The sequence below is a fragment of the Crinia signifera genome, chromosome 4 (genome assembly GCF_055691185.1).
Source record: "Crinia signifera chromosome 4, ASM5569118v1, whole genome shotgun sequence".
Lineage (NCBI taxonomy): Eukaryota > Metazoa > Chordata > Amphibia > Anura > Myobatrachidae > Crinia > Crinia signifera.
Window position 1 is genome coordinate 145,503,579 of NC_139220.1, and position 72,089 is coordinate 145,575,667.

The 72,089-nt window shown below is 44.4% G+C and overlaps 2 protein-coding genes across 7 annotated transcripts in view; both read left to right on the forward strand.

Moving 5' to 3' along the window:
• The first annotated feature begins 8,477 nt into the window (after window positions 1–8,477).
• YAF2 (YY1 associated factor 2) lies at window positions 8,478–27,372 on the forward strand. Of its 5 annotated transcripts, XM_083182691.1 has the most exons (6): window positions 8,478–9,248; window positions 11,017–11,064; window positions 11,692–11,817; window positions 14,324–14,428; window positions 16,892–17,044; window positions 22,947–27,372. In XM_083182691.1, the coding sequence occupies exons 2-6, from the start codon at window positions 11,054–11,056 to the stop codon at window positions 23,182–23,184; spliced, it is 633 nt and encodes a 210-aa protein (XP_083038817.1). In that variant the 5' UTR covers window positions 8,478–9,248; window positions 11,017–11,053; the 3' UTR covers window positions 23,185–27,372. The 5 variants fall into 5 exon arrangements, with proteins under 5 accessions (XP_083038817.1, XP_083038820.1, XP_083038819.1 ...); XM_083182694.1 differs by lacking the exon at window positions 14,324–14,428 and having other exon boundaries at window positions 8,482–9,248; XM_083182693.1 differs by lacking the exon at window positions 11,017–11,064 and having other exon boundaries at window positions 8,482–9,248.
• Window positions 27,373–67,158: 39,786 nt separating this feature from the next.
• The window catches only part of GXYLT1 (glucoside xylosyltransferase 1), a 105,455-nt gene continuing 100,524 nt past the window's right edge, over window positions 67,159–72,089 (forward strand). Inside the window, exons 1-2 of one of the 2 annotated variants that reach the window (XM_083182695.1) lie at window positions 67,159–67,573; window positions 71,263–71,355. In XM_083182695.1, coding sequence (XP_083038821.1) covers window positions 67,407–67,573; window positions 71,263–71,355 — 260 coding nt within the window. In that variant the 5' untranslated portion in view covers window positions 67,159–67,406. The remainder of the gene's footprint in view (window positions 67,574–71,262; window positions 71,356–72,089) is intronic. The other variant, XM_083182697.1, reaches the window with a different exon arrangement.

The following is a 72,089-nucleotide window of genomic DNA, read 5'->3' on the forward strand; positions in this document are numbered from 1 at the left end:
GTACAAATGAAAAATTACATTTTTTACACAAAAATGCAGTTCTGGCTCAAAATTTTTCATTTTCACAAGGAATGAAGGAGACAAAGCACCCCAAAATCTGTGCCCCAATTTCTCCCGAGTACGGCAATGCCTCACATGTGACCAAAAAATACCATTTGGGTGCATGGCAGGACTCAGAAGGGAAGGAGTGATTTTTGGATTTTGCAGCTCAGATTCTGGTGGAATGTTGGTGGGTGCTATGTCGCATTAGCAAGACCCCCCCAAGCACCAATACAGTGGAACCCCCCCACAAGTGACCCCATTTTGCAAACTACACCCCTCAGGGAATTCATCTAGGGGTATAGTGTACATTTCAAACCCCCAGGGGTTTCACCAATTTTGATACAACTGGGCAGTGAAAATGAAAAATTACATTTTTTTACACAAAAATGCAGTTCTGGCTCAAAATTTTTCATTTTCAGAAGGTATGAAGGAGAAAAAGCACCCCAAAATCTGTGCCCCAATTTCTCCCGAGTACGGCAATGCCTCACATGTGACCAAATAATACCATTTAGGTGCATGGCAGGACTCAGAAGGGAAGGAGTGATTTTTTGATTTTGCAGCTCAGATTCTGGTGGAATGTTGGTGGGTGCTATGTCGCATTAGCAAGACCCCCCAAGCACCAATACAGTGGAACCCCCCACAAGTGACCCCATTTTGCAAACTACACCCCTCAGGGAATTCATCTAGGGGTATAGTGTACATTTCAAACCCCCAGGGGTTTCACCAATTTTGATACAACTGGGCAGTGAAAATGAAAAATTACATTTTTTTACACAAAAATGCAATTCTGGCTCAAAATTTTTCATTTTCAGAAGGAATGAAGGAGAAAAAGCACCCCAAAATCTGTGCCCCAATTTCTCCCGAGTACGGAAATGCCTCATGTGTGACCAAAAAGTGGCAGGACTCAGAAGGGAAGGAGTGATATTTGGATTTTGCAGCACAGATTCTGGTGGAATGTTGGTGGGTGCTATGTCGCATTAGCAAGACCCCCAAAGCACCAATACAGTGGAACCCCCCCACAAGTGACCCCATTTTGCAAACTACACCCCTCAGGGAATTCATCTAGGGGTATAGTGTACATTTCAAACCCCCAGGGGTTTCACCAATTTTGATACAACTGGGCAGTGAAAATGAAAAATTACATTTTTTTACACAAAAATGCAGTTCTGGCTCAAAATTTTTCATTTTCAGAAGGTATGAAGGAGAAAAAGCACCCTAAAATCTGTGCCCCAATTTCTCCCGAGTACGGCAATGCCTCACATGTGACCAAAAAATACCATTTGGGTGCATGGCAGGACTCAGAAGGGAAGGAGTGATTTTTGGATTTTGCAGCTCAGATTCTGGTGGAATGTTGGTGGGTGCTATGTCGCATTAGCAAGACCCACCAAGCACCAATACAGTGGAACCCCCCCACAAGTGACCCCATTTTGCAAACTACACCCCTCAGGGAATTCATCTAGGGGTATAGTGTACATTTCAAACCCCCAGGGGTTTCACCAATTTTGATACAACTGGGCTGTACAAATGAAAAATTACATTTTTTACACAAAAATGCAGTTCTGGCTCAAAATTTTTCATTTTCACAAGGAATGAAGGAGACAAAGCACCCCAAAATCTGTGCCCCAATTTCTCCCGAGTACGGCAATGCCTCACATGTGACCAAAAAATACCATTTGGGTGCATGGCAGGACTCAGAAGGGAAGGAGTGATTTTTGGATTTTGCAGCTCAGATTCTGGTGGAATGTTGGTGGGTGCTATGTCGCATTAGCAAGACCCCCCCAAGCACCAATACAGTGGAACCCCCCCACAAGTGACCCCATTTTGCAAACTACACCCCTCAGGGAATTCATCTAGGGGTATAGTGTACATTTCAAACCCCCAGGGGTTTCACCAATTTTGATACAACTGGGCAGTGAAAATGAAAAATTACATTTTTTTACACAAAAATGCAGTTCTGGCTCAAAATTTTTCATTTTCAGAAGGTATGAAGGAGAAAAAGCACCCCAAAATCTGTGCCCCAATTTCTCCCGAGTACGGCAATGCCTCACATGTGACCAAATAATACCATTTAGGTGCATGGCAGGACTCAGAAGGGAAGGAGTGATTTTTTGATTTTGCAGCTCAGATTCTGGTGGAATGTTGGTGGGTGCTATGTCGCATTAGCAAGACCCCCCAAGCACCAATACAGTGGAACCCCCCACAAGTGACCCCATTTTGCAAACTACACCCCTCAGGGAATTCATCTAGGGGTATAGTGTACATTTCAAACCCCCAGGGGTTTCACCAATTTTGATACAACTGGGCAGTGAAAATGAAAAATTACATTTTTTTACACAAAAATGCAATTCTGGCTCAAAATTTTTCATTTTCAGAAGGAATGAAGGAGAAAAAGCACCCCAAAATCTGTGCCCCAATTTCTCCCGAGTACGGAAATGCCTCATGTGTGACCAAAAAGTGGCAGGACTCAGAAGGGAAGGAGTGATATTTGGATTTTGCAGCACAGATTCTGGTGGAATGTTGGTGGGTGCTATGTCGCATTAGCAAGACCCCCAAAGCACCAATACAGTGGAACCCCCCCACAAGTGACCCCATTTTGCAAACTACACCCCTCAGGGAATTCATCTAGGGGTATAGTGTACATTTCAAACCCCCAGGGGTTTCACCAATTTTGATACAACTGGGCAGTGAAAATGAAAAATTACATTTTTTTACACAAAAATGCAGTTCTGGCTCAAAATTTTTCATTTTCAGAAGGTATGAAGGAGAAAAAGCACCCCAAAATCTGTGCCCCAATTTCTCCCGAGTATGGCAATGCCTCACATGTGACCAAAAAATACCAGTTGGGTGCATGGCAGGACTCAGAAGGGAAGGAGTGATTTTTGGATTTTGCGGCTCAGATTCTGGTGGAATGAATGGTGGGTGCTATGTGGCATTAGCAAGACCCCCAAAGCACGGTGAAATGATGAACCTAATAATCCATAGATGTGTGGTATATTTTAAAACACTCCTTTATACATAGGCCGGGTTTGTCGGGGCAAGTGTCACACTGGAAAATAGTTTGCTTTCTTATTCCCTTTTTATAGCAAACTTTGCACCTTTTTTGTGTCCTGCCCTTTTTTCCAGTGGAGGGGATTTCATCAGGAAAATGCTGCCCTGGTACAATACGGGGGCCAGTACTAGAAGTACTGGGGCCCTCTGCCTGCTGGTTCCCAAATATTAGGCCCTTTATGACTTCCTCTTGAAAGTGCATAAATGTCCCCCTCTGGCTGGTAGAACGGAATAGCACGTAAGCGTTATACAGTGCCATCTGGATGATATACACGGCCAGCTTCTTGTACCAGATTTTTGTTTTCCGCAGGGCACTGTACGGCTTCAGTACCTGATCTGAAAGATCCACTCCGCCCATGTACCTATTGTAATCTAGGATACAATTAGGTTTTGAGGTGTGGGTACTGGTACCTCGTACAGGGATGGAGGTGGTACTGTCTCCATGAATTGTTGTCAGTATAAGGACATCCCTCTTGTCCTTATATTTGACCAACAACATATTTTCGGTGCATATTCCCCTGCTTTCACCCCTTCTCATTACTTGGGCAATGTGCGTTTTTGGGAGGCCTCTTTGGTTCTTGCGCACAGTACCGCAAGCTGCTGTACCTCTTGAACCAAGGGCCTTAAACAGGGGGATGCTAGTGTAAAAGTTATCCACATAGAGGTGATAACCTTTATCCAGGAAGGGGTGCACTAAATCCCAGACAATTTTTCCACTAACACCTACGAGGGAGGAGGGGCATTCTGGCGGTTCAATTCTTGAATCCTTCCCTTCATATACCCTAAACCTGTGGGTGTACCCTGAGGTGCTTTCACACAGCTTATACATTTTTATGCCATACCTTGCCCTCTTACTGGGAAGGTACTGGCGGAATTTAACCCTTCCTTTAAAATGTATAAGGGACTCGTCTATGCAAATGAATTTATCTGGGATGTACATCTCAGCAAATTTGGCGCTGAAATGATCAATGACCGGCCTGACTTTGAATAGCCGGTCAAAGGTGGGATCATCTCTGGGTGGGCACTGTGCATTATCGTTGTAATGCAAAAATTTAAGGATTAACTCAAAACGAGTCCGGGTCATGGCCATACGGTAAAGTGGGGTGCTGTACAGAACATCTGTACTCCAATATTGCCTAATTTCTGGCTTTTTTACTATGCCCATATGAAACACCAGACCCCAAAACGTCATCATCTCTACTGCATCTACAGGGGTCCACCTAGCAAATGATGACGTGGGGTTTTGAGCAATAAACTGCTGGGCATATTAATTAGTTTGGTCCACCATTAAATTTATAAAATCATCAGAGAAAAATAATTTGAAAAAGTCAATTTCTCTGAGACCTGTGGAATCAAATTGGATTCCTGGGATGGCCAAAAATTCAGGAACCTGGGGCTCAAAATTGTCTGGTGGTGGGGTCCATACGACATCAAGTATTGGGGGGGTCTCAGCTGCTCTACGGGGGCGTCTTTGAGGGGGTCCCTCATCACTAGAGGAGGAAGAGGAGCTTAAGATGAATCCTTCAAATTCCCCGCTTGCCTCACTGGCTGTGTCAGAGTCAGAGGCAAGCATGGCATATGCCTCCTCCGCTGAATACATTCTTCTGGATGACTGGGATGACATTTGGGATGCCATTTTTATTTTTGTGTTTCTGGTAGTGAAATGTTTCAACACGTGTATAGTGTAGGGGGGGTACAAACTTTATTTCAACACGGGGGGTATGTAGTGTGTAGTGTGTATGTAGTGCAGAAAAAAAAAATACTTTATACAGGAATTTGATCCCAATAAAAAAAAAAAAAAATTGAAGAGGTTCAAAAAAAAAAAAAAAAAAAGGTCCTGCGCCAAAAATTGAGCACAGATGTTGGTCAGTAACGTCCGTCACTGAACAGCGCTCAAAGGCAACAGGAATTTGATCAAAAAAAAAAAAAAAAATAGATCAACCCTGTGCCGAAAAAGCTGATCAGTGATGTATGTCACTGATCATCGCACAGTGGCCACAGGACACCCACAAAATCACAGTGTGTGCAAAAAAAAAAATTTAAAAAAGACCCCACAGCACCCTCAAAAAAAAAAAAAAAAAGGTGATCAGTGATGCGACACTGATTACCAGTGAGGGGCAGCAGGTGCACAACCTTTGGTGCAACTGGCAGCAACTGACAGGTATATATAAAAAAAAAAACCCTGCACCCCCAAAAAGTTGCTGATCAGCACAGATATACTGATCAGCACAAAAGGGGGGGTAGCAGACACAAAATATAGCACTCTCTATCACTCTCTGTCACTATCTCTCTCTATCTCTCACTATCTATCACTCTATGACACTGCAGCAGCAGCACTGACAGTTATATATATAAAAAAAAAACCTGCACCCCCAAAAAGGGGGGGTAGCAGACACAAAATATAGCACTCTCTATCACTATCTCTCTCTATCTCTCTATCTCTCACTATCTATCACTCTATGACACTGCAGCAGCAGCACTGACAGTTATATATATAAAAAAAAAAACCTGCACCCCCAAAAAGGGGGGGTAGCAGACACAAAATAAAGCACTCTCTATCACTCTCTGTCACTATCTCTCTCTATCTCTCACTATCTATCACTATCTATCACTCTGACACTGCAGCAGCAGCACTGACAGTTATATATAAAAAAAAAATCCCTGCACCCCCAAAAAGGGGGGGTAGCAGACACAAAATATAGCACTCTCTGTCACTATCTCTCTTTATCTCTCTCTCTCTCTATCACACTGCAGCAGCAGCAGGAAGTCACAAGAAGTCAGATCCAGGAAGCATCCAGCACGCTACAAGCAGTGATCAGGTGATCAGGTAAGTATTTTGCAAGGATCAGGTCAGTATATCACGGCAGATAGGTACGGTGACCGCACTGCACGCAATTCCAGACCGGAATGGCGTCTGCAGTGCAGTCACCATTAGTTTAAATCACCCTCCATGGCTGTGATTGGTCCGTCGGTCCGGCGAACCAATCACGGCCTTTGGGGGCGGGTGAGGTGGGGTGACACCAGTGTCACCCTTACACCCCGTGGTGATTGGTGCTGTACTTTACAGCACCAATCACCACCGATCCCTGTGTCACCGGCGAACGTTATTCGCCGGTACACAGAAAACGCTGTAATTGGCTGTTCACATTTGAACAGCCACGATCGCCGACGGGGGGGAGGCATCGCCACCCCCCCTGGGCATGCAGGGACATGTCTGCTGTCAGGGACAGCAGACATGTTTAAACTGTCACCGCGTCTATAGACGCGGTGACAGTTAAATGGCATGACGTACATTTATGCCATGTGTCGGGAAGTACATCCCGGCCATGACGTAAATGTACGTCAAATGTCGGGAAGGGGTTAAGTGGATATAAACCTTTAATAAGATCTGAACCACGAATAACACCCTGAAGTAAATTTACTAAAATGGGAGTTCTGTTGAAGATGGGATGTTGCAGATAGCAACCAATCAGATTTTACTATGTATTTATTTAGCACCTTCTAGAAGATAATATAATCTGATTGGTTGTATTGGTCCACATCCCACCTTCAATAGAACTACCCTCTTCGTAAATTTAACCCTGTGAGTGGGGTCATTCTTTCACCTGGTAACATTGGGCCTTATTTTGGTTCATTCTTTCTGACAAAATCCTTCTAAGATGGGCAAAACCATGTGCACTGCAGGTGGGGCAAGTGTTACTTGTGCAGAGAGAATTAGATTTGGGTGGGGTTTTACTTCAAAGTGAGATCTATATTGCAGTGTAAAAATAAAGCAGTCAGTATTTTCCCTGCACAGAAACAAAATTACTCACCCAAATCTAATTCTCTCTGCACATGTTACATCTGCCCCCCTGCAGTGCACATGGTTTTGTCCATCTAAGAAGGATTTTGTCAGAAAGAATGAACCAAAATAAGGCCCATTGTTACAGGTGAAATTGACAGTGGGAATGAGTCCTTTATCTTTCTGCTATTCTACGACTTGGGGCATCATTTGGAAATTGTTGGGGTGATTTTTTTTTTTTTTATGTGGCTTCCATACTTTTTAAAAATACTATTGCCTGATAAGACTCTTCTTTTGTTAGGTTATTCTGTTTCTGTTAAACTAGCTCCTGTGTTTAGGGGTTTACATACTGAGCGATTTGCTCCATGTGTACACCCCTTTTCTATGGGCTTCCCTCACATAATCATCCTGGTAGATTAACGGACATCAGACAAAAACAAACCATAATATGTGTAACTGGGTGTACATACGATGAGGTTTTGGCTAGTCATAATCTCCTAGAAGGTTAGCCAAAATCTCCCAGTTTTTCTCCTGCTTAAAGTCCATACGCACTGGGCGACTATGCCCAGTGTGTATGGACAGCGATGATCGCATTCATCGCTGGTGGGAAAGCCGCTCAGTGCATACACAGAGCGGCTTTTCCCTGTCCGGCGGCGGGTGGCTTTGCATAGCGCAGTGCTATGCAAAGCCGTCCTGAAAGCCGCTCAGCTGCTGGTATAACCAGCAGCTGAACGGCTTTCCCGGTGATGTTGCGGGAGCGCGCAGCAGCGCTCACCGCCAGGCCATACACACTGGGCGGCTTTGAGCTGAAAGCCGCTCAAACCTGTTGTTTTGAGCGACTTTCATCTCAGTCACCCAGTGTGTATGGGCCTTAAGTCAATATTGTCTAGCATAGATTGTGCAGGCAAGGCAATTTTGACTAGATCATAGACTATTATTACTTAAACAAAATTGTTTAGTCAACAATCTCCATTTGCATCTAGTCAAAAATTGCTTAGTCAAAATTGGCCATTAGCCAATATCTCACCGTGTGTACAGGCGTTGTGTCCATGTAGTGGGGTATATGGATTTAAGCTTTATTGTGGCATGGACTGGTGTAATTGACTAAATATTCTCAGTAAAGCACTGTTTCCACTAAATAAACCTGTTCACAGATAGATTATTGGAAATTTGCAAAATCATTCTACAATATGGTTAAAGACTGACTATGACCATTTCATCAATCTTTCAATTCCTTTTTGAAGACTGTAGAATGTGTCAATCTGCAATTTCTCTGTATATTGCTCTTTCCATTCTAAAAAGTATTCCATATTACTAGATTTTTGGGATAATTCAATCTTAAAATTTCACCAAACACAGCTCCAAGGAATGAGGGGGAGGGAGTTCCTTATTGAGCACACCAGTTCATGAAATCTTCCTACAATAGATCAGAGAGTATACCCAGGTTTGCCTACCTGACCCTCTCCATGAGGGAGAAAATACTCTGTTCCTGGACTCCCCTGGTAATGTAGGATTACCATCACCTGTGGGGAGCTAGTTAAATGATAAGAAAGGTGTTTCACCACAGGTGATGGCAATCCTACATTACCAAGGAAGTCCAGGAAATTAGCATTTTCTCCCTGAAGGAGAGGGTCAGGTAGGCAACCCTGAGTATACCACATGATTTATGGCACACAGGGCAACATTTCATGTTTGTTTCATCCGTATTAGGGTGGCCAATTCTGGGATTTGACCCAAAAATCCGGTATTTCAGGGCGCAGTCTAATGCCTGTCAGCGTCTGAGCACACGCTCAAGACACTGCCCAGCTGTTCCCAACCCCGGCGTGCAGCCTGACAGTAAGAAATCACACTGTGCAGGCCACACTGCCCACTCTGCTGCCATCCTGTTCCTGCACCTACCCGCCCCTTTTCAGTCCTGCTGCTTGAACCCACGGACGCTTCTTCCACTCCCGGCCAGCCGCCAATGTAAGTAAATGTGCGGGTCGGCCAGGGTGGGGTGGGTACGGGGACACGCCTGCTAAATAGGGATGCCAATCTGGAAATCCCGGGATTGAAAAAATGCCCCAGGATTGGCAACCCTAATCAGTATTGCTTTTAGTCGCCCTCCTGCATAGCTCTGTTCTGTTAAATGCCTGGTGTATATTTGTTTTGAAACCAATTAAACATTGTACCATATCTTAAGGAAAACCACTTCTAGATAAAATGGCAATCTTCATCTTTCTATTTTTGTATTAAGGAATTTTCCAGTGAATAAGTTGTTTTGTAAATTTGACAACTTTGCTTTTCAATTACCTTTGATTGTACTTTCATTTTGTAGCCAAAGCTAATCAGCCAACTGTGTAACCACCTAGCCTGGTCTGTTTCTAAACACTTTAAGGTAAGTTTATTTCTCTGTGTTGGTCGCAAAGGAACTTTCTTAATGATTGAGCAAAGGCACATTGTGACCGGTAACATCACTAGTTTTCCCTCACATTAGAAAGATGTAGTAGTAATGTTTGGTTACCATACTGAACAGTTATATGCTCAGCTGAACAGCATGGCTGCAAAACCTAAAGAATCTAATCCCCCCCACTTTAACTATAGAATGTACAGTTGAGTCACATTATTATGACCACCCCCTACATTTGATGCCAGCAGCGCATAGCCTGTAATGTAAGTCATGAGTCATGCGCTGGCATGGTGGGAATATAAAATGTGTGATAGGCTTTCTGCGCACATATCATTTGTTGCTATCATGGGTAAAAGGGGTGCTTATCGGCTTTCGGGCCAAGGGTGTCAGTATTTCTGAAACAGCACGTGCTGCTATGGTAAAGGTGTATTGTGACTGGATAAATGGCACCATTGCGAATAACAGACGTGGAAACTGTGGAGCACAGTGTGCCATTGATATGTGAGGCAAACGTCTTATACAAAGCTTATAATAGGTGCCCAAATTAGTGATATTCAATTGTTCTACAGATAGGTAGATGCATGAAATGGCTAAACGTTCAAATTATTGGATGAGCATACTTTTTTAACTGTGTCCGTGGAATTGCGCATCGCATCACACACGGCAATTGCACCATGTATGGGTACCTTAAGTGTTATATTCACAGGTGTAAATTATTTGTATACAGAAAGGGGGCTAATAAATAGTTTTGGGTGCTTATAAGTAATGGGCACCTGATCAGTGATTTTCAGATGTTTTGCAGATGGGTATGAGTGCCCATTATTTATCACACCCAGAAATATCAGGTCTAAATGCTTTTATACAGTACTGATATATCTGCATTTAATACAGCAAAATTATACTGATTGTTTCCTGGGGAGTTAGCGATGCTCATGTATGTGCAGATAACAAATCATGCACATGTCTAAACCTCTTGGATGCCAAAGCAGGAAAATGAAAACTCTCCCCTCTGGTGATCCCTGCACTGTGTCGCTTCCCAAACCGACTCCACTGGGAATGTGCTTTGCTTGGGGGACTTTGCTACTATTGCGAGATTTGCTAGCCAGATTTGGAGCCAGCATTTGCCACAGCCAGGGACAGTGCTTTCCCTAATGTGATGGATGGGCAACGATGGCTACAGCTGTCACAATCGATGGCTGTTGATATTGGAATGGTCAGTGGTATCGACCATTCATAGCTTGCCCTTGCATGTTGGTATTCTATCTTGTAGACAACTATGACAAAATAGACAGCCGCATAGTGCCCCTGTCATGGAGCACCTATTTCTGAAATCATACATGGGGGAAGACAATGTTGAGCTGTGGTGAGGAGGGCATACTGAGATTAGAGTGGGTGTGGCCAATCTGAAGAGGAGGTATAGCTAGTCGCCACATTGGGTTGCCTAAACAGTAGCGTGCATGGGCTTTAGGCTAGATTCTCTAAACTTCAAAAGTGGAGAGTGATAAACAGCCAACCAATCAGCTCCTACCTGCCATGTCACAGACTGTGTTTGAAAAATGTCAGACAGGAGCTAATTGGCTGGCTGTTTATCACTCTCCATTTTATCACTTTTGAAGGTTAGAGAATCTGGCCCTTTGTCCCTTGTATGTACGTAAGATAATGTACCAGATTAATACGAGAAATGCAATACAGAAAATATACCATAGGCAAAGTATGGCAGAAGGGCCCACTGGTTGTTTTCCCTATACCCCTGTAGCCAGCCCAAACCTGGAGGAGAAGCGGAATCAGTGTAAATGGAAATAAGGTAATACGTTATGCAGCAGAAAAAAGAGATTTTCTTGCTGTGGGGGATAATCCCATGTAACACCGTACAGCAGCCTCCCCGCTGGCCATAACACAGCATCATGATATTGGCACATGGCGCGCGCGCGCACACACAGGCCTAGTATTCTCCCCCAGCCCCCGCACAGCCCTCTCCCCGGCTGCCGCCCTTCTCCTCCTCATCCCGTGCTGCTGTCCGTCGCCAGTGACTGCGGTACCATTAGCAGCCGCCGAGTCAGATGATGCGCTGAGCCGCTGACGGCCGCCTCTCCCGCTGTCCGACTCAGCCATGTGCGTCCTGTGATTGGCCGGGCTGGGTCACGTGTGGCGGCGGCGGACAGCTGGCTGCGGCTGATCGCGGTCGGTGCAGCCGCCTGCTCCCCGCTTCGCTGTCCGGGCTTCCTCGCTCGGCCTCCTCTCCTCCTTTCCCGCCGCAGCATGGGAGACAAGAAAAGCCCTACAAGGTGAGCCCGTGCAGAGACGGCGGCAGCAGCAGACGCCGTGCGGGGGTGGGCCGTGCAGGAGAGCCCGAGGCTGCGGCAGATGGGAGCAGGCCTTGCTGTGTGCTCCAGGCAGACATGTCTGTGTCTCACGCTTCTCTCTCCCGCAGGCCGAAGCGGCAGCCGAAGCCGTCGTCAGACGAGGGCTACTGGGACTGCAGCGTCTGCACCTTCAAGAACAGCGCCGAGGCCTTTAAATGCCTGATGTGTGATGTGCGCAAAGGGACCTCCACCCGGTGAGAGCCGCACTCCAGCAATGTCTGTCCCCCGCTCCTGTCTGTCTCCCGCTAACCAGGCCAGCATTGTCTTCTGCCCGCCGTGTCCCTACACAAACAGCAGTGACCCACACACACCGCCGTATGTTGTCATTTGCCAACATGTAATCCCCATATGCTGAGACCCTGTAATGTAACATGCAGCACAGGCACAGCCTGAGTGTAGGAGTATGACACGAGCATGTAGCACACTAGTAATACCGCCCTGGTGTACGAAAATCACATTCCCATTTACACACCCTCAAACAACAAGCAATCCCAGCAAATGAATATATATATATATATATATATATATATATATATATATATATATATATATATATATATATATATTATATGTGTGTGCACCTTGTTCAGTCTTATACTGAATTTCCACTGTAGAAAATTTGTTGGAGCATTACCACTCAGCTTCACTTGTATCGCTGTACCTTAAAAATGTTCAATTGCTGAATTTTTTTTTTATACTTATGTTTACATGCATCTTTTTGGCATGGTAAACTGCATAAATGTGTTTTTACATATAGATCGCTGCTGAAAATCTTAACATACATGTAACATACATACAAATAACCAATGGACAGGAATTTGGTGGTCAGAAGACTGACAGGGGTCTGGTAAGTATAGTTACCTTCTCCCTGCAGCCGTACTTTAATGGTGTGTACACACAGTCAGATGTGCCTTCAGATACTATCCACGATCAGATCGGATCGTGGATAGTATCTGAAGGCACATGCGATTTGCATACAAGTCTGACTATATAGTGCAGATCTGCACTATCTAGTCATGGCAGGCAAGACTTTCTGTCTTGCGATACGTGAACGCGAATCGGATCTGGATCTGAAGGGTTAAAACCCTTGCGATCTGCATCAGATTCCGATCCGATGTTGACTATATCGTCAACATCGGAAGGCAAAAAGTACCGTGTGTACACACCATTACCCTCTCCCCTGTAGCCTAACTACCCCATCCCCACCGTAATCCGTCCCTGCATACTTACGATAGGGATGCCAGCAGTCTGGATTCATGCGCCTGCATCTCCAGTGATGACAGTACTTTGGCATCGGCCTTTAAAACTGTTAAAATGTGCTACATTTTTCATGCACACTCTTTTTTTTATCTCGTATACACGCACCTATCGTTTGTTTAATTACTTATTTCTGATTTATGTGTGCATTTTATATATATATATTCATTTTGTGGGATTTTTAAAATAGCATTTTCTATTTAGTTCTAAATCTACATATTTTGTAGTACAACTTAATTAAGAGTTTTAGTAATATAGCACAGACCCTATAAAGAAGCCATATCAACTATAAATCCTACAGTGTTGGGGCTTGGAGGGAGGCCATCCTGCAGACTGCTGTACAGAGAACAATGTGTTACATAGCCACATAACTATTTAACTGTCCATGGTACCTGAATCTAGCCACATGCCCGCTCCTCTCTCTCCCATATAAAAGATTAGCCCAAAGGCCGATTTCCTCTTTTCTTTTTCCTCTTTATCTTCCTCCACCATCTTTTTACATGTTTCATAATTTTTATTGATCAGTCCTTCCTCTTGTCTTCTACATACATGTATTATTTATTTATTTATACATCTTCATTCATTCTCATTTGTGCGTGTGGGAAAGGGCACCCGTATAGGATGTTGTCTGGTCCCTGTAGAGGGACCATCCACCATGTATCATGGTGTCTTTACTAAAGAGTGTTACGGATAACATGTTGTAGAGTAATCTAGTTTTCATATGTTTGCTCTGGCTAACAGACACTGCAAACTCAATACAGTCTGGTCTGACCCCTCTTCAAACTTCATTTTGTATCACCTCTGTCTTGTTTTAATTTAAAATGATTTTCTTTGATCTTAATGTATAAAGCCCTGATAATTAGATTATAGAGGAGGTATGTTTTATGACCCTCCAGCTATTGTGAAACTACAAGTCCCTTCATGCCTTGCAACAGTTTTGGTATTAGGGAATGTTAAAACTATGGCAAAGCATGCTGGGATGTGTAGTTTCACAACAGCTGGAGGGCCACAGTTTAGACATGCCTGCTTATAGAGTAAGAATTGTATGTTTCAAAAATAACAAATAAATATCAATATTAAGCAATAGGGACATTTCAAAAGACTAATTACCAGGGACACATCTTTAGAAACATCTGGGTTTAGTGATGGGAAGTTCAGGACAAAAATATTTATTTTCTATAACTATATAGCCATAAAAACATTCAATCAAAAACTTTGCAATAAAGATGTTCCTGTTAATTTCAGTATTTATGAGATGTCCCCAGCTAATTTTTTTATATTGACAAACTGCACAGGTAGTATTCAGACAATAGTTGGTCCAACCAGGCCACATGCAGCTTGGTAATGATGTCATTAGGGAGAGAAAGAGATTGTTTATTGCTACTGTTATGCATGCAATGCATGATGGTAGATGTAGTTTTCCACCACAATCGTTGCCCACAGAGCTATGAAGTCACTGCAGGCTGCACTTCCCCTACCAGGACTACATTTTGAAAAGCCACAAAGCAAGAAAATTGTTACTGGGATTCACAGAAGCGTCTACAAAAGGTATTTTGGTGTCATAATAATAAAAAAGAAAATAAAATTTCTTTGGACAAATACTAGCTTTATATTTATAGATTGACTAATTTAAACTAATGTTTGTCAGAAGCTATGACACTGTTTCCACTAAAAAGATGTAATTATTAAGTTATTGACTATCTAGATACTAAGCAGTATATTTTAAATCTGTTACCTCAGCGGCGCAAGCTATTTATTTTTCACTTTTTTTTATTTATTTTTTTAATAAACTGCAACTTGAACAGTCAAAAATAATTATCTGGCCTGATGATAATTGTGTAAACCAAAAAGTTACTTAACTTGCACGTCAAGATACATCACCGATTTTGTTTCGGAATATTAGATGTCTTCCTAGTCCAGGCATGTCCAAACTGTGGCCCTCCAGCTGTTTTGAAACTACACATCCCAGCATGCCTTGCCATAATTTTAGCATTCCCTAATAGCAAAACTATGGCAAAGGATGATGGGACTTTCCACAACAACTGGTGGGCCATAGTTCAGATGTGCCTGGCCTAGTCTATTGGGCATATTGCATTACATTTGAATCTGGTCAACTCACCCTTTCCTGTTAGCTGATGTTGGCTAGCACTGAATGGTACTTTTTTCGCTGAAGTGAAAACCAGCAGTTTAGCCCCAGCCCTAATGTACTCTGTGTTGGACTATCTAACAATTTTTAATATTCATTCATTACAATTGGCAGCTAACGTTTTGATTAAGTTTTGCAGTCAAGTGGTTATAAACTCTTTCTCTGATGTGTTGTTATTACAGGTTGAGTATCCCGTATCCAAAATGCTCGGGACCAGGAGAATTTTGGATAACGGATTATTCCGTATTTCGGAATATTTTAATATTTCAATGATGTATTTTGAAGTATCTTGCATTTATGCTGTATAAACACATAGGGCAGTATTCAATGTCAAATATTCTCCGTGCATGGCGAGAGATTTTTTCTCTCGCCATGCACTCTCCGTGTTCCGGAGCCTCCTGCTCCCCCTATTCAACGTGTTAAAGACTCGCCGCCACTCGCGGCGAGTCTTAACCCCTGCAGCGGACGAGCGTCCGCGGCAGGGAGCTGTCAGGGAGCCGGGGGCCGTAGCAGCCAAGAGAGATTAAAGTCTCTCTTGGCTGCTGCAGGGGATATGGGGAGGGGAGCAGGGCTCCCCTGGACCCAGGCAGCACAGGCTGCCCCCCCTATAGCCAGCGGGGGACCCAGTATTCACTGTACCCGAACGTGCATCGGGTGCAGTGAATATATGAATATCTAATGAGCGGCTCGAGCGCTCCGGCCCCCTGCTGGCTGCACTGTGTAAAAAAAAAAAAAAAATGTAAAAAAATATTTTTTTTTTAAATTAAATATATATTCATGTGCTATAGGCACATGAATAAAAATAACATGGCCATTCACAGAAAAAAAAACCTGATTTTTTTACACCAAAATTAAAAAAAACACCCTTTTAGTTTAAAAGTTCACATTCCTGCTCTCCATCAAAAGATGGAGAATTTCTACACGGAGAGAGACGGCGAGAATCACTTAGAAAGACGGAGAATATTTCACATTGAATAGGGTGGCTCGCCTTTGGAGAAAAAAAAACTCTCTCCACCGCGTGAAAAGCACAAACTCTCCAGAAATCACAGCGAATTTTTCTCATTGAATACTGCCCATAATATACACACAAATATATTTTATTACCACATAAAATACACACAAATATATTTTATTTGTTCAAAAAACAAGGTTTCAAAACATGAAACCAAATTTGTGTACTATCTCAGATATTGAATTTGAATGCCAAGCAATCATTGTTTTGCACATATATAGTGCCAGTTACATATCATGTCCCCAGTGATGCTGTTACAAATGTCCCCAGTGAGTTTCTAGCAAAAAAAATATTTTTTTTCACTTTCTGGAATGTCCGTATTTCGGAATAATTCGGATAACGGATATTCGGATACGGGATACTCGACCTGTATTAGGGATATTAGCCATAAGATGCTTTTGACATAAATTAGTAAGGCAAAATAGCTGTTAAATTGTAATTTTCAACAATAGTAACTTGGAGATTAGTTACTGCTTAATGTATGTTGTGTTTATGGTTTAGTTTATCTGGTAATATTTACATTTTCATTGTCTTGCATTTGGATACATATTATTGTAGTAAATGCTTTATATACACTTGATATTAATACTTTGATTTGTCCCATGTTCACTTCATTTTTAATCTCCCATATCTGATCTGCAAATAAAATATTTAATTAAAATTTTTAAATGTCATACATTTCATTCTCGATTTATAGTGCTGCTATAGCCCATGTGGTTGCAGTGTTTGTGTGTAAAAATAAACACACAAATACTTTCTTTAAAAAAATGTGTTGGCAACAAGAAATAGCCCCAAAAAAAAAGGGGGTTGGACTGTATCAAAATGGCAACAATAATTTTATGTTTTCATGCAGGAAACCTCGGCCTGTATCACAGCTGGTTGCACAGCAGGTAACTCAGCAATTTGTGCCTCCCATGCAGTCGAAGAAGGAGAAAAAAGACAAAATAGAGAAAGAAAAGAGTGAAAAAGAAACACCTATTAAAAAGAACAGTAACAAGAAAACAAGGTATTATTTTTATTTTTTGGGGGAAAGTTTATTAATCCTCTTAAATGAGAAGTCAATTCAGTTAGAAGTGGTTCTTCAAGCCATTTTCACTGCAAATTTTCATAGAGAATTCAGTTTGCAATTCAATTCCAAACTTGTATTTTCCCCAGTACAGTGACATTTTTTTTGCACCTCCCTGAAGAGGTGAGAAGCTATTTTAAGGTAAACACATGGTACATAGTACACCCTTTCCAATTAATAATTAGTGTTCCCTCTAAGCTTCTTTTGCAGGGTACCCTGCGCACCCTGCCCATTTTTAAAACCTCAAAATGCAACCTGCCCTTTTTGTGTGTGGCACTATGCTGCTGAGACTTTTGATGTGTGCCATCATGTGTAATTGTCATTACGACAGAATATGTAATGGGCACAGCAGAGTATGACCATGTTTAATAAGCGTAATCATGTGCAGTGTGGAATTTTTTTTTTTATGGGTTTTTCGTCTACCCCTTATGTAAATTTCTAATATGGAATGTGCTGTGTCTGGTGGTCAGCACCCTGCCCTAAAAAAACAATCCTAGAGTGAACACTAAATAATGATGCACTTGGTGTAGAAATGCAAAAAGCTGTTATTTTGAACCTTTTAAGAACATCCAATGCTTTCCTTATGGTAACCTTCTGTATGGTCCTGCTATCGTATGTCCCATTTTTTTTTGGAGTCGAGTACAGGTCACGTTTTGTAGAAAATTATGCGCTCTGTGTGAGTCCTGCAAATAGCTATTTCTAACTGAATCTGTGGGTGCTTGCGTCTTCATATATATGCTCCATATAATTAACAGTTGAAAGTTGTTGGGGGTGAGAATATATATATTTTTTTCCTCTTGTGATGACAGCTTTGTTTCAAATGAATGTAATCCTGGCATCTTAACATCCACTTAACTATTTTAATAGGTCATTCTAGAAATAAAATGAACCCAAAAGGGGAAAGTTCAGTTTGCCCCTATAAGTTACCAGGTGTATAAAAGGGTGGTAGCCTAAGGGGGGTATTCAATGTCAGGGTCACGGCAGTCGAGCTTGCTCGACCGCCGTGACCCAGTCCCGTTCTCGGTCATCTCGACCGAGAACACGCAGGCGGGATTCAATGTCCCGCCTGCCGGGGAGCGAAAAGGGGGCGTGGCCGCCGGTTGCGGCCGGGAAGAGGCGAGCTGCAGCCGGCAGCTCGTCACTTCCCGGCTGTTCTCGGCAGAACGAGCCCGACAGCTAGTGATGTTGGGCTCGTTCTGCCGAGATACCCTGCTTAATGCTGTCGGGGAACACAGCATTGAATAGGGCCCGGCGGGCATCTCCCCGATGGGAGGTGCTCGCCGGAGATAGAATATCCCCCTTAATGTGCCCATCCATTTTTCAGATGGGATGCACACGCTTCCAGGTGCATCACATCCCACAGTACGAAAAAATATGTGCAGCCCGTACTTTTTGTACTAAATTGCATCACATCTAGTACAAAAGGCACACTGCTTTAACACATCGCATGCTTTATGTACTAGATGCGATCTAATACGGAACACATCACTTCACATATAGGCACCTGTAGGCTTTAATGCCCGGGGCTATTCAATTTGATGGCCAGGGCTATTGCTAGTATATTAACTCTTAGCAGGTGTTAAAACACAGAATCTGGGATACGTTCCTGTACAGAAGTAATAGCATGGCAGTGGCACCTGAAAATAAGTTATTTATTGGGGATTATTTTAAAAAAAAAATCACTGCAGCTGTTCTTTGGGGCAAATTGAATAGCCCTGCGGCTTTAAGTAGCCTGTGCTTAACTACTTCGGCTAATTGCATTTTTAAACTTAGAACACAGGCCTGGGGATACAAATACCTAAAATTGGTAAAACTATGGCAATTTGGGTAACTGCGCACATAAGTAATGGAATCATTGTTGTGGTAATTGAGTCACCAAGTAGGAAAACATACTGTTTTACATATTCTAACTGTTTTACCTTTTTGGGTAATAGAATCAACTTTACTATTGTACATTTTAATTCAAGCATATAATGCAGCGAAAGTAATTTATGTCTAGTATTGCTTTATTTACATTATATTAACACTATTTTTGAAATATTTTGTGATAAGTAACTTATTTTCCTTTATATGACCATGAATGAAATCTTGTCCATAATACTGTTTTTCATTCAATGAACACTGCCTAATCTAAAGTACTAGATCACAAATCAAAATGACAGTCCTCAAAATAGCATAATATAGCACTTCAACTGATTTAACCCTTTGAGTGCTAAGGTAATTTGTCAAAAGAGGTGTGACAATTGCTTTTAAATAACCTGTTGAATGTTACGGTGCGTACACACGGGGCAATATGATCGCTAGCAATATATTGCTTAGCAATCATATTGCTCAGTGCCCCGCTTTCATCTGCGACCAGAGATGGTCACAGATGAAAATGTCACACTGCTGGGAGAAGAGGCAGTGGAAGTCGCTGGTCAGAGGAGCATGCTCCTCCGACCAGCGACCATTCAGGGGCTGAAAACGGGAGCGCGCACCCGGCGATTTATCGTTGGTGCACACTCCAATCACTGGCAATATGGTCGCTCAGCGACCATATTTCCAGCGATATTTGTTATAATTACCCCCGTGTGTACACAGCCTTAATGTTGCTGTGAGAGATTCTCAAAATATTGATTAAAAATGCCAGTGTCACTCACAGCGACTGTTTTTTTTTTTTTTTTTTTTTTTATGCAGTATTTAACTAAACTTCAATTAATTTACTGCACTATACTAAAAGAACAGGCACAGCAAGCAATGTAGGCATTTTTAGCGGGTATTTTGAGGATCACTCGTGTTATACCTGTGTTGCCTTTTATGTTTTAGGCTCTTTGTCCAGATTTTCATAAAAATGCCCTAATGTATATTTTATGCACTGTAATGTGTGTAATAAATTTAACGTAGTTAGGCAACTATTTATACTAGTGAATCAAGTCCATTAGGTATATTCAATGCCCTGACAGCGAGCTATCAATGTGGAGAAATGCCGATAGCTCGCCGTCAGTGTATTCAACTCCCTCCCCTTCACTTGCTGCTTCCACCTTGCCTGAGGCGAGGAGGAAATGGCGAATGTGGCCAGTAAAAAGGTGGACTCGCTGCATTTGCGGCGAGCCTTGCCATTTAAGGGGATCCTTGATTTCCTCTCACAGTGAGGATTTCAGCCGTACATTAAATACTGCGAGGGGGTTTGACGGTGCTTTTGGTGAGGAAAAGCCATCCTCGCCGTACAAACCCCCTTGCCAAAGGCATTGAATACCGCCCCATCAGTTTGTTTAAAAAAATAAAATGAATCTCGGTTGATGAACTGTAATTAACTATTGACTTTTACTTGTGCTTAGTGCTTCAGTAGTGTAGTACCTTTTTTTTATTTGGTTCACTCCTTCATATGAAAAGGTTTACACTTTATTATGGCAATATTAGTGCAGTATTCAATTAATATACCTATAGCATTAGAACATTCCCATTATACAAAAACTATATGTTGACAGGTGATATTGGAAATGTGCTGTACTTTGTGCATTAGTGTCTGCAAACAGTATTGGTCCTGAGCACCACACTAATCTGAGCAGCATTTTCTGTTCAAATCAGAATGAAACAAAGAAGAAATGGCAAAGTAATACTGCTTCAAACCGCAATTAAGATGACTTGTAGCTACATCCACCACAGTGTATGCGTGTCACTTTTTTTATTTATTAAAGAAACTTGTGCTGTAGCCAAACGTCACTCATTTATGACACAGAGGTCTGCCTGTGCTGCGCATCATTCTCAGCTATCTATGAGATCTATCTACACAGCCCTCTGCCTGCATATGGAAGCTGTTCTCCAAAGCACTCTGCACTCAGTGGGGCAGATGTATGAAGCCTTAACAAGAGCTAAATGCAAGGGTGATAAGGAGAGAAAAACGTCCAGCCAATCAGCTCCTTACTGACTTTTTTCAAACACAGCCTGTAACATTGCAGTTAGCAGGTGATTGGCTGGATGTTTATCTCTCTTTATCACCCTTGCATTTATATCTTGTTAAGGCTTAATACATCTGCCCCATTGTGTGTACACAGCATGCTAGCACTCAGGCTGCTCACCAAGTTTACCCCAAAGACTTCAGTATGGATGCAGCTGTGTTGAACCAAGTCATTTGTCTCTTCTCCACCACTCAGTGCACTCAAACCGGCTGACCGCAGCATCTAATCGCCACTGAGTGCTCAACTTCCTGTCTTTCTCAAATTGCCAGAATAATGTCACTGAAGTTACAGCTTTGTGCTGAACTCCCAGGTTCTCTTTATCTGTATGGACCCAGTCTGACCAAATCCAGTTCCAGTTTGGTTAGTTAAGGGAGTTGCTTTTACTCACCTACTGGCTTTCAGGCCGGTCTCCATCTGATTCTAGTCTGAGACTCCTCTCTCCTACTACCTTCAGCTCCACTGCCACCTCTCATTCCTCAATTTATGAGGAAGAGGTGGATTAAGCCTCCCAGCTTTATCCACACCCCAGCAGGTCCTGCTTCTTGCACACACAACTTCCCAAGTCAATCCCAACCCTCAGGCATGACACCCTCAAATTATCTTGCTTTGATTCAAATATAAAACTTAAAAAAAAAAAAAATACCATCCTTTACTTGCATTATACCTTCAAACTCCGTCCCATATGGGGATATGCAAAAGTCTGTGAGAGGGGAAAAGCTAAGGTGTTTAGAAAACCATCAGCAGCCACCAAGTTACCCTTTTATGCCATAAGACCCATCATTGAGAGAACAATCAAACTTATCACTGGGTGCCTAGTTTTCAAAGCTATTCCAAAATGTGCAGAGAAAAAGCAGCACACAAAACAGTGTATTGATGTAATATAATGCCTGTATTAATGTAATTTCATCTACAATAAACATGCAAAAATGCTGTATACACATTGTCACAGGGTACAGTGATCATGAGTTACATGGATCAGCAGATGGGCTGATGCCGTTTCAGTGCCGATAAACCATATCACTGGGCATAATGCTGCTTACAGGGTGAAAAGCTGTTAAGCCATGATGCTTGTCAAACACCATCATGGAGTCACCCCCTCCCTAAGAATGCACTTGTCTGACAAATAATTAAAGCAGCATCTCACAGCATGCAGAGTTAAAATATTTTTTATCAGTCTAAAATTCATGATAAGGAAATAACTACCAATTGGGGAATGCATGAGAGTAAAATTAGTCATAAAAAAAACATAACCCGAGGAAAGCTAATACCCCTTTTCCACTAGCCTAGATATGCCGGGTTTTTGCACAGGAGCATGCAAAGCCCGGGATTTTAGGCAGGTTGAAACGCTCCCTCTAGACAGAACCCAGGTCGTGAGACCCGGCATTTCTACCCAGGTAGCGACCAGGGTTAAACATGGGTCACTGTAGTGTAAACGGGTAACCTGGGTCGATGCGACCCGGGTCCTGTTCACTACAGTGCAAAAGCCGCTGGGTATAACCAGCAGATGAACGGCTTTCCTGGTGATGTTGGGGGAGTGATCAGCAGCGCTCAACGCCGGGCCATACACACTGGGCGGCTTTGAGCTGAAAGCCGCTCAAACCTGCTGTTTTGAGTGAGTTTCTGCTCAAAGTCGCCCAGTGTGTATGGGCCTTAACTCTCGATAAAATAACTTTTACAATTTTCTGTAAGGATACCAATCTATGCGTTTTTTATGTTGATTTGTAGACAGATCTACAAGTGTAAAGCGCAATGGAATTTGCTTCGCTATATAAGAAACTGTAAATAAATGGGTAGAACAGTCTTGTCAGAAATGTATGGTCTTTACAGAGTTTTGGAAAATATCTTGAAAATATCAACTTTAAATGCTTTACATTTAATAACCTATTTTGTTTCCTTTGTTCTAGGCCACGATTGAAAAATGTGGATAGAAGTAGCGCACAGCATTTGGAGGTTACTGTGGGGGACCTAACAGTCATTATTACAGACTTTAAGGAGAAAACAAAGTCCCCCCCTACATCCAGTGCCACCTCAGTGGACCAGCACAGTCAGAGCGGATCTGGCTCTGAAAACACAGAGCGCGGAATATCCAGGTCATCTTCACCAAGGGGAGAAACATCATCCGTAAACGGGGAATCTCATTAAGTTTCTCTCTAGCCTTTCCTTCATATTGTGACAAGAATATTCTGCCAATAGTCACCACAGTTACACGGGAAAATCTGAGGCAAATCTGGTATTTTTTGAGGAAGAAAAAGGTTATGTACGCACTTATTTTTTTTTATAAATATATATATAACTCTTCACTTGTAAGTGCACCTTGAAAGAAAAGACTATCGATGTGACACCAAAACATGAAAAAGGTTGCTATAAACAGAAATAATATATACTACTACTACTCTGCATTTTGTAAAGATGTTCTACTTGTTTGAGCCTCTTGAATATTTACCCTATGAATACAGTGTGTACTGGCTGCCATGTCTACCCTATAGTCTGATGTTTGCTTTCCATCCCAAGGTACAGCAGTAACGGGGACACTATCCTTTTTTATTTATGTTGTAAAGGGCATAGTTATCTATTTTGCACAAAATTCCATTCAAACGGTTTTATTGTTAGAACAAATTTACATGTGAAGCTGGTTTTATATCTCCCTGAGCCTCAATATTTACCAGTAGGTAACCCTGTGTGATATCTAATTTCAGATAGTGTGCATCTTACCACTTGCGGGTTATCCACACAGAATCTCAAAGTGTTTGACTGCAGCACATAATAGTGCATTCATATTTTATTTTTTGTTAATGAGTTTTTTAGCTGTCTGATTTGAGGAGTAGTTCTAAGGATTAACGATCACTGTGATAGTCTTTGGCTACTAATAAGCAGTTGGTGTGTGTGGCATGTATGTATGAGTGAGGGACTTTTTAGCAAGTAGCGTCATCAAATGAAGGTGGACTGTGGTGCAAGGCTGTTGCAAAGACTCATATTTAGTCAAACAGAAGCAAAATGTTTTAATTTTATATTTATAATACTGAATACATTACACAAGACTATATTCAAAATCATAAAACTAAAAAATATTTGTTCATGACTGGGTAAAAACATCACATTGACATATTAAAGTTGTAACTCCTTTTTGGTAATAAGCATTTTGCTATGATTACACAGGACTCATTTTGAATTTGGTTCAATAAAAAACAGGGCTAATAAACTGTACATACATGTAATTAATCTCAGTCTTGAACAAATGTGTATATAGGTCCCTTTCATTTTAGGTGTTACTAGCCTTTGAGTGTCAGCTTGTAAAATACTTTATATGAGAAATTAAAGTTGGCAGTACACCATTACAATTTTAAATAAGACCTCAACAACTGAAAGAATTAAATATGAATTCTGCTTAATTGGTTTCTCCTTAAACCTTGAAATGATACTTCAACAGAATGTGAGGTCACTATCACTGTGCCCAGCAGGGGCTGGGGAAAGGTAGAGACACCGGGCAAGTTTACTATAGAGACACTGCACAGGCACCTGATTGTTTTGAACTGTTTGGTCTTGAAATCTTACCTAGTCACACCCATCAGTGCCTGCATTGCTATACAGATGGTTGCCATGTCTATAGCTTCTGTCCAAGCCACGATCACAAAAGGAGATGTCTAGGAGAAGCGTACCTCATCAGATCATGGGAACAGGGGCTAGTGTATGGTAGAGTCCATTTTATTTGGAGCTGTCAAGCTACACATCTGACTTAATATTTGCTATTTAAAAGGACTGTTGTGCAGCCTAGTTATATTAACTAAGCTAGTGACTAGATTGAGCCAGCCAAAAGCTATAATCATTATTATTTCCCTGTAAGAAGTCTTATGAATTTTGTATGCAACTTGTATTGTGAAATGTGGTTTCCCCAGCCATGAAAAGCTAATGGAATGTCCTGATATTAATGCCTGTAAGAGGAATCAAATAGCTTTTTTATTTTGTTTCTGATGTTGGCCAGTCTGTGGCTAGAACACCTTCTGCATATGTATTGCATTTTGTTCACTAGGCTAGAGTGAGAACAAAAAGTGACTGACCATTTGTATCACAATTTTTATTGTCCTTTTTCCTCTGAAGCTGGAGAGTGTAGATTTACCCCTAATGTAACTGCTCACAAGAGTTCTTATTGAAGTTGCTATTGGTGATGCCCTCTATAGCTTTCTGTGCATCTATTTAATGCTGTCAGGCACAAAAGGGTTGAGCACACATTTTTAGTCTTAAATGTTACAAATTATTGTTCAAGTGCCATGGAAATGTGGTTGATCATTTTGTTATGCAGTGTTATTAGTAATTCCATCTTCACTTTTAGGTTAGTGAGTACTAACATGTTGAATAGATTCTTATGGGCATGTATTGAAATAAAATTTTATACCATAGATCAATCTGCCTAAATATGTATTATTTGGAAAATTGTGATGCATAGTTATGTATACAACTCAAAAATCGATTTAGTCAACTATTAATGCTACAGGAATTTCAAAGTGACTATCTTAAATGCACCTGCTGGTACTTGGTGTGGTTTAAATAGGAAAAATATAAATATAGCCTTTGTATGAAATTTGCCATTTACTTTGTTTTTATACGTGTATTTTGGGCAACTGTTACTCTGGGTTTTACTGCTGGCTGTAAGAAGTTGTCATGTATTACCATGCTGGCAAGTTTGTTTCTGTCTTTACTGTTCTTTTTTTTTTTTTACTTTTAAAGTGGAATTCAGTTTCTGCGGTCAAAACTCCTGATCTCCCCGTTAGCACCCCTTAAAGCAATGTGTTTTGGGGCATAAAAAAACGCAGAGGTCCAGATGCACTAAGCTTCAAAATTGATAAAATGGAGATTGGTAAACAGCCAACCAATCAGCTCCTACCTGCCATGTCACAGACTGTTTGAAAAATGTCAGACAGGAGCTGATTGGCTGGTTGTTTGTCACTCCATTTTATCACTTTTGAAGCTTAGTGCATCTGGCCCAGAATCCGTTAAAAGGTCACCGATTCATGTGTTAACAGGGTCGCGGCATCTATTAATCTGATAGTTATTGGGGATTTTTTTTTTAAGACGTTTCTTATGTAGGTAAAAAAAAAAACCTGGCTAATTGGATATCCTCAGGTGATCATTTAGCCCATGGTGATCTACCGCGGCTAATTGAGTTCTACCCTTAATCGCCATGTGATGGTGTTGGACAAAAACTACAATGTGCATTTCAAACTTAGTATTCTGCTGTATTAAGCAGACTTTTTTGTGTCCTAATGTCCTGTTAACCAAATGTTTTCATGTGTATTTAGTGAGTCTCAGTTTGCATTAGTTCTAATTCTATAAAAAGTTGCACAACGGTGAAGAAAATGAAAATACATATTGTTTTTATATGACGTTTACTATTTGGCATAATATGATTAGGATGAGTGTGTTGGTAGTGAATCCATGGCAACACAGCTTTGAGCAAGAAAATGAAAATAGATTTAATTGATTTATTTTACTTTTATACAGGATACCACAACAGTTTGTGGCTCCCCAATGCATTTCTTTAATGGGTCTTAAGCTTTGTGACATTAGAATTTAAGTAACTATTTTAGTTAATCAAACCATTTTAAAATCAATGGTGCTATAAAAAGTGCGTTCACTTCTGATTTTAATTAAAAGGTATTTGAGAATAATTGCTTTAACTTTTTTTTTTATATATATACTGTACTAATTACTAAAATGTGTTTTTATCTGCTAAGAGTTACAGCAAATTAAGATGGTTCAAATGAATGTACAGTAATTAAATACAAACATTGCTTTAGTATTTTTATTATTTTTTTTTGGCAGCCAATTCTACAAATGTAGCGCAACCACTTTTAGTATATGCTGTACTCCCAGCTCCATTACCACCTACAAAAAAGAATTTACGAAGGATCTTCTCTCAGCCCTGCGGACTGTTGTTTGTTTTTGTCAGGGCTATACTATGTCCAATTCTGTATTACAGACAATCTGTGAACCAATTTTAAATGGCAGCAGAGAGTGTTTTGATTCTTTCACTTCCATAGGGCTGTATAAGGTACAGCGGAGCCCATGGAAAAACTGTTGCATGGATAGCCTATGGGATCAGGGTATATCTTTTACTAGGTGGTAGTGTAGCTTCCTTCTCCCACCCTCCTGTGCACACCTTTCTTAAAAGGGCCTGTGCTGCCCTGTACTCGAACCATTCAGTCCCATTAAATATTTCTGTAAATGTCAAATCAGAAACAAATCGCTGTGTTCATTTCATTATTGCCTGGTGTGGAAATCCATTATACGAAGTTGGTATCCTGTACATGTACCAATAAAATATTTTTATGAATACAGGTTTTGCATCTTTGTTTACAACTACCACCCAAACGTTAAATGTAATGTTATCCAGTTTATGCCTTTTTTGTATTTCCTGACATTTGTGATGTGTTGAATTTTTGTGCCATTGTACTTAATGTTTCAAATCCATACTCTACGCACAAAGGTACTGAGTTTTGATGTTGACTATGAAATACAGTTAGTTAAAGAAAATGAGTCTTGTGTTATGTTTAATAGGTACCCCATTACTGATTTCTTTGGGAAATCATATCCAATCATGTATCCTTTCCTTTCAGTCACATGGTCCGTTTTGCTACACCTTTCATTAAAGACTTTAAATATGGGTGAGTACAAGTGCTTAATCTGAGATAAATTATGTATCTTTGTAATTATGTGGCCAAAAAAAAGTCTACAATCTGCGAGGAACTCAATACTTTTAACACTGTTTTATGTTTATGGCTTGTAAGAAATCGAAAAGGGGGGGGAAGGTTGAGGTGCTGTCCAAACCAAACTATCTTAATGAATAGATGAATTATATGTTATGAAAGTTGATACTTTAGGAACCAAGTGGCAGCTTCATAAATTTTCCAGATCTGGTCTTGTGAATTTGTGGGAAAACTATTAATAAATAGATCTCACTTCCAGACCCATACATTCTGAGAGGAAAAGAAACCTTTTGTATGAAAATAGGGCCTATGAGTAAGGTTAGTATCTTGCAAAGGGGAGTACGTGTTATCCTGAAGTGGGAGGAGTCGGGAGATCTATTCCCCACAAAAGAAACCTTTGATATGAAAATTTGGCCTTTTTAAAAGGTCGGTGTTATTTGGAGATCCTTGAGTGAGCATCAGTGGATGATGACTTCACCTCTCCCCACTAACTAAATATTAATTGAAAAAGGGTTATCAGTACACTAGAGACAGCGCCGGATGTGGTTCCCCAATTTCTTTAATCAGTGGTGGGTGTGGTAAACCCAGGAGGACTTCATCGGGCTGCAGTCAAGGGGGCGCATTACCCCTCCTACTCCCATAATTGTTTGCAATAGACCTCATTTCCTGACAGTTTTCTTCTCATTTTTCTTTGACACGTCGGAATTTGTGAGAGAGGACTTTTAACAAAGTTATTTTTGGTACTTGTGTAGTTTCACGGCGGCAGTTACGCCGTCAGCATAGTGTTCCTGTCAGAATCATTGTAGTGTTCCCGTGGGCAGCGTAGTTAGCCAGAAGTAGCGTGGTGTTCCCGCGGCCACTTAAGCGTCCCTGGCTACGTTATTAGCATAGGCTGCCGCCGTGAAACTACACAAGTTACTACCGTACTGTTGCCGGGAACTACATCTCTGTCCTCGGCTTCTCTAGCAAGACTACTCTGCCTCTCACACCGCTGGTGCCAGCGTGATTCCCTCTCTTTGGCGGAGAGGGGATCATGCTGGTGCCAGCGGAGAGGCGCTCCATCTGTTTGACACGCAAGAGCAATGAGACGCTCCTACGTCTGAGTAGCTATTACGGCAGGGTACAGCAACCCTGCCTACAGGGTTAGGGGTTCTGTAGCGCCTTTTTTAAACTCCCACTATCCACAGCAGCCCGAAGCGTGGCGAGCAGACGCCTTACTTGTCCTCCCGACCTTTTTCATACCCCCACTATCCACGTTGGCGTGGAGTTGATTTTATATATTGTGGTGAGCGCAGCGAGCCACCGAGCCCAAAGCGTGGCCAGTGGATGCGGATGACCTTACATGTAATCTGCGATCCCTCGTGGGGCTCGCTGCACTCACCACATTGTATAAAGTCAATTCCACGCCGACGTGTATAGTGGGGGTGTGAAAAGGTCGGGTGGACGTGTAACGCGTCCCCTTGTGGGGCTGCCATGAATAGTGGGGGTTTGAAAAGGCGCTACAGAACACCTAACCCTATAGGCAGGGTTGATGTACCCTGCCATAATAGCTACTCAGAAACAGGAGCGTCTCATTGCTGGAGCGTCTGAGACGCTCCTGCATATCAAACAGATGGAGCGTCAGCGGTGTGAGAGAGGCGCAGAGTAGGCTTGCCGGGGACAGAGATGCAGTTCCCAGCAACAGTATGGTAGTTGTGTAGTTTCACGGCGGCAGCCTACGCTGATAATGTAGCTTAGTCTGCCGCCGTGAAACTACACAAGTACCTTATTTTCTACTGTTGGGACTATCCACTGATACAATATCATTTGCTTGACTTGGAGGTAGGAGGACTCTGCTGCAAGCTAACAATTTATAGGGAAATGGGAAAACACAAGGCGTAGCAAGTCCAGAGGGGAAGTTACACATGGAGCTGCTCTGCGCTGTCCCCTGTAGCAGCCCTCTGCCCATCTCCCTGCTCCTGCATGCTCTGCCCCCGTCTCCCTGAAGTGGAGATGGGCAGGGAACCCTTCAGTTCCCACTGCCTTGCTTACAGGGACGTGCGAGCGTGTCACTGTCAGCTGGTCCACCAGCCTGCGCCAGTACATGAGATCTGGCTGGCTGACGGCGGCTCCATTTGTGTATATAATACATAAGTGCCTCTGAGGGTTTTGTGGTATGTACTTTTGATATGATAGGTTTGCCTGAAGAGATGAGTTTTTTTCAAGGAATGCTAGAAAGTTTGGAGGTTAGTGGAGAGTCTCCTATGCACTTATGTTACCTGTGAATACATACAGTGGGGCAAAAAAGTATTTGGACAGCCACAGATTGTGCAAGTTGACCCACTTAAAAAAACGAGAGAGGTCTGTAATTTCCATCATAGGTACGCTTCACCGGTGAGAGACAGAAGGTGGAGTGGAATAGGAAATCGCATTGTATACTTTTTAAACTATTTATTTGTAAATTCTTGGGGAAATATTTGGACGCCTACCAACCAGCAAGATTTCTGGCTCTCACAGACCTGTTTTTACTACTTCTGTAAGAAGCTCTTCTATCATTTACTCGTTCCCTGTTTGAACTGGTTATCTGAATAAAGGACACCTGTCCACACCCTCAAACAGTCAGACTGCAACCTCTCCACCATGGACAAGAGCTGTCTAAGGACACCAGGGACAAAATTGTAAAGCTGCACAAGGCTGGGATAAGGTACTCGACAATATACAAGCAGCTTGGTGAGGACAGATTAACTGTTGGTGCAATTTATAAAAAAAAAATATAAGATCACTGGCAATCTCCCTCGACCTCCATGCCAGATATCACTTCGTGGGGTAGCAATGATATTGAGAATGGTGAGGAATCCGCCCAAAACTACACAGGGGGACCTGATCAATGACCTCAAGTGAGCTGGGACTACAGTCCCAAAGGTTACCATTAGTAACACACTACGTCGCCATGGATTAAAATCCTGCAGCACCCGAAAGGTCCAAGAAAAACTATAAAGTGGGATTCCGCACAAGGTTAAATACCTACACCCCGGGTTGTGTTACCGAGTGAACATCCCCCAGTGTGGCGGGTGTGGCGTGAGTAGCCTTAAACAAACTAAGATGAATTTATAGGCCTTATATCAGGGGTGGCCAAACCAGTCCTCGATCTACCAACGGTCCACATTTTCCAGGTTACCTAGCTGGTGCACAGCTGTAGTCATTACTAACTGTCACATTTTCAAACCTGCTGCATTCATTCCTACTATAGATCCACAGGTTGCCTGGAAAACATGCACCGTTGGTAGATCTTGACAGGTTTGGCCACGCCTGTCCTATATCATGGGTCAAGTGATTTGTTGTTGGTGGTGCTCCCCTGAGTCCGATTATATTTTAGAGAAAGGACCATAGAAGGGAAAGAGGACTCTTTCTCTGGGGCACTCTTAAAAGATTAATTGTGCAAGATAAAATATAACTTTTATTAATTTAGTTAAAAGAATAGCAAATGGGTAGGATACATATTTATCAATACTCAAAAAGGAAAACAAGAACTATTTTCTGGGGTGAGCTCTATATATATATATATATATATATATATATATATATACACACACACACACACACTGCACCAATGACCCAGCACTCCGATATACAGCCAATATGTGCCCTGGTGCCCCTCTGCGAAGCCAAATGGCCACAATACAGGATACAGCCCCGGTGATCTGGGGGGAGGGTGAGCAGCACTCGCTGGTCTTAAGTAATGAAAAAAATCACCAACAGCAGGAAACTAAAGCAAGATCTTGCTTTAGTTTCCTGCTGTTGGTGATTTTTTCATTACTTAAGACCAGCGAGTCCCACTCCCCCTCCCCCGGATCACCAGGGCTGTAATTAATAAATATATATATATATATATATATATATATACACACACACACACACACACACACACACTCCCCCCCTGATGGGCATAAAACAATCAAAGGTATATTCCTTGTCAGAAAACAGATAGAAGGTATTTCTTCTACGATCCCCATGGCAGCCAAGACCTTTTCATCCCTCTCCCTTCAGATAGACAGGCTGTTTTTTTCTAGGACCTCCCCCTTCCTGCATAAATGGGCGCTCCTCCCCTTTCTCCTTGTCTTTTTTTCCTGTCTCCTAGTTATACAGTTAGACTAGGCAGAGTAGGTTGTTTTATTTTTCTAGGAGCTTACCTCAAATACAGGGTTCACTCTGGGGGAAGTGAGCGACATGGGAGCGTGACCTGACAAGGTGCCTGCCCATAAACTAACCTGAAAGTGTGCCCGAAAAACGGATCCTGTTCAGGATAATGGAGCCGGGGTTCCAGAAGTGGTTAAAAGTCCTTAACGGAGGCTCCATTTTTTTGTCAGCAGGTACGAGATACAAGTTACAGCATGCCGCGAATACAGAGAGAAAAGTTCTGTGTTCAGTAACACAGACTTCCGGGACGCCAGCACCGCGCAGACTGGAAGACTACAAGCCCCACAATTCTGTGCAGTAGATCCCGCCAAATGGCAGCCGGAAGCACGAGAATGCATGGCTAACGGACTACAGGGTCCACAATGCAATGCGCAAAGCAAGCGCTGACATTAAGACGCAGGTAGGACTACATTTACCAAAATGCAATGCGCATATAGCGCTTGTATCAGGCGGAAATGGCAATTATTTTCAAAGGGTAATGTGTACTAGACACATATGTTGCATTCCAAAAATCCTCCTGCGAGCTTCAGAATAAGTATATGGATGAAAAGCAACGTCCCTATCTTCCTCTTCTCCGCCTCAGAATAGCTTGATGAATGGTCACCACTGTGTATCCTTATCTCATAAACACAGAAAAGGTGTATGACCCTGCATCGCACTTCAAAGTAGTGGAAGAGGTACCATACATCCCTTGTAAGGGATTGGCGTCTCCTCTTCTCCGAACGACAATATATTTCTCCAAATTATAGGTTATATAGGTATCCTTCCTTTCTCCATATAATCATCCGTATGCCAGAAAGCCACATAGGAGCAAAATAGAACCAGATATGGTGTAATACAGTTTTTTATTGGGTCACAAAGATTAAAAAACAAGTGTGAATGGCATGTATAAAATGGGTATAAAATTATTCTATGACAAGATGGTAAATAAGCCGTGTATGGGGATTCAACAATTACCAGAAAAGGTGGAGAACTCGGTGGAAAAGTTCTCAAACGAGCATAGAAGGTGGAAGTCCCGGAAACTTCCTACTTCAGGCAAGTGGACACCAAAGGAATCCTGGTAGGAGGGTCCCCAGATCGGCGGTAAACAAAAAGGATCCAACGCGTTTCAACCGCCTGCTGCGGTCTTTATCAAATCACCGTCCCCCCTCTTTTTGGCAATGGCAATTATAATTGAATGGATACAGCCTGTGAATGGCTTTATATACCAGGTGCAGCAAACAGAAATGGCATTAATGCAAAACCTTTCTGCTGCTGAGAGAAAAGCTGAGTGTGTGTCTGCTAAACTGCTGTTTTCTCGAAGACAAGGTATGGAAACTGGTTATCAAATTGTTATATGGACCAGATAATGGAAATATATTTACACATGGATTATATTAATATATAAATATCTAAATCACGCAGGTGTACTGCTGCAAATTTAGAACATGGATACGCCTTCCCCCCCTAGGTCTGATAGTGCCCCTGTGAGGTAAGCTCGAGTATGTTTTTTACATAGATAGGTTAGTATGATTTATTTTCAAAATAGTGACAGAATATTTTTGGAATTTTTTTATAGTGTGCCTGTTAAGGAATCTATTAAAGAAACTGCTGCTATTTCAAGAAAGAAAGTTGCAAAAAAGAAGCATATGAATATAACATGCATGGCCTGTGATACAGTGTTCTCTACTTCTGAAGGAAAATCTCTTTGTCAAAAATGTGAAATTAAACCTAAACCTGTTTCTGATCAACCAAAAATACTACAAGATTTAATGGATTGGATGAAAAAAAACTTCGTTTCTAAAGAATTCATGGATTCCCAGGGCAGTAAAAGATCAAGGGATCAAGCAGGGTTCAGTTATGAAGAAGCCTCATCAGATGAGTTACTAGAAGAAGAAGTAGAGGATACCAAGGCAGAGGAAGGTGAAATTAAAGAAGAGGCAAGGATCTTTAATTTTGACAATGTGGAGAGTATATTGAAAGCTATATATAAGACCATGAATCTTAAAGAGACAGTCACACCAGTTGAAGGGGAAGATATTTTATTTGAAGACAGATCTAAAAAAGGTCGTAATTTCCCGGTCCACAAGGTGATAAAAGACCTGATATCCAAGGAGTGGTCGAATATTGAGAAAAGACAAGGTAAACTATCCAGGGTTGACCGTATGTACCCAGTAAAGATCTCTTTCTAAAATGGTGTGAGCTACCAAAGGTAGATGCGGCAGTAGCCGAACTAACATCAAGAACGACAATCAACCCTGGAAGATGGGGCCTCATTCAAAGACCCTATGGACAGAAGAATGGAGGGTTCCTTTCGTAAGCTACATTTTTCTGCAGCTGTATAATTAAAAACAGGGGTGTCGGTGGCCTCAGTAGCAAGAGCATTGAGGCTTTGGGGTATGTCACTACATAGTGACATTGAAGACAAGATCTTCAAGCAGTACTTGCTTAAGAATTTAGAAATGATGCAAAAAGCCATAGATTTCATTTGCGAGGCATCACTAGATACCGTCTCTTTTGCTGCAAGATCAATGGCAGCAGGTGTATCAGCGAGAAGAGCATTATGGCTAAGATCATGGTCAGCTGATGCACATTCAAAAAATAGATTAGTCTCTCTTCCTTTTGAAGGCTTACAGTTATTTGGATCAAAGCTAGATGCATTAATACACAGAATAACAGGCGGAAAATCACTCAGATTACCGCAAGAAAATAAAAATAAATTCCAGTTCCAGAATTCATCAAAGCAACAATACAGAGCAGCAAGAAGCTACAGGCCAGGAAGACCATATAATCAAAGGGGATCCTTTCAGTCATCTAAGCAGTCCTTTCGGCAGAACTTTAGAAGAGGGCCCAGACAATGACAATCACAGTGGTCCCTGTGTAGGAGCTCGTCTGTTCCAGTTTTCTAGTGTTTGGGAAAAGACCATTCAAGACAGATGGGTACTGAAAATCCTACAAGAAGGCTACGCGATAGAATTTCTACAGATACCAAGGAAAGATCGCTTTTGGATATCAAGAGAACCAAAGTCACGGTTAGAAAAGAAAGAGTTGCAGAAGATAATATCCCAGTTGGTATACATCAAAGCTATAGAGCCTGTAACAGAACAGCAGGAGAGAAAAGGATTCTACTCGAATCTTTTTTTGGTAAAAAAGAACACAGGAGGGTATCGCACCATCCTGGATCTGAAGAAATTGAACTCCGTATGTGAATGTCAGAAAATTCAGAATGGAGACACAAAAATCAATACTGGCAGGAGTCGAGATGGGAGACTTTATGGTATCACTGGACCTGAAAGATGCATATTACCACATCCCAGTCAGGCATCAAGACAGGAGGTTTCTGAGGTTTTGCGTAATGAAACAACATTTCCAATTCACATGTCTACCCTTCGGCTTGGCCACATCACCTTGTGTCTTCACAAAAGTTCTGATCACTCTAGTAGCATCCCTAAGAATGAAGAATATTCGTATATGGCCGTACCTGGGCGATTTACTAATCGCGGCATCCTCAGAGGGAAAGATTCAGGAAGATCTAGCAACAGTGATATTAGCATTGGAAGAACACGGTTGGATAATACATTTTCAAAAAAGCCAGTTACAGCCATCGAGGTCCATTCAATTCTTGGGACTGATAATAGACTCCAAAAAATTCGAAGTCAGACTGTCAAAAGAGCGATGTCGAAAGATCCAACTAAGTGCCAAAGAGCTGATGCAATCAAGCCATGTACAACTAAGAACATGTCTAAAAATGCTAGGTATGATGATGTCATCCATAGGAACAGTACCTTGGGCACACTGGAGGCTCAGAACTTTCCAATGGGCTATTCTTCCCTATATCAAAACAGAAATCGCTCTAGAGACAAACATCAAACTGTCTCTACAAGTGAAAGAATCGCTCAGATGGTGGAAAGAAGCAGAAATAGAAAGAAGAGCGGTGTCTCTTTCCCTTCCTCAATTTCTGGTTGTCACAACCGATGCAAGTTCGTTGGGCTGGGGAGCTCATATGGCTCAAACAACCCAAGGGATATGGACAAGAACAGAGATTCTCAAGTCTTCCAACTGGAGAGAGGCAGAAGCAGTCTGGAGAACGATAAAACACTTTTATCGGGAAATTCAAGGAAAGCATTTGAGGGTCTTTTCAGACAACATCACAGTGATTTCGCATTTAAACCACCAAGGAGGTACAAGGAGCAAGGACCTCATGTCAGTTATCTCGAAGATTATGATATGGGCAGAGAAAAATGTACTTTCACTGACTGCAGTTTTTGTCCCAGGAAAAAACAATACATTAGCAGATTTCCTGAGCAGAAGCAAGATCTCTCCGGGAGAGTGGGAATTGGATGTAAAAGGTGTTCCAACACATAACTGCGACATTTGGAAAACCAGACATAGACTTGATGGCAACAAACTCCATAAAAAAGGTAGAGAAATTCTACTCAAGATATTATCATCATCAGACATCTGCAATAGACGCCTTTTCAGTTCCTTGGAACTTTCGTCTGGGATATGTGTTTCCCCCCTTCCCGTTGATACACAGGGTGCTAAAAAAGATAATAGAAGATCAAGTGACAGTGATTGTGATCCTGCCATTCTGGCCGAGGAGATCATGGTTCTCCACAGCCCTAAGATTAGCCATTCAGGAACCCCTGACTCTTCCGAACATACCAAGCCTACTGCACCAAGGACCAGTTCTGTATCAAGATCCAGAAACATTATCTCTGAAGGCATGGAAATTGAAAGGGGGCTACTAAAGAACAGAGGGCTGTCAGACCAAGTAGTCAATTTACTGTTAAAAGCCAGGAAAGAGGTTTCATCACTTGTATATTACAGAGTTTGGCAAGCTTTTATTCGTTGGAAAGGGTCGGCTACTGACATAGAACAATCATCTACAGCTCAAGTTTTACAATTCCTGTACTTAGGTTTTGATTCAGGTTTGGCAACATCCACATTAAAAGTACAAATCTCAGCTCTCAGTGTCTTAAGCTGGGTACACATATGTACAATCGTCGGGCCGTTCTTCCGATCTGCGGACGAACGGCCGTTCGATTGTATATATGTGTACGCTGTCCCGATCCCTTCGTTGCGATCGATAAACGGCCAAAAACGCTCTTTGCCGTCCACGGTCGGTCGGTCGCAGGTTCTTTGCTGCTTAATATTCTTCCGACAGGACGGCTCCATATCGAAAGAAAAGTGACATGTGTACGCACGTTCGATCGATATGCAGCCCGTTCCTGCGATCATTCCTCCCAAAAGCAGCACACCCATGTGGGTGTTGACTAGCTGCGTCATCCCTCCATCAGCGCAGCATGTAAACAACAGGAAGTCTTCTCCCCCGTACTTTCCGCGCCATGCTGTTAAAGAATATTCGTTGTGTGTGCATTCCTTTTGAAATAAATAATCGTTGTGTGTGCATTCCTGACAGATATAGTTATAGAAGATAGATAGATAGATAGATATGTGATGTTCATTGTTCTGCATAAACACTTAACATTTATTAAGAAATACTGACAAAAAATACTGTGAACACTTTGTTTATTTGAGGTAAAACGGTGGTCGGACCTGAACAGAGTGAGGTGCTTGCCATGACATAAGTGCCACGTGAAGGTGTAGCAGGAACACCCACCCAAAAAACATAAAACACATTTGAACATGGTGGTGTATGTAGTGGAAAGCGGTCCCACGGCAGCAACGCATCACATGGGAACATCCCGGCCTGGTACAATCTTTTTCTTGCGATTGTTTGGACGGGTGTACATCGGACGTCGCAAGTAAAATTGTACATATGTGTACGTGCAGATCGGTCGTATGTTTCGGACGGCCGAACGTGTATTCGGTCGATCGAACGGTCGCAAGAAAAATGAAATTGTACATATGTGAACCCAGCTTTACTCAATAAGAAATTGGCTGAAGAAGATCTAATAAGAAGATTCTGTAATGCAGTCAAAAGATTGCGTCCAGCAGTAAGATCATTGGTAGCTCCCTGGGATCTCAATATGATATTAAAAGCGTTAACAAAAGAACCATTCGAACCTTTACAAGAAGTCCATATGAAGTATATGAACTGGAAAATACTGTTCTTGGTGGCCGTCACGTCCGCTAGAAGGATCAGTGAGTTACAAGCTCTTTACACTGAAGAACCTTACTTAAAAATATTTCCGGACAGAGTGGTGTTACGCACACATCCTGATTTCCTACCTAAGGTAGTAAGTAAAGTCTCAATCAAGAGATAACACTTCCAGCTTTCTATCCTGAACCAAAGGGAGAAATGGAAGAAGAATGGCATACCCTTGATCTAGTGAGAAGTATCACTATCTACATGGATCGAGTCAAGGAGATAAGAAAATCAAAAAATCTGTTTATAATCACAGAAGGGGCAAAGAAAGGAATGTCTCCTTCAAAACAAACCATGGCAAGATGGATTCGCGAGCTCATCTCTTTTGTCTACAAACAAGAAGGGCAAGAGGTTCCGGGTATCATAAAGGCACACTCCACTCGGGCCATGGCGACATCATGGGCAAGGAAGGCGCAAGCTTCGGTGAAGGATATCTGCAATGCAGCAACCTGGAAGTCCATACACACATTCTCCAGGCATTACGCACTGAATGTGCCACGATCAAACTTTGGGGAAAAGGTTCTCCATAGTGCTATGGTTGAATAAACAAGTTATGTTCAGCATTATGTGTCCCTCCCTCTTTCTGCTTTGGTATTATCCCAAGGTCTTGGCTGCCATGGGGATCGTAGAAGAAAGGTAGAATTATACTCACCGATAATTCCTTTTCTTCCTAGAGATCCCATGGCAGCCATTAGTTTGCCCTCCCCTTGTGTTTTTTTCAGGACCTAAAAATGAGGAGACACTCAAAAAGACAAGGAGAAAGGGGAGGAGCGCCCATTTATGCAGGAAGGGGGAGGTCCTAGAAAAAAACAGCCTGTCTATCTGAAGGGAGAGGGATGAAATCCCAAGGTCTTGGCTGCCATGGGATCTCTAGGAAGAAAAGGAATTATCGGTGAGTGTAATTCTACATATTACCTTAATACACAAGAGACTCCTGTAACAGGGTTTCATACATTTGTATTCAAAACACATACATTGTGGGCCAAATGTAATAGGGCGAGAGTTTCAGAAACATCTATGATACACAGCATTAAGTAAGAACCAAGGCTGTGACCACATAAATACTGAGGAGCTGGTGCATGTATTTAAATCATCAAGAGAGCGATAACATATATGATACACAGCATTAAGAACCTAGGCTGTGACCACAGGTGATCAGACATTTAACAGTGGTCAGACAGTATATTACTTATAACATAAGAATCTGTGACCTATCGGCAACTGTGTGTCTTGGATACAATCTCATCCCCATACATTTTGATATTGTAGCCAGATTAAGCAGAAACACAATGGGCCAAATGTAATAGGGTGAGAGTTTCAGAAAGTGAGAGATTTTGGGAGAGTTTTCCCATGTTTTTTAAAGCAGCAATCAAATACATGGCAAAATCAACCTGGTTTTGCAGTGTAAATGATTGCTGCTTTAAAAAACATGGGAAAACTTTCCCAAAATCTCTCACTTTCTGAAACTCCCACCCTATTACATTGTGTTTCTGCTTAATCTGGCTACAATATCAAAATGTATGGGGATGAGATTGTATCCAAGACACACAGTTGCCGATAGGTCACAGATTCTTATGTTATAAGTAATATACTGTCTGACCACTGTTAAATGTCTGATCACCTGTGGTCACAGCCTAGGTTCTTAATGCTGTGTATCATATATGTTATCGCTTTCTTGATTATTTAAATACAAGCACCAGCTCCTCAGTATTTATGTCCCCAGGATAAACACATGAACCCTATTGGTGGGACCACACATCTAGGATTCCATGTTCCTTTTAGGTGAGTCTGGGCATATAGGTAAAATGCTAGTTTGAGAGTAAAAGTGACATGTAATTCCTCTAATCTACTCACCCGGTTTCCTGCTGTCACTGAGTCTTACAGAGCACTGTAGAGGACTCAGGACTTAGCGCCCGAAAGGTCCCCCTGCTTAAGCCAGCACATGACTAGGCCCGTCTAAAGTTTGCCAGTGACCATCTGGATGATCCATAGGTCATTTATGTCAGATGAAAGCAAAATAGAACTTTTTGGTATAAACTCCACTCTACGTGTTTGGAGGGAGAATAATGATTGGTGGCATCCCAAAAACACAATACCCACTGTGAAGAATGTGGGTGGAAACATAGTGCTTTGGGGCTGCTTTTCTGCAAAGGGGACAGGACAACTTCTCTGTATTAAGTAGAAGAGGATGAATTGGGCCATGTATTGTTACTCTGTAAAAAGCATTTCAAGGTCCTGGAGTGGCCTAGCCAGTCTCTAGACCTCAACCCAATAAAAAATTTGTGGAGGGAGTTTAAAGTCTGTGTTGCCCAGGGTCAGTCCTAAAACAAGACCGATCTAGAGAAGATCTGCATGGAAGAGTGGGCCAATATACCTGCTACAATGTGTGCAAACCTGGACAAGAACTACAGGAAACATTTGACCTCTGTAATTGCCAGCTGAGGTTATATAACAATGTGTTAAGTTTATAATTGTCCAAATATTTATGATGGAAATTACAGACCTCTCATCTTTTCAAGTGGCTCAACTTGCACAATTGGTTGGTTGCTATCCAAATACTTTTTGCCCCACTGTATGCACCTATGGTAATACATATGAGACCTATATGTCAGGTATACAATAAACCAATGACCATAGGAACTAGGATCATAGTATAGTACATGCTGTAAGGCATTCTTTAAGGTTAATTACTTCTTACAGGACTGCAGGTTTTCGATTTGTGGAGAGAGAACAGGGACACCTTGGTTTTCTCTTTCAATGGTCCTGGTGACACAGCTCAACATTGGGATGTAGGAGGGTCCGTAGGAGCCAGGCACCTATCCTAAAGCTTTTGGAGGGTAGGCTCCTCCCTTCTGCATCCCAGACTCCTCAGTTCGTGTTAGGTGCCCACTGGAGTGGGTGCTATTCTAAAGGGCTGCCGGAGCAGCCGAAGGATTAGAGTTAGTTAGGGTTTTTATTATTTTATTAACTTTTACACTAGCTAGGTAGGCACAGTGTGAGGATTCTCACTGAATCCTCACACTGCTAGCACAGCAGGAGCTGACAGAAGCGCGTCCTGTCAGCTCGCTGTGCACAGGGGAGACGCTGTCTGGCCTCCCTGTGCAGCGCTTACAGCTTCTTTTTCTGCCTGGGCTCCGGAGCGTTCTGAAACAGGCTTCACGCTAGGTGGGGATCATGGGGGACAGGCGCTCCGTGATGGCGGCGGCCATTTTCTGCGGAGCTTACACACTGAGCTCCTATATGAGAGGACAGCAGTGTGTTACAGGCATGTTCCAAGTGGTCCCCAGCTGAGGGGGAGATACTGGAACTAGGAGATCCTGCAATGGGAGCGGCTGTCTGGGGGTGGTTGGCCCCAAAAGTCACGGACCCCGCAGCAGCAGGGACTTGGTCTCTTCCCTCACTCTGTTTTGGCGCCATTCGGAACGCTTGCAGCGGAGCTGAGCTGGCTGACAGATCCTGGCAGAGTGTTTGGATTTCCTGGGCATCGTTTCCCCATATCTGAAACCAGCAGACAGATAAGTGACTGGGTGCATTGGCTCTGTATAAACGCTTGTACATTGAATGCGCTGTGACTGTGTTACTTTACATCATGTCTGAGCAACAGTCTGTGGTTTTGGGGGAGGGAGCCCTTAATACATTGAGCGTTTGCAGTGTTTGTACACTGAAATTTATCCCTGAGCAGATGGCCAAGGGGGGCTTGTGTATTACTTGCGCTGCTGTGAGACCCATGGGGAGTGAACCCCAGAGGGTAGAGCAATTGGAGCCTGCGTGGGCCAGTACCCTGGGCAGGTCTGTGAATGCTTTAGTGCAATTGCTGGACAGACAGAGTGATGTCTTGGTAGATTCTCAGAGACCTATGTCATCATCTCAGCAGTCCTCTGGCTCCTTGCCTCTGACCCAGGCAGATCCTGGTTTTCTTCAGGTCATGCAGGATACTGCTAAAGGGATTAGCAGGTTTAGTGAATTACTAGACAAAATTGATGTTGATGCTGTGGGGACCCCTAAAAGGTCTTACTCAGTGCCTTTACTTGTTGCTGAAGAGGATGGAGAATATGCAGACATTCCCTGGGAGCAGGGTGATGATTCTGAGGATTCCTCGGCCGCAGGGGTGGAGGATTTGATTACTGCTGTAAAACAGGCTTTGAATTTGTCTGTGGAAGATAAAACTCCTGCAAAAGGTGTGTTTAAATGGCAGCGTAAGGAAGCTGTTACCTTCCCTGCAGATGAAGGTTTACAGGATTTATTGGAAGGGGCTTGAAAAACGCCCGATAAAAGGCTGCAGATGCCAAAGAGATTTTTAAGTTTATACCCCATGCCTGAGGCTCATGCAGATCTCTGGGAGAAAGTTCCAGTGGTAGATGCTTCTGTGGCACGTTTGTCAAAAGCCACTGTGCTACCAGTGCAGGGGGGAGCAGCCTTTAAGGACCCAGTAGACAAGAAGCTGGAGGGTAACCTCAAGGCAATCTTTGAAGGGGTGGGATACACACTGCGCCCTCTGATTGCTTCAGCCTGGGTCTCTAAGGCCATGATTGTGTGGGCCAATGATTTGTGCACTATTTTACATGCTGACCCTTGTGTGTTGTTGCTTGCGGAGAAGCTTAAAGCAGCTGCTGAGTATGTGCTTGAGGCTGAGGAGGAAGCTCTCAAAATGGCTGCCAGAGTTTCCACAGTGTCCGTCAATGCCAGGAGAGTGATCTGGCTTAAGGCTTGGGAGGCAGATAACGAGTCTAAGAAGGCCTTAGAGGCATTAGCTTTTAAAGGAAAGCTGTTGTTTGGTTCAGAACTGGAAGAGATTATTAAGCAGGCCACCGGCGGCAAAAGTACCTTCCTGCCAGCCCCTGCAGCCAAGCAGACATCAAGGTTTTCTGCTTTCAGGCCATCCTTTCGGCCCTCCCATAGAGGAGGTGCGTCCTTTCGAAGACAGTCCTTTAGGGGAAAGTTTCAGTCCTCCAGGGGCAAGGCCCCAAAGTCCAAATTCGGTTCCTTTCATAAGAAACCAAACACCAAAGGAGAGGACAAGCCCGCCGCATGACTACCGGGGGATTTGCCCGGTGGTGGTCAAGGTGGGGGGGCGTCTGATACAGTTCAGGGACGCTTGGGCATTGTTAGACCGGGATTCCTGGGTATTAGAAATTATATCCCAGGGTTAAAAAATTCCCTTCAAAGGTCTTCCTCCGAGAAGATTCATTCCTACACCACTACCAAAGGAGGCTCGGCTCCGTGCGGCTCTCTTGGGAGCGTCTCACTCTCTTTTAGAGAAGGGTGTAGTGATCCCGGCCCCCAGAGCGGAGTGGAAAAAAGGCTTTTATTCCACTCTGTTTCTAGTGCCCAAACCAGACGGGTCTTTCAGACCGATTCTAAATTTAAAGTCAATAAATATCTGTGGGTAGACCATTTCAAAATGGAGTCTCTACGGTCTGTGCTGCTAAGCCTGGACTAGGGAGAATTTTTGGCGTCCATGGATATCCAGGACGCATACCTTCATGTTCCTATCCATACAGAACATCAGGCTCTGTTGAGGTTTGCGATAGGAGACCTGCATTTGCAATTCCAGGCGTTGCCCTTCGGTCTGGCTACAGCGCCAAGGGTATTCACCAAGATAATGTCAGTAATAGAAACATAGAAACATAGAATTTGACGGCAGATAAGAACTACTTGGCCCATCTAGTCTGCCCCTTTTTTAAACATGTTACCTCAAACCATATTTGATCCTTATTTTTTTGTAAGGATATCAATATGCCTATCCCAAGCATGTTTAAATTGTACTACTGTATTTGCCTCTACCACCTCTGATGGGAGGCTATTCCACTTATCTACTACTCTTTCTGTGAAGTAATTCTTCCTCAAATTTCCCCTGAATCTTCCTCCCTCTAGTTTCAGTGCATGTCCTCGTGTCCTGCTGCTCCTCTTCCTGTGAAGAATGTCTCCCACCTGTACCTTGTTAAAACCCTTGATATATTTGAAAGTTTCTATCATGTCCCCCCTTTCCCTTCTCTGCTCTACAGTATACATATTAAGATCTTTTAGTCTTTCCTGGTACGTTATAGAAACAGTTATAATGACGCGGGGTTCGGCTGAGGGGAATCACGGTGATTCCATATTTGGACGACCTGCTGTTCAAAGCGGAGTCAGCAGAAAAGCTAAAGAGTCACTTGGCAGAAGCCATCGGGTTTTTGCAGGCTCACGGTTGGCTTTTAAATTTACAAAAGTCTCAGTTGGTACCGTCACAGAGACTCCAGTTCCTGGGAGTTGTTCTGGATACCCATCTACATCGGGTATTCCTACCAGAGGCAAAGGCCGGGGACCTGGCTGCCTTGGTCCAGGAGATCCTCGGGTCTCAGAGCACATCAGTTTGGAGGTGCCTCAAGCTGCTGGGGAAGATGGTGGCGTCTTTCGAGAAGTTACAGTTCGCCAGGTTCCACTCTCGAGTGTTCCAGTGGAACATTCTGACAGCCTGGTCGGGGAATACTCAGACCATGAAGTCAGAACTCATAGTGTTGTCTCCAGAAACTCGGTCTTCCCTGAAATGGTGGATGGAGGTGGATTCCCTTCAGTGGGGTCGGTCTCTGCAGTCCTGGAGCTGGCTGGTAGTCACTACCGACGCCAGTCTCAGGGGCTGGGGGGCAGTAGTCTTGGACCTGCGTCTGCAGGGCTTATGGACCTCGGAGGAGTCTGCCTTGCCGATCAACATCCTGGAACTGAGGGCTGTGTGGAAGGTGATTTCTCTGGCAGGAGAAAGATTACAGTGGCTCCCTTTAAGGATTCAGACCGACAACGCCACAGCTGTGGCGTATCTGAATCACCAGGGAGGCACACGCAGCAAGCTGGCTATGTGGGAGGTGTCCCGGATCTTCTTGTGGGCGGAACAGAATGTTCCAGCGTTGTCAGCGATATTCATCCCAGGGGTGGAGAATATAGAGGCCGACTTCCTGAGCAGGGAGGAGCTGCTGGAAGGAGAATGGAGCCTGAACCCACAAGTATTTCTTCAGATTACACTGAAATGGGGAACTCCGGATGTGGACCTGATGGCATCAAGGTTCAACCATCAGGTGCCCAGGTTCTATGCCAGAACGAGAGATCCACTGGCAGAAGCAGTGGATGCTATGACCATCCCCTGGGAGGGGAATCTACTTTATGCCTTTCCGCCAGTCCCAATGCTGGCAAGAGTTTTGAAAAAGATCCAGGCCCAGGCAATTCCGGTGATTTTAGTGGCCCCAGATTGGCCAAGGAGGTCCTGGTACTCGAGGCTTCAGAGATTGTCTGTGGACTCGTGGCGTCTACCTCTGAGGTCAGACCTTCTAAATCAAGGACCGTTCAACCATCTGGATTCAGCTCGGCTAAATTTGATGGCTTGGCTGTTGAAACCGCCATTTTGAGGAACAAAGGGTTCTCAGAGGCTGTGGTTAACACCATGATTAAAGCTAGAAAGTCAGTGTCTTCTGCAAATTATTATAGGGTCTGGAAGACCTATATTAGGTGGTGTGAAAGGCAGAAGTCACACACATCGCGATTTAGATTGGCTAAATTGCTGGAGTTTTTGCAGGATGGCTTTTCATCTGGGTTAAGTCTTCAGTCACTCAAAGTGCAGATCTCGGCCTTGTCAATTTATTTCCAAAGAAGGATAGCATTGTTACCGGAATTACAGACCTTCCTGCAGGGGGTTTCTCGATTGAAACCTCCCTACAAGCAACCAGTAGCGCCATGGGATTTATCTCTGGTTCTGGAGTGTCTTCAAAAGGCGCCTTTTGAACCGTTAAGGTCGGCTGACCTTAAATTCCTTACATGGAAATTGGTATTTTTGTTGGCGGTGGCGTCAGCAAAAAGAGTATCGGAGTTGGGAGCATTGTCCTGCAAGTCTCCCTTCCTTATATTTCATGATGATAGGGCTGTCTTTCGGACAGTACCCCAATTTTTACCAAAAGTAGTCTCTGCTTTTCATCTGAATCAGGAGATGGTTCTGCCTGTATTTCAATCCCCAGAGGGTTCAAGGAAAAGGGACAAATTGAGGAATTTGGATGTTGTGCTCGCCTTGCGCATTTATGTGGACAGAGTAAAGAGTGTCAGGAAGACTGATACTTTGCTAGTTTTGTATGATGTACACAAAATTGGTTGGCCTGCTTCTAAGCAGTCCATTGCTAGGTGGTTGCGTTCTGTAATTGCTTTTGCATATACTAAAGTTGGTAGGCCTGTGCCGGCCAGGATTAATGCGCATACCACCAGGTCAGTCGCCACCTCTTGGGCGGTTCGACATGGGGCAACAGCTGAGCAGGTTTGCAGGGCTGCCACTTGGTCATCTGTTCATACTTTTGCCAAATTCTATAGGTTCCATGAGTTCGCGTCGGAGGACGCATCATTCGGGCGAGCAGTGATGAGAACTGCAGACCTGAGTGTACCCACCCAAAGGACCGGCTCTGGAACGTCCCAATGTTGAGCTGTGTCACCAGGACCATTGAAAGAGAAAAAGGGATTTTTTTAAGAACTTACCGTTCGAATCCCTTTCTCTGATATGGTCCTGGTGACACAGCGATCCCTCCCTTACGCTCAGTAAGTATGCCAGGTTCATGATGTTTCATGTTATATATGGTTAAAGTTATTTTGAAAATTGTGCATATAATATGTGCAGGCGTTTGTACTGAGTTGATGTATTCCAGTGGCTTTGAAAGATTGAACTGAGGAGTCTGGGATGCAGAAGGGAGGAGCCTACCCTCCAAAAGCTTTAGGATAGGTGCCTGGCTCCTACGGACCCTCCTACATCCCAATGTTGAGCTGTGTCACCAGGACCATATCAGAGAAAGGGATTCGAACGGTAAGTTCTTACAAAAATCCCTTTTTTTGTATCATTATTTTCATTATTTGGTACTTGTGTAGTTTCACGGCGGCAGTTACGTAGTCAGCGTAGAATCCCTGTCAGAATCAGCGTAGTGTTCCCAAGGCCAGCGTAGGCAGCGTCCCTGTTAGTATCAGCGTAGTGTTCCTGCCCATTCGTGGCTAGCCGGCGCTTACGTAGTTAGCGTAGTCAGTCAGCGCTTATTACATTGTGTGGGAACCATTGACCATTTTAACCTGCCTGACATGACAGGTGTGAATGTGTTCCTGAAACATCCCCACTATCCACGCCAGCCCGGAGAGTGGCGAGCGGAATAATCGTCAAGTAATCCGCGTCCCCTCGCGGGGCTCACCATGCTTTGGGCTCACTGTGCTCGCCACACTTTATAAAATCGACTCCATGCCGACGTGGATAGTGGGGGTTTGAAATGGAGGCATCTGCCAGTATGTAACATGGCGCACTGGCAAATGCGTCCTTTATCGTGCATGAGACGCACTTGCGCACCGCACCCCCCCCCCCCTTTGTGCAGGAGACGCACACAATACCGAACCCCTAACCCTGTCCATCTCCCTGAAGTGGACACAGGTAGGGTAGACGTACCCTGCCACAATAATTACTAAGACGCACAAGCGTCTGGGACGCTCCTGCATCTCAGACAAATGGAGCGCCTCTCTCCGCTGGCGCCCGCATGATCCCCTCTCTGCCGGTGTCCGTCAGTGCAGGGGATCTGGCGGTTACCGGCGCTGTGTGAGAGGTGCTTACTAGGCTTGCCAGGGATGCCGAGGACAGAGCTGCAGCTCCCGGGGACAATACGGTGTGTGTGGTGGGAAAGCGCGATATAGGGGGTGTGGGGTGTGCAATACTGTGGGCATTATTATGGGTAAGGTGAACAATACCATGGGTAATATGAGCAGGGGACACAATTTCATGGGTGGTATTATGCATAAGGAGAAAAATAACATGGGCATTATTATGTGTAAGAAGCAAAATACTGTAACCCTTATTATGTGTAAGGGACACAATACTGTGGCATTATTCTGCTATACTATTGTGTGGCCAGCTCCTTTCTTGTTATACCACACCCATGTTTTGCAGCTTGCTCTGTTCCTTTATAGAATATGGGGCACACATTTTATAGGGGGGCACCAAATACGCTGGGACTGCCTAATGGGAGGGGGGCTGGAAGAATGGTGGCTGGAAGAATGAGTTCCACCACCGCTTCCACCACTTTAAGCCCTGGTATATATACTATGTATCAGGGGTGTAACTTTTTTTGTGGGCCCCATAAAAAAATCTTGGAATGCCCCCCCCCCCCCCCCACTCTTTATTATCTGATTACAGAACGGGGGTAGTGGGTGAATAGATGGACAGACAACAGAGGGCATGGGTGGATGTAGTACAAAGACGGACAGACTGTCACATCCACCATGGCGTTTGCCCAAGAACCCTGTGCTGTGCTCAGCCCTGGACCCTCTAGGTGCATTGGAACCATGGCGCTAACCTTTGCTTATGTCTCTGGCTTCACTGGGGTACATGTGGCCGGATTTAGTATTGAATCCCGGCGGTCGGGATCCCGGCGTTCAGAATCCCGACGCCGGAATCCCGACAGCCGAAATGCCGACAAGGGGGGGACATGGATCGCCCCCCCTTGCGGGCTCGCTGCGCTCGCCACGCAGCGGGCCCGGTGCCTCGCTACACTCGGCACGCTAATTTATTCTCCCTCCAGGGGTGTCGTGGACACCCCAGGAGGGAGAATGTGTCGGCATTTCGGCGGTCGGGATTCCGGCGTCGGGATTCTGAACGCCGGGATCCCGACCGCCGGGATTTTAACTGCATCCCCATGTGGCCGCACTGTCACCGCGTGGTGACACCGGTGTATTGTGCTCCAGTTCCATGCAGGATATGAGTAGAATGCCGCCATGTGTGTTTGCGACTGGTCAGCATCTGAGTAAAAGCCGGTGCTTGCGCAGCTGCGTACAATCAGGGCCGGCTAGAATCTGTCGCCCTCTCTGGCGGGCGCCATCTTGTTGGTTTCTCCAGCCTCTCCTGCACGGCTCCGCCTCCCTGTCTGATTGCCTGACCAATCCCGGCACAGCTCACCTGGTAAGTACTGACTGCTCAGGCTAGTCCGGCAGTCAGGACAATGATGTCCACCCTGCAGCATCATTGCTCCTACCTGGCTCTGTAGTTACTCGCTACGATCCTGAGCTTATCCGCTCCTACCTGGCTGTAGTTAATCGCTACGGTCCTGAGCTTTTCCCTGAAGAGATCCTGCTGGCCGTTCACTGCTTCACGTACCACCAGACTCTGCTTACCGCCAATGTGGACCACGCAAGGTCAGGTCCTCTAAGGGGTCTCATCTTGCTACTCTCCCGACGGTTACTTCCACGGTTACCTCTGGCAGCAGCCACGACCTCATACAGCAAAGGACAACTCTTCTTCATTTATTATTCTTCAACCAACCTTCCAATCTTCAACCAATCCTCCAATCTTTAACCAACCATCCAATCTCCAACCAACCATCCAATCTTCCAATCTCCAACCAACCATCCAATCTTCCAATCTCCAACCAACCATCCAATCTTCCAATCTCCAACCAATCTTCCAATCTCCAACCAATCTTCCCATCTTCAATCAATCATCCAATCTTCCAATCTGCAATACAATCTTCATTCGTTCTTCAAATCATCCAATCATCAATTCCTTCTGCAACCCTTAAGTATTCAAATCCAGTTTATATTCATTTCCACTCTTCAAATTATATTGCAATATTCTTCAAGTACCAAGCTTCATCATCTTTTACAATAATCTACTGGACAATTGACTTTATATTTGCATATCTGCCATATACCGTTTATACCATCATTATCACTGTTTGCAATATCTTTATTAAATCCATTATATTTTATCCTCATTGTTTCTTCTATTCTGTCGTGGATACAACCCCCATACGTCAAGGCACCTAGCTTACGATATTCTACAGCTGGTGCTACTCAGGACGTGACACAGACATACTGCCATAAAAGGGAAAAGACACCTTTATGTGCACAACCACTTCTCCTTTCCTGTGGGTTGAGGTATGAATTAGAAGATTTCCCAATATGGTGGAGGCTTAAGGCCCCCATACACTACAAAAATACCTCACCTCCATGGGGGGGGGGGCACTGGCCGCCAGTGGCCAGAGCCCTAGGCTAATGCCTAGAGGTGCCTAGTGGTGGCGCCGGCCCTGACTCCGCCTGGACCTTCCCGGGAGTGATTCTAGACTAATTGGTACTTTGGTGTCATTTTTTGCATAAGCTCATGCAATTGATCAAGCCGAGATAAATCCCATGACATATATCTTATGGTATATAATTGTACCATAAGATATATCTGATGGGCTGGATTAAGGGGCTAGAGAGACTGGAAACATCAGACAAACGTCCTGCGATATATCGCATGCGCAATAAGCACTCCCATTTTCCATCCGATTCTGATATATCACAGGTGTGTTCCGACCAACCTAGAGGCTCCTATCCGACTCTCATGGGACTGCACATCAGATCGGATGGAAAACACAAACGATGTAGCACTTTTCAGACGATATATCGACCCAAATGGTCGGAATCGGCCAAAATCACTATATTGACACGTCTAACAACTGTTTTCTATGTAAGTGGGGTACGCTCCATTACTGTCGTTGAACCCAAATATATTACCTTGAAAAAAATCTCACATTGGACAATTTATTTATCATCGGCCCTCAGGACGCCACTCAGTTCACGTTTTCCAGGTCACCTGACAAGTGCAATCATTACTGACTGAAACATTTTAAAAGCTCCACAGGTGGAGCTAATTATTTTACTTGTGATTCTGTGAGGAGACCTGCAAAACATGCACTGTGTGGGGTCCTGAGGACCGAGTTTGATTGTGATTTAGACTTTATTACAAGTTGTATTTTTTGTATGTATTCACTTCTTAATATACTGGGTGGAGATCTAGACACCTTCCAGTAGATAAACGGCAACAGGATTGGATAAATACACTACTCTGACATCAACTGCCATAAACCAGATTATAGTATTTATTTTTTCACTATTCAGCACATATGACTGTTTCTATTAGCCTTGCCATTTGGCCCATTGTGTTATATAGCCATTTTTAAGATTTACCCAAAATGTTTCTTGGAACTGTGGGCTAATCTACAGATTACGTTTAGTAAGAAAGTAAGTAACGTGGACAGAACAGAAACTCCTGACTGAGGTTTATTCAATATGGTAGCCAGTAGTACATACAGTATGAAGAGCATGCAGGGGTGACCAGTTATGCTGGGTACACACCAGGACGACTAGGGCCCGATCCCCTCAATCTAGATCCAATTCCGACCAATTGCATGTAGATTGTGTGGTGATTGGGCCCTTTTCTGTCCTGGTGTGGACCGATACCGATCCGATGCGCGGTCCCGCGGGTCGGTCGGTCGTTATTGAGATCCTACCTGCTGCAGGTAGGATCTCAATGACGACCATACAGCTGGGTGCGGGGCGTCATCGGATCGGACCCGCTCACGGTGCACATCGTGAGCGGGTCGTGCCCCCCCGCGTCACCGTGAGCGAGTCGGACGAGACACTGACGACCCGCTCACGATGTGCATCGTGAGCGGGTTGCCCTGGTGTGTACCCTACATTACACAGGAGAGTGTTAAAAGGATGGTCACATCACAGTCTAGCATACTTGCAGTCATTACAGAGAGACAAGTGCTTAAGCAAAAGTGTAATCTTAATACAGTTTTGGATCTGGTATAGTTACAGAAAATGCAGAGACAAAGAAAGGGTTGAACAAAAGCATAACCCACTAAACAGACAAACATAGGGACTCCCATCCTCAAAGGATTTTACCACTGCATTAACTGCTTAGCCTGCACCACCACCAAACTAACACAACAAAACCCAAACAAGAAGTAACATCCTCTCATAACAAAAGAATGATTCAAATCATGGACGGAATAACATGTCACATACAATATATGTTCTGGAATGCCCCTGACCTAAACAATATGTAGGAATAACTATACGCCAATTTAAAACCAGAATCTCTGAACACATCAGAAATATAAAAAAAAAGTAACAGATGATCATCCCCTATCATCACACTCCAAACTAACCCACAATAGCGACCCAAAGCTACTCAAATTCACAGGCTTAAAATGAATAAAAGCAAACTGGAGGGGAGGTGATTACATAAAACGAATAAACCTCTGAGCGTCTGATGCTCCCGCCATTCTTTTAACCCTAACAGACTAAGAAACCCACCATTGAAATTGACCCTCCCTTTTCCCTTTTTCCCTTCACCTGGAATAATCAAACTGAGTCATTTATTTTGGCGAATTAAAGGTCACATTTATTAATCAGATTACAAATATAATCTTACTCGCTCAGGTGGCAAAGATAGCACCGCGGTCCACCAGCCCTCCAACGTAACTGAATCAAGCCGCCCGGGGAGGGGGGCCCCTTCTCGCAACTGAAACCTGTACCCGCCCGGGGCCCCCCAATTGCCCCCCTCGACGCCAGGCCTTGGATCTTGCACCCCCTCTTCTGGGGTGCCTCCGTTTCCTGGCGCCAATCTTTGGCTGGCCCGCAGTACTTCCGCCTCTGTTAAGACAATCTCTGCTGTATCTAGCACCGCCCAGGGTCCCCCAATTGCCTCCTCCGATGCCAGGCCTTGGATCTTGCACCCCCTCTTCTGGGGTGCCTCAGTTTCCTGGCACCAAACTTTGGCTGGCCCGCAGTACTTCCGTTTCTGTTAAGACTATCTCTGCTGTAACTAGATGCTGTTTGGATGTTGCTCCTTCTTCATCCAAGGGTGGGTGGGTGGGACAATCCTTACTGCGTGCCCTCTTGCTCTCTCTGATCCTCCCCCATACCTGTCCTGTCCTTAAGTATGGGTCTACTCCCATGGGGAGGCGCCTATTACCTGCTTCTCTCTTTCCTTCCCCCTATTCAGTTCCTGCTACCTCCCTGCCCCCATCCTGATAACAGCTAGACAATGGGAGCACTTCATGGCCTTTGGTAGCCCAGACTTAATAGTTTATGGTCTCTCCTGGCTATTCGCCGTTCGCTCCTTTTAAACCTCTGAGCGTCTGATGCTCCCGCCATTCTTTTAACCCTAACAGACTAAGAAACCCACCATTGAAATTGCCCCTCCCTTTTCCCTTCACCTGGAATAATCAAACTGAGTCATTTATTTTGGCGAATTAAAGGTCACATTTATTAATCAGATTACAAATATAATCTTACTCGCTCAGGTGGCAAAGATAGCACTGCGGTCCACCAGCCCTCCAACGTAACTGAATCAAGCCGCCCGGGGAGGGGGGCCCCTTCTCGCAACTGAAACCTGTACCCGCCCGGGGCCCCCCAATTGCCCCCCTCGACGCTAGGCCTTGGATCTTGCACCCCCTCTTCTGGGGTGCCTCCGTTTCCTGGCGCCAATCTTTGGCTGGCCCGCAGTACTTCCGCCAACGCTAGGTTCCTAGAACCATAGCCCGCCACCTCACCGTGACCTTCCCTCGCCCTATTAATCTAGAACCTACATGTAACCATCTGCACGCTCTTCTCTACTCCTGAACTGAAATGCTTCCCCACCGTATCTCACCCTTGGACCCTGTTCTGGGAGTCCTCATTCTCCTCCTGTAAAGAAAACAGACCGCTGGAGACCCCTGTTCCTGAAGGGTGTTGCGAATGCCTCTCTGAGCATCGCTGCCTTAACAAGCTCTTTGCATGCGCCCTTTACTGCCGCCATGAGCTGCAGCTTCTCCCTGACACAGGCGCTAACGAGTCTTTCACTAGCTTGTTCACGCCATCTTGACAACCTTCCATAAATGAGGTGGACATGTTAAACCTTGCGGCTGCGCATGTGGTGCCGCTTCCCTAAAGGCTTCCAACTTTCCCCTTGAGTGGCATCCGTTCTGATGTTATCTACCCCTGGGACGTGCTTGGCGCGAAAGTTAATGTTGTGCCGCAGGCAAACCAATACCAAATGCCTTATCAGGTTGATCGCTGGTGGGGAGAAGGCACTCTGCCTGTTGACTGCTTGAACCACCCCCATGTTGTCACACCAGAAGGTTATTTCCTTGTTGGCTAACCTGTTACCCCACAACTCCAACACTACTTTGATCGGGAACAGCTCTAGCAGCAGCATGTTCCTGGTCAGCCCTGCTCCGACCCAGCTCTGCGGCCACTGGGATGCGCACCATTCTCCCACGAGATATGCCCCAAAGCCACAAGACCCTGCTGCATCGGTGTACAGCTGCCGCCTCTTGCTCGCTACAGGCGGTGCCGGAGAGATGCGAATACCATTAAATTCCCTTAGAAACGTTTCCCACATCAACATGCCTTCTCTGATTTCTGTTGTCAGGTTAATCGGATGATGCGGCTTTCTTACCCCTGCTGTGGCCCTTTCCAGTTGTCGGCAGCAGGGCAGGCAACAGGGGGGGTCAAGGGGGACACATGTACCGGGTCCCAAGCTTGTGAGGGACCCCAAGGTTCTGAGGGACTCGGGGGCTATAAGCATGGCTGTGTCAGTGCAGTGCCTAGCAATGGTTTAAAAAGGCACCTGCCTGGATTCCTGGGTACTTGACTGTAACCTCCCTCCGATATTAGTGAATATTAATTCTATTTCCTTTGTAACAATAAAAAACATGTTTAATATGCATAATACTAACAATGTTCTGCTCAAGGGGGCGGGGTATTGGGCCCCCTAGATATATCAGTGTACCAGGCCCCAAGATTTCTGTTGCCAGCCCTGGTCGGCAGAAGATTCTGCTCATTGGGATAACCCTGCATGTGAAATTCAGTGACCCCAGCAATGATTGAAGATGTTTTAGTGTGATCTTGTCTGCTCTGGCATGCTCCCCAATCTGCCTCATAATGCCAGCAACCTTGTCCTCTGGTAACCTACACAGCCTGTCGGTGGTATCTATTTCTATTCCCAGATACGACAGTTTGTTCATAGGTCCCTCTGTTTTCTCCGTTGCTATGGGAACCCCAAAAGTGTGGAACAGCGCCTACATGGATTTTAACAGACGCTTGCATGTGTCAGTGTTCGCCTGGCTGACCCTTAGAAAGTCATCCAGATGGTGCGCAAATGTCCTGCAGCCTGTCCCCACCTCAACGCCCCAGTGCAGGAACATGCTGAATTTTTCAAAAATGGCGCCATCCATGGGTAAGCATAGATCCACATAATAACTGCCCTTGAACTTTAGTCCCATGAATCCGTGACTATATGGGTGAAGGGGGAGGAGCCTAAATGCTGATTCGATATCTTCCCCAATTGGGCCTGTACCCCGCAGCTGCGCACTATTCTGAGCGCCTCTTGAAAAGACTGGTAAGCGACGCTGCACTGTTGCTTTTCCAAGGCGTCATTCACTGATTTTCCTGCTGGGAATGACAGGTGTTGGATGAGCCTGAATTTCCCATGACCTGGCCTTTCGGCATGCGCTTTGGACTCCCTGCGCTAACACGTCTCCGACTGACCTGCAGCTGCTCCGTGCCGCTGTCACTAATGCTTTCTTCACTATGGCAAATGTAAGGCTCTTGCTACTTTATGCACATACAATGTATGGGCCATTGGAACCTGGTTATACCATCATTTTGCCACCACACTAGAACTCCTGTCAAGAAAGAGTCTGTTTGCATACTACGCTTTCGGCATTGCCGTATCTCAGCGTCCGTCAGGGTCATCAGCCTGCCCACCTCCTCCGATCATTAGGCATCTGCATGTGGAAGAGGAAGGGTTGCACTGCGAGGTGACATAAAGCATGTTAGTTTGTTCTGTGTGTAAATACGTTGCATCATGCAGTCTCCCAAACCTGAGCAATAATCCTATAATGCCACCTCCATGCATTCTCCTTTTTCCCTTTCCTACCCTGCCTCTATCCTGCCTTGTATACACAAGTGACTGAATAGCTACTCCCATGGAAATTTGTAACATCCCATGAAGCCCCGTTGGCATTGGACATTTCACTAAGCTGTTTACCACCCATGTTACACAAAATGACTTTCATTTTACTGTGATTATTCTGCTTTGCTTATTCCTTTTCCGAATTTCCAGCACATTCCGCCTAATTGGCAAGCTAACGTGCACTGAGCGGTTACCTGTATTGTGCAGTTATGTGTGCACCCATTTATTTATTTATTTTTTAATGTATAATCTGTTAAAGGGCCCATCTACTTTGCACCCAGCGTCAGCAGTATTACTTCCCTGCTAAGGCCAAGCATGTACCCCTTAAAAACTTAACTTACAAACTTAGTTGCTGTTAGAACTATGGTTCCACCCCTGTGCCCTAATTATATTCATTACTTCTTATACATTAATTGACTTAACAAAATTCTAAACAGCAACAGATTTTGTATACAGCAGCAGCTTAACCCAGCGCTTTTCATGAAATAACAGTAAGTTTGGATCTGCCAAAGATATAAAAGTCTAATATGAAGTAAAATGCTTCTGCACAACCGTAATGAATTCACTTATTGATCTCCTGTACTACTATTCTTATTGTACATACACGCATGTAACAATGAATTTACTAATTTGTATGTGACACCATATTATATTACTGACTGCAGCTTAATGTAACCTGTTACCATTTATCATTCCCCCAATCATCAACATCTTTATAATACTGTCTATTATACCCCTATGATGCCTTGCACGCTGAAAATTGCACCATATAATGAATTTTCTTGCCTTATATTGCATTATATTAACTTCAAAAACAAAACAATGCGTTCCCATATTTGCATTCTGCCTATCTAAACTTATGCTTTGCCATATCCTAATAACAGTGCTGCACAATACTATATTATGTTACTTAAAACTATGTAATTCCCCCATACATGTGATCTGAAATAACTCTGCTCTGTAATCATACATTTCATGTTTGTACGGCGCTGCACAACACTTGTGTCGCCTTATAAATAATACTATAATAATAATATGTTTTACATTGCTGGGCAGCCAATGTTTGCTCTGCCTAGTGGGCGGGGTAGGTGAAGGTATTGTCATGATCTCTGCATGCTATGCTATGTAAACATGCCTTCAGTAATTTAATTAGGGGGAGGGGGGAAAGGGGACATTGTTTGCAACTTGCCTGAATTCTTTGGGCCTAATTCTTTGCTGTTTTTCTAAAGGCTGCAGCAAGTATAATAACAAATCCATAAGTACTAATTGTTTGGCCTTAAACTACTGTGCATTGATTTAGGTGCGTTTATTCCTTAGGGGAAAGTTACCCGGCATAATATAAACATGTGATAAAATTCTTGCTGCATTAAAGATTGAATTCATAAAATTACAGAGACATTGGGAGATTGTAGCAGGGTAGCAGGGTGCCTAATATGGAATTAAGTAAAAGAATAAGAAGGAATGCAATTGCAAATAAATATCCCCAGATATACCCCAAATAACTATCGAGATACTTATCCTAATATTTCTGGTTCACTATCTGGGATTCTGGATGTTCTTGCTGGATAAAGACAATCCTTACTGCGTGCCCTCTTGCTCTCTCTGATCCTCCCCCATTCCTGTCCTGTCCTTAAGTATGGGTCTACTCCCATGGGGAGGCGCCTATTACCTGCTTCTCTCTTTCCTTCCCCCTATTCAGTTCCTGCTACCTCCCTGCCCCCATCCTGATAACAGCTAGACAATGGGAGCACTTCATGGCCTTTGGTAGCCCAGACTTAATAGTTTATGGTCTCTCCTGGCTATTCGCCGTTCGCTCCTTTTAAACAAAGAAGAATTAAAGTACACAATTGAACTAGGGACCCTAGCCCCAAAAGGTTTAAAAATAGACAATGAGATAAAGTCCATTATATGCAATTAAAAGGATTCAGTTACACCTATTAAAAAGGCTAACATCAATACACCCATCTACTCACTCACAAGACCTCGAGCGCTAACTCCCACCCCCAAAAACAATCTAATTTGCACAAGGTGAACATCCCTGTAATTTAGCAGCACGGTCTAAAACATAGGTATATACTCTGTGCGCAGGTGACAAATTTTCTCCATTAAACAAAAGCATATTAATAATGCATTAGAAAGGTCTGGTACAGCAAAGACACCTACTTACTTTTAGGAGTGGGACTACCGCTACAACCGTGCTCAGAGAGGAGCCAGCCAGCCCCTGGACCTGACACCTGTGTATGCACAGAAGCCATGGTGTGACTGCGTATGGGCTAACCACCGGCTTCGATAGACTGCATTGGCTGCAGTCCATCGAAGCCAGGAAGGGCTATGCGAAAGGCAGGGCGTGGCAATAGTACACTGAGAGCATGGTGAATTTTACTGGGGGAGGGGGGCTGCAGTCCATAGGTAAAATCTGACACTGTTCTGGTACACTTGTGACTAGTGTGGTGATAAAGCGTAAAGCCATGTACACATGGTAGGATTTGGCCAGGCGATTTTGACTCGCATCGTGTGTATGGCCCCTGTGGCGTCACTATCGCCCGGTGATAAAGACAGTGCAGGCAAAGCAATTTTCATTAACCGCACATCTGTGTGTATTTGGCCTATGGTCTAATCACACATACCGTCTAATTCAGACCCAATCAGAAAGGTCCGAATTCGGACACATTCCAATGGTGGGGGGTCTGCGCATGCGCATATTGGCACTGCTGCACATGTGTAGTTCAGTCTCACAGATGGCAGAAAACTACATAGATAAAGCTCCTAAAGCCCCATCACTTTCTTCAGCCCCACCATCTTCCATTGGAATCGGTACATCTGTCAGAATAAACTTAGGTCTACAGTCATTAGGTCGACCCCACTAGGTCGACTGGCAGGAAGGTCGACCTGACTTAAGGTTGACATGGGCCAAGGTCGACATGACTTAAGGTCGAATTTGCATAAAGGTCGACATGAGGAAGGTCGACTGGTCATAAGGTCAACATGGGTTTTTCCCTGTTTTTTTATCCGAATGTCGACACAGTTGGCAATGAGAATCGGACCCTCGCATCGCTCGCTTCGCTCGCGATGCTTCGGGCACGGTGCCTCGCTGCGCTCGGCACACTATTTTATTCTTCCACCACGCCCTAGTGGATGGTAGGGCATGAAATACCGCCTGTCGGCACATGTCGGCTCAAAAAACAGTGAAAAACCCCATGTCGACCTTATGACCAGTCGACCTTCCTCATGTCGACCTTTATGCAAATTCGACCTTAAGTCATGTCGACCTTGGCCCATGTCGACCTTAAGTCAGGTCGACCTTCCTGCCAGTCGACCTAGTGGGGTCGACCTAATGACTGTAGACCTAAGTTCATTCTAATAGATGACCGCTTCCCCTTCCATTGCAGTCTGCCTCAGACGTGAAGATGTGCAGCATGCTTGCCTACTTTTGAAAACTAGTTTCAGGGAGATTATAGTTGGTAGTACAATTTTGAACAGCGCCCCATTGAGGGGGCGTGTCATGCTCCATCCAAACGGCGTGTGTAGAGATTGTGAAAAAGAGATTGTGAACGTGATACTTAGAAGCGTGGGTGTGTACTGCTACATCTGAGAGGAATGTTTTAAAATTACTTAAATCCAAATGTAGATGAGCCCCAAAGCAGTTAGTAAGAGCTACTTTACTTACTAAAGTGATGGGAAATGGTACTGACGATTCAATGTAAATGAATCTACTCTTATTCCTTTTTCCCAAAAAAATGTAACAATGTAATGTGGGCTAGGTGAAATGAGGGAGACTTCTAGACTAATTAGGAAGAGAGGGAGATTGCTGCTATTTCAGGGAGTCTCCTGCAGAATGCAGGAGGGTAGGCAACTATGATGTGCAGTGACATGAAATGTGGCATCATTCCACTGCACCACCAACTCTAGTTGTTAGCTCAGTTTGGGCCACATCTGGGAAGAGTTCAGCAATGGCTGGGCCAGGATACAAGGGAACTGCGCTGTGACAGCGTCATCTGAAGTTTTCAGCTCCACATGCAAGAAGCAGCATTACCCAATAATATAGGGTGGGTGACACACAAGCGAGTGGTATTATGCTTTGCAGACCAGTGCTGTGGCTGCAGGTGGACTATAACTGTACACACCGATTTTATATTATTACATGGGTCTTTCTGCCAGGGAGCATCAATCTAGTACACAGAATTTGCTGCTGAGTTGCCATTCAAGCCCCTTATTTTTAGAGGTTAGTTAAGTTTGTTAGTTCACAAATAATAATAATAATATTGCACGCAAGCTAAGACAGGGCCAAATTAACAATGGGCCTGATGGAGCTGTAGCTCCAGGCCCACTCTCCAAATAGGCTCAGATGAGGACTGGGGCTTTCCAATGAGCAGCCCCGAATCGCTAGCCCCCCGGGAACCAGAGATGCTGCCGGGCAAAGCTGAAACATTTTCCCCATAGGATAACACGGGACCTGCTAATTCCGACCCCCCCCCCCACCCAGTTCAGACAGCTGCCAGTTCCCCCCCTGGCATCACAGAAGCTTGAGGCAGATCTCATTCGAACCAAAGTCCCAAATGAACCAGCCTGATACCAGGCTGGTTCATATGGGTTAATTGGTTCCAGAGATATTGCGGGTAAACCTATTTTTTTTTCCTGAAATGTAATTTCATGGCCTTCATGTTCTTTGAGGGCAGATTTCTCTGGAACCAAATGGTGCAGTTTCATGGGACCAAAATCATTCGAATTCCACTTAAAATTTCTTCAATATGATACTGGTCTCATTTAAATGGGTGAGTTGGTTCCAAAAATATAACCGGTTAAACAATATAGCTGGTTAAGGGGGGGGGGGGGGGGTGTTTCTCTCCTCCTTCACACCAGAAAATGCAGGGACTAGGCTGGTGTAAAAGGGGCCAGCCCTGCTTTTTCTGGTGTGAAAGGGGTAGCATTTCAAATAGCTGGGACCTGCATTGCTCTTAATTCAGACAGGCAGCCCCCACTCTCTGCCCGGCTGTCAATGGCTGTCACTTCTGCCCTGCGGTGGCTGTCCCCCAGTTACCGCAAGCATGTATTCCCCCTTAGCAATGAGCATGTCATCCCACATGGCAATGAGCATGGAACCCCTGGCAATGAGCATGTAGGTAAGAAGCACTTATGTAGTATAATTTTTCATTGGCATTATGGTGTTTGGCATAATACATAATAGGAATTATGGTGTGTGGCTTAACTATGGGGTCAATTTTTTTATGTTTATGATGCCTATTGTGAATTTTGTCTCAATCCATTTTGTATAGTGTGTATTTTGGCTCAATCCATGTGGCAAAATGTGAATTTTGCCTAAATCTGTGTGGCATAATGTGAATTTTGACTCAATCCATGTGCCATAGTGTGAATTTTGGCTAATTCCATGTGGCATAATGTGTAAGAGTCAAGTACAGTATAAGGGGGTCACTATTGTGTTGCATGATTTGTATAAGGGGTATATGGTGTGGTAAACTTAGGTGACCACATAAAAAGTGCTGAAATGTTGTCTACCAAGTTTTTCTTGGTTTTCAGTTATTTTTCCTTATGACTGGAGTGCCGCCGCACTCCACAAGTATCTTATCTTAGGACATCGGCTTCCTGCGGGTGCACCTTTGGCGGGCACCCGGCAATATATCCCCCAGCATCCTGTGAGTGTCGGAATTTGTAATATATATATATATATATATATATATATATATATAGATATATATAAGACGGCACTCCGAAGCATATAGTAACATTTGTGGTGGTGCAGGGTCAATAAACAATTGATAATATCACTCACCCAGCCTCCAAGAAGGAAAGAAAGGAAAGGACCAGCACTCACAGGTTTCTTTGAAGAAAAAGGTTTGTATTGCGATTTCACAGCATGATAAGTTACAAGCAGGCTGACCCAACAGCCGTTTCCACTGGATACCTAACCAGTCTTCATCAGGGGTGCATCAGGGTAACACAGAACACATTTAAATAACTGAAAAACGGGCGCCAAGTCCGCCCAGCTCAATTCAAATCGGGAGCTGTCAATCAGCACCTCGCAACTGAGCATACAGCGCCTGTCAGATGACGCTGTCGGGGGTGTGTGTCTGCGCGCGTCATGGGGGAATCCCTGTGACGTGTGTCTGTGTTAAGGAGATTGCCTGTGTATCAAATCACCAACATTGGCTGGTAGCTGCAAAGTCTGTGCAAAGGGAATGAGCATAATACATGGGTGACCCAGCCACGATGGATAGGTCCGTCCTGGCCATGGGGAAAGGAAAGTGACTAGTGTGTGGAGGAGAGACTGTGCGGGATCTATGTGACCACTTAAGTACACCGTTATGTGTATAGCTCACGCATAACGGTGTACTTAAGTGGTCACATAGATCCCGCACAGTCTCTCCTCCACACACTAGTCACTTTCCTTTCCCTATGGCCAGGACGGACCTATCCATCGTGGCTGGGTCACCCATGTATTATGCTCATTCCCTTTGCACAGACTTTGCAGCTACCAGCCCATGTTGGTGATTTGATACACAGGCAATCTCCTTAACACAGACACACGTCACAGGGATTCCCCCATGACGCGCGCAGACACACACCCCCGACAGCGTCATCTGACAGGCGCTGTATGCTCAGTTGCGAGGTGCTGATTGACAGCTCCCGATTTGAATTGAGCTGGGCGGACTTGGCGCCCGTTTTTCAGCTATTTAAATGTGTTCTGTGTTACCCTGATGCACCCCTGATGAAGACTGGTTAGGTATCCAGTGGAAACGCCTGTTGGGTCAGCCTGCTTGTAACTTATCATGCTGTGAAATCGCAATACAAACCTTTTTCTTTAAAGAAACCTGTGAGTGCTGGTCCTTTCCTTTCTTTCCTTCTTGGAGGCTGGGTGAGTGATATTATATATATATATATATATATATATATATATATATATATATATATAGAACTGTGCTATTTGGCAAGCGGCACTCAGGGTCTGACAATTGCGTGGTAGAAAGTAAACACTTTGTGATACAATGCTCAAATAAATAAACTTAACTTACCCCCCCCGCAATTAGTGCTGCCCCTCCTTCCGCCCAGCCAGCAGTTCTTGCTTCCGGCGGAAGTCTGTCACTCTGCCAGTTACCATGGCTGCATTCGGGTATACAAACTAGGAAATACAAGTGAAATAAAATTGTTAACATGAGCAGCGATGCCAGGTGACCAGTCGGACAGGAGGGGCAGCACTAATTGCGGGGGGTAAGTTAAGTTAAGTGTTAAGTTAAGTGTTTATCCTGATGAAGGGGACCAGCTCCCTGAAAGTTGAGTCTTCAATAAAGCACGTTTTTTGCTTTCTACCACGCTATTGTCAGACCCTGAGTGCCGCTTGCCAAACAGCACAGTTCTATTGTTGGGATGACCAGTCCTCCTTGAGGGCACCAGGGCAAGTTAGCCCAAGGCGACTCCAGAGTGCCGGAGCACAGAGAGCGTATATATATATATATATATATATATATATATACACACACACACATATATACATTAAACTGCACCAGCATTTTTCTTTGCTGGCCACAACCCCTATTCATAGGTGTGTGCACATTGAGTGTTAGGGGTACACAGGCACCCCCAAATGCTGTGCCCACCCTTATGAACAACTCCCTGCCGCTAGCAATACCAGCAATACCTTTTACCAAAGACTTTTTTTAGACCTGTATTCCATTAAAAGAAGTGCCCATCAATCAATTGTGTGTATTGTATTGTTAATTTACTAGACCAGGCATGCCCAAAGTCAGGCCCGGGGGCCAATTGCGGCCCGTCCTCCAGCTGGAAGCGGGCAGAGCATCGAATGTGGGAAGCACAGCACAGGACACTAAAGGTGGGCGAGCGCTCCTTTACCTTGCTGTCTGCTGCAGTGAGGAGGTGCCAGCCTTCACAGTCAGATGTGTTTGGGGTCCTACCCCTGCTGCTGCACTTGTATATCACCCTACTCCACAATCACAGTGACAGCAGTGTTTGGGGAGGGGGGCAGCATAGGGAAGCTTGCTCCAGTAACATGCAGAGCGGAGGAGGGCAGAAGCGGGAGCCCAAGCATCTCCCGTCCTTGCAGTTCCTGCTTTGCCTCTCCTTCCTCTGGCTCACACAAGGGGCTGGGAAACATACAGAGAAGGGAGGGGGCAGAGTGGGGTACAGAGTGAATGGGGGTCATACAGTGAATGGGAGTCATACAGTGAAGAAGGATCAGGCTTGGGGACATACAATGAATGGAGGCACTGATGGACATTAAGAGAAGGGGGGCAGGCTGGGGGACAGAGTGAATGGGTGCAGAGTGGGGAACATACAGTGAATGGGGGACATACAGTAAAGGAGGGACAGGCTGGGGGACATACAGTGAATGGGGGCAGGCTGGGGGAAATACAGTGAAGGGGCAGGCTGGGGGACATAGAATGAATGGGGGCAGAGTGAGGGACCATTCTGATGTGTTTAATGATTCAAAAAATGTCAGGCCGAATGGTCGGCCCCCACACATTTACACTTCACCAAATCTGGCCCTCGTCGCAAAAAGTTTGGACACCCCTGTACTAGACCATTGTCATATCACTATGTAAAAAAGGGAAAAACCAGTGGGCGCCTTCTGTACACTAAAACAATTTATTACACAAATAACACACAAAGACAAATGTATTAAACATAAAACAATGATTTGCATGCATGCAATACCTCAATAAAAGATTAAAAAGCCATTTCACTGCATTTGCATTGTGGTGTAACTAATAGTTACCAGTTCCTGGTAGAATTGCACAGGAACACAGTGGCGTAACTACATTTTGGGCTGCGGGGGACACAGCTGCGGCAATTACTTACAGCTGAGCCGGGCAGGGGGAGCCGGGAGCTGTCTGTACTGAAGAAAAAAAAGCCCATACAATGAATGGGCAGCCTGTGATTGGCTGCTGAGCGCTCTCTCAGCCAATTGCTGACTGGCTGGGAGAGCGCTCAGCCAATCACAGGCTGCCCATTCATTGTATGGGCTTTTTTTTTTTCCTTCCGTACTGACAGTGACAGCTTCCGGCTCCCCCTGCCCGGCTCAGCTGTAAGTAATTGCCGCCTCTGTGTCCCCCGCAGCGTCCGTCCCCCCCACCTGCATTGACGGCTACCTGGGGGAGCGGCGGGTGAGTGGCTGGGCGCCCTCCCTTTAACGGCGGGGGGGCGCCCAAAATGTAGTTACGCCACTGTGTTCCCCACTGCTTAGCAGCCGACAGTGGGGGACTCCCAACAGCCCGCCCTCACCGCGGGACACTGCCGGCCGCGGGAGGGACAGCGGGACAGGCCCTGATAATCGGGACTGTCCCGCTGAAATCGTGACTGTTGGGAGGTATGCTGCAGGGGGGTTAATAAAATAAATGGGTGTCAGGGGCCCATGTGCATGCAGACCTTGCACCCATTAGAGAACCAACGTTACTTGTGTAATAACTGGGCGCCCGATTTTAAGATCGGGTCGGAAAATCGCATTGAATCGCATCGAAATCGCAGGCGAGCCCGAAGCGTGGCGAGCAGCCGCGGATTACTTAAAATGTATTCCATGTCCGCTCGCCACGCTTCGGGCTTGGTGGCTCGCTGCGCTTGCCACGCTATATAAAGTCAACTCTATGCCCACTTGGATAGTGGGGAAATGAACAGGACCTTGTTAACATTGAATCCTATGCAAAATCGCATTGAATCGCATCGCATGCGATTCGATGCGATTTTGCCGAAAATCGCGTCGCATCGCATCTGATTGTATGCCTTAAGGTAAGGCATACAATCACAAAATCGGGCGCCCAGATATTACACAAGTACCGAAACAACTATGGCTACTAAGTTTTCCACATATGCTTTTTTTTTGCACCTACTTTGCTTGTTTAAAATGCACTTTATTGACTTGTGACTCCGCATCGCAAAAGACATCTGTCCTTTGCATTAATAATCGCATATGTTAGTGCATATGCAATTATTATGGGTGCGGTAGAGCATCCCGGCCTCAGTCTGTGATGGCCAGCAACCATGGATGATTTGAAATCATTGATGGTTTATGGTCAATGTAGAATAGGGTACTTAAGTATTAGCAGGGCGCCCATTACATAGTTTGCGAATACCAATACACCACTATGCTGGCTACGTAAACTACGTAACTTACGCAAAGATACACTCTCTCCCTCTCTCCTAGCCCCCTAAGGGGCATTATAGTGGTGGTGGGGCCCTTTCAAGATTTTGCTATTGAGCACTCTCAGTTCTAGTATCGCCCCTGTCGTTGACCATTGATATTTGCAAATTATTGATTGTCAACAACATTATATGTTTTGCCATTAATGGTGGTAAACCACATTGTTACACCCCTGGGGCGCTTTGGATTGGAGGATTGGTCAGTAGACTCCGATTGGGCCCCTTCCTCTTAGTGGACTCTGCCATTTTGCTATTGCGCATGAGCAGGTCTCGGGGAACATGGCACCAATGGTCCAGAGGACACCTCTATTGCATATGTGCAAATAACTGGAAAGTGGCCATGGCAACATTTTCCATCTGATTTTTGACGATGTGCTAGTGGTGTCAGACCACCGGTGAAGTGATTGTGAGTTATGAGTGCACACTGCGCACCCCTTATAGATATGCCAGCGGTTTTCTTTTTTAATTCTTGCACAAGTGACTGCCCAGTAGGAAATCACTGCCGTTTGCTACCGAATAGTGAATAGGTTCACCACCGATGTAGGGACTGCAGATGGTTTCTCACCATCTATGGCAGCGTGGGTTAGATTTTTTTGTAATCTTTGAGACAGAGTGCCCTGTGCCATTATCAGTTTACACACATACAGGGCCGGTTTAAGCCCCCCACCCGCCCCAGGCAAAACCCCCCAACGCCGGCCACCGGGGGGGGGGGGGGGGAGGGGGAGGGGGCAGATGATACTGTGGCAGGGGGGGGTTTAGATACTGCGATGCGGCACGGGGGGGGGGGTGTTGGCGATACTGCCGCACTGAAACCCCCCAGCGGGGAGCGGGCGAGATGAGGGGAGGGGAGAGGAAGGAGGATGACATACTCACCTGCTCCCCGCTCCCTGGTACCTCTCTATGGTACCTCAGCGGCTCAGTACCCCCCTCCAGTGGCCAGCGCCCTAGGCAAGTGCCTAGTCCTGCCTAGTGGTGGCGCCGGCCCTGCAAACATATACAGTACTGTGTGTGTGCCTCTGTGCTTCGCTGCTTGCCCCTCTTGCTACAGGCTGAGCTCAGCTGTGTTAGTCAACAGCTTGGCTCCACCTCATGGTTATCTAGACGGTATGGATACATTGCTTTTCCTGTGAGTATGCGCGAACCACTAAACCATCGATTGTTATTTATAGTTCGGAAAGCAATGGCAACCATCGATGAGAGAGGCACCGATGGATATCCCAATTAAGTCCAGACTCCAGAGCCAGTCACAATCCCACCCTACCGCGTCACTCTCCCACACGCACGCTTCTCGTCCCTGCAGAATGACATCCCAGAGCAGCATCTCCCATTTCCATTTAATTTTTCTTTCACGTCCCCGCCCTCAGCAGATTTGCAACCGCGCCCCCGGATCCACTGTGAGAAGTGGCCCGGAAGGAAGCGGTTCTGTAGCAGCGTAAGCCCGGAGAGCTGCCCCCGGTTGGGGAATTGTGTGATGAGACGGCCGGTGTCACGGCTGGTGCTCCTGTGCTTGGTCTGTGGCTTTTGCTCGTTGCTGTACGGTCTCACGCAGAGGGGCGGCGGCGACACAGAAGCTCGGGAGCCGCAAGCAGCCTCCTTTTCGAGAGTGTGGAGGGCAGAACCGGGGCAGCAGCGGCACAGGTAACCCTCCCCCGCCCCCAGTACCAGGGATGTATTTGCAGGGATGGATTTGCAGTTTGTGTTTTATCCTGCATACTACGGTAGAGACTGGATCAAAACTGAAGGGGATCTAGACACTACCTGCATTTTACTACTGACATACTGTAGGGAAAGATGAACTAAGCCTGGGAGAGTGTTAACAAGTGAAGAGAGACAAAGTAGCAAGTAACAATTGCCATGTTACAGGTTACGTTTAAAAAAACGACAGGAGCTGATTGGTTAGTTTATCTCTCTCCACTTTTTACTCTACAAGTACCCCTGTCCCACTGTCTTTATGACCAGAGAATAGATTGGTACATCCCCCTGAGAGGTTATCTAATGCAGTGGTCAGGGAACTCGGTCCTCATTACCCCACGCAGTGCATGTTTTGCAGGTCTCCTCACAGAATCACAAGTGAAATAATTAAATCCACCTGCGGACCTTATAATATGTGTCTGTGAGTAATTAGTACACCTGTGCACCTGCTGGGTTACCAGCAAAACATGCACTGTGTGGGGTAATGAGGACCAAGTTCCCTCACCACTGATCTAATGGGACATAAGTGATAAAATGGAGAGTGATAAACAACCAGCTCCTAACTGTCATGTCACAGGCTGTGTTTGAAAAATGATAGGTAGGAGCTGATTGGATGTTTATCTCCATTTTATCATTTTTTTAGGCTTCACCCACCAAGATTTGAGCAGATCGCTTCTTAAAACATGGTGGAGTTGCATTCACACTGAGCAATATAGATTTTGCCAAATCACTTTGAAAGTAAGCAGAAATCTCTCTGTGTGCTATTGCTTATCCCCTACACACAGAGCGATGAGATCGCTTAGAAAAATATCCCATAATCATTACATGTGTATTCCCCATAGGTCTTATATGTAATTGTCAGATGGCAAGCGTTTTGACTATTGACTAGAGGCCACAAAATATGTGGGCGAGCGCTAACCCTCTGTGCACATATGTTGGCGCCTTCTGCTGCAAATGTAATGATCAGTGGTTAATTACCAATAATGAAAACCCATCAGTATTACAGTTTTATTATTAATTTATCAACAGTTATTTGATGGTCCTCACTACTATACCGTTGCGGCGTTCAATAGGGTGACGAGGCAAATGTGCAGCGAATCCTAAACATGATTCGCTGCACATGCCGAAAATCGGCATTGAATACTGCCCACAGTGTGAGTCTGGATCATGGCCGATTTTGACTAGAGATGCGTGGGTTCGACATTACCTGGATTCACTTGGTTCCCACAGTAGAATCTTATTGGCTATCCAAAACATGTGACTGCTGTCAAAAAAATGTGAACTTGCGATATATATATTGCCAGCGATCATATTGCCCAGTGTGTACGCACCTTAAGGCACCATATAAAGCCCTTTTATTAGCTGTAATTTTTTTTATTTTTTTATCGTTTTGCCTGTACTTTGCAGAGGCTGTGTTGACTTCTTGCAGCTTTAGTCCTATACACACTAGGAGATATTGTGAACAATATTGTTCGGAATTGGGCTTCTGTACGATAAGGTTTACAATATCATCTAGTATACTCAATATCGTTAACTATGTGCGCTCCCGCCGGTAGTTAACGATAATTTATGTATTTTAAACATGCAGGTCAATTTGCCAATATAGCCAAATGACCTGCATGTTCAGCAGGTCCTGGTAACGTCACTAAACAATATCGGCTGACGATATCGTTTAGCGTGTACGGACAATATAACCTCCTCCTCCCTCCTGTTATCGCAGCACTCTTCTTGTATTTCAACTACAGCTCTTACTCTTCTACAATCTATACCTGCATCTATTCTCATTCACTTCCTTATATCTCGGCTGTATTGTGTACTAAGAATTGTGCTTTAATTGTGTTATGTCTAGTTCTGTGTACCCTGTACTGCTGCCTGGGTGCTGCACAGCTCAGTAATGATATGTTCCCCATGTCTGTGTCCCTCATTAGAGTACATCTAGTATATATATCAGTACTGTTACTGGCTACCTAGCTGGCTGTGCAATCACCATGTGGCGCCGCTGATTGGCTGCCTGGGTGCTGCACAGCTCAGTAATTATATGTTCCCCATGTCTGTGTCCCTCATTACAGTACATCTAGTGTATATATATCAGTACTGTTACCGGCTGTGCAATCACCATGTGGCGCCGCTGAATGGCTGCCTGGGTACTGCACAGCTCGGTAAATATGTTCCCCCATGTTCGTGTCCCTTATTAGAATGCATCTTGAGCATATCTGTATGTGTGATGTGCATCTCTACTGCCATTGTTGCCTGTTCCTTGTACTGATAACCCTTTCTATTGCAGTATAATGTCTGTAAAGCGCCTTGAGTCCTGTTGGAGAAAGTGCGCTATATAAATAAAACTTACTTACTAATCGTCCACCTGCGCCCTTGGCCGATATGGTGGACAATATCGGTTGTCGGCTAGTGTGTATGTGGCTTTAAGAATTTTGAAAAACACTCGAGTGATGCTCAAATTTTGCACACCCCCATATCTGTGATTCTAGAGACATTAATATATGATGATACAACAGCATGAGGCTGCAGGCCTATATATCTTGGTCTGTAGCATGTAATCATTTATTTAAATTGTTGGAAGCTTTTGTGTTTGAATACTTACATAAATGTTTTTGTTTGTAAGCTCACACGAGCAGGGCCCTTCCTACCAGTGTCTTCTCCCCCCCCGGCCTGTTATTTCACCAGACTTTTGGTTTCTACACCTCAAATGCTTATTTGAGTACTGTAACATACCCTCCAACATGACCCATTGCATTCGGTACACAATGCTCTGCTCCTGGACTTCCCTGGTAATGCATGATTGCCAACACCTGTGGGGAGCTAGGTAATTGACGAGAAGGGTGTTTCAACTCAGGTGACGGCACTTATACATTAAGAGGGAAGTCCAGGAGCAGAGCATTGTGTACCGAATGCAATGGGTCATGTTGGAGGGTATGCTGTAAATGCTGATGCATACTTCCCAACATAATCCTCTCCAGGTGTATGATGTATGATTACCATCACCTGTGTTGAAACACCTTTGTTAGCACTTAACCTGTTCAAAACAGGTGATGGAAATCAAACATTAAGAAGGAAGTCCAGGAATAGAGCGTTCTGTCCCTCCTGGAGAAAGTCATATTGGGAGGTATGCTGATGTAACAATCTTTATAACCCTGGTACATCCTGCAATGTTTTTTTTTTGGCTTTGTTCATACAGTTTATGCACTTTGTAAGGTTCTGCGGATCACTTGTAGCCCCATATAAATATAGGATGGAATTATTTAAAAAAAAAATTGGATGATAAGTGACCAAATTGCATGTGTTTGACATCCGGGCCGATGCGGTGTGCGATCTTTGTGTCACCAAGCCTTTCGGCAGGCTTGGCTTTGATTACATATGATACATGGTATGCAAACTGACTGCATACCATGTATCATATGTAGTCAAAGGGGGTATCACGGGTGACTCCTCCCCTCGGAGAAGTCACCCTAGTGTATTGGCACCTTTTAGTTAGTGAGGTCATGAGTATGATGCTCATGAGCATGGAGAGGCCAATGCAGTGTTTTGTTAATTACTGCAGGATGCTTATGGCTACAACCATCTATTTTTTTTTAAGGCCAGCACTATCTAACAGTTGGATACTTTTGTGTCTCTGTCAGGTGTAAGGATTCCTCTGTTACTTTTTGGAATCCCTACTGGATGCTGCCTACTGGTGTATGTGGAAAGGACTGCTTGTGGGAAGCTGCTTTTAGGTAGGAAAAGTTTGTTTTATGGGTACACTGTATCAAAATCTATTTAATCTAGGATCACGGCTGTTTGTCCCTGCCGACAGCCGTGATCCTGGCCTATTTGCGGTCAGCCTGACAGCTGAAAGACAGGCGGTATTCAATGTCCCACCTGCCAATCTGCACAAAGGAGGCGTGGCCACGAAACTGCCGTAGATTGGCGATCTGCGGCCGCGATCGCAACAATCCACGGCCGTTATCGGCAGAATGGGCCCGACGGCTTCTAAAGTCGGGCCCGTTCTGCTGTGATCCCACTTCAATACTGTCGCAAAAGACAGCATTGAATAGGGAGCCGCCGCTATTTCCCCTGTTGGAACTAGCGGCAGCACATTGAATACCCCCTTAATCGGTTAACTTGCAAAAAATATAGATTTTATAATTGGTCCCTTTTAGTGTTTGTTTTACTTTGGACCTGTAACTATGCTGGATCTGTAATCTGTGCATTATAATTTAAAGGTTGTTAGTGCCTGCTGTCAGTTCCACCCTTCACTGCTAGGTATATGATCACTGCAGATTAGGGGCCTCCGTACTGCTTGTATTCACCTCTATGCTTTTTTTGTCTACCTCAAGCGTCCCTGTTTTATATGTATTTTATAACCACCTCGCCCACCTAAATTTTTTTGGGTGCAGAACCATGCCACCTCCTTCCACCCCTAGTGTAAGATGCCCCTATTAAAAGCTGAGGAACGCAGCATGAGCAG

What these genes read in the sequence shown, in the direction of transcription:
- YAF2 (XM_083182690.1), top strand. Translation starts at nt 11,520, where the DNA reads ATGGGAGACAAGAAAAGCCCTACAAG. An exon ending in GACAAGAAAAGCCCTACAAG is followed by an intron (nt 11,546 to 11,691) that starts GTGAGCCCGTGC and finishes TCTCTCCCGCAG; the next exon opens with GCCGAAGCGGCAGCCGAAGC. An exon ending in CGCAAAGGGACCTCCACCCG is followed by an intron (nt 11,818 to 14,323) that starts GTGAGAGCCGCA and finishes CGTTGCCCACAG; the next exon opens with AGCTATGAAGTCACTGCAGG.